A 72089-nucleotide genomic window follows, 5' to 3' on the forward strand; every position below is an offset into this window, starting at 1 on the left:
GTAACTGGTGGATTGGTCGGCTGTACATGAACTGATATGACCCGACTCTATTCAGAGATAGTGAAGAAAACAAATTAAGTGAGATAGTAGTGACTAGTAACGATGTTAGTAAGCAAATAGACAAACTAAAGCCTAATAATTCACCTGGTCCCGATGAGATATTTGCCAGAGTATTAAAGGAATGTAAGGAAGAGCTTAGTATGCCCTTAGCAAAGTTGTTTAACATGTCATTCAGGTGTAGTACCAGAATGCTGGAGGATAGCGAATGTAATACCGATTTTCAAGAAGGGGATAGATCACTATCCCCTACCGCCCAATCAGTCTAACATCAATAGTAGGCAAATTGAAGCAATCATTTCAAACTCTATTTGAAATCACCTGAGAAGCACCGATTGATCAATGATTCCCAGCATGGCTTCACAAGCGGACGTTCTTGCCTAACTAATCTATTAACATTCTTTTCACAGTTGAATCGGTGGACGAGGGGCACAATTATGATGTGGTATATCTCGACTTTAGCAAAGCCTGACAGAGTTCCCCACGAAAGACTAATTAGAAAGGTAGAAGCTCATGGCATCAAAGGTGACATCCTTAAATGGATTAGGCGTGGTTACAGGACAGAAACAGTGAGTGAGCATTAACGGCACTAAGTCCCATTGAGCAACGTCACAAGTGGAGTTCCCCGGCTCAGTACTTGGACCATTATTATTTATTATATACATAAACGACATAGATATCGGCATTGACAACAACATAAGTAAATTTGCTGATGACACTAAAATAGGACATGTTATCAAATCTGACGAGGACTCGCAAAACTACAGGAAGATCTAAACAAATTTTTCGAATGGTCTGGAAAATGGCAGATGAAATTCAACGTCGACAAATGTAAAGTACTCAGTATAGGAGATGTAAACAGGGAAACCAGATACCAGATGAACAACGATGCCATAGAGAACCGATCGAGAGAGAGATTTAGGAGTAATGATAAGTAGGAACCTTAAGCCAAGTAAACAATGTGTTTTTGCTCATAACAAGGCTAATAAAGTACTTGGGTTCATACAAAGGAGTGTTAGTTACAAGACTAGCGAGGTCATCCTAAAACTGTATCTTGTCTCGTGAGACCACACCTGATTACGCAGTTCAGTTCTGGTCACCGTATTACAGAATGGATATAGAATCCTTGGAAAGAATTCAGAGGAGAATGACAAGACTAATCCCTGGCATTAGGAACCTTGAGTATAGAGACAGGTTAGCATCTTAATTTGCACTCTTGAGAGACGTAGAGCGAGGGCGACCTGATAGAGGTGTATAAGTGGAAGGCAGGGCTAAACAAAGGACGTTACAAAGGTACTCAAACTATCCAACCAGGAGCGAACTCGTAACAATGGTTTTAAATTAGACAAATTTAGATTTAGGCGTGAAATAGGTAAACACTGGTTTGGAAACAGAGTAGTGGATGAATGGAACAAGTTACCAATATCATCATTAACTCGAATACCTGAATTGCTTCAAACATAGGTTGGATGCTCATATGAGCAATAGGGGTTGGGTGTAAACGGACTGCCCAGTATGGGCCAATAGGCCCGCTGCAGTTTCTCCATTCTTATGTTCTTATGTTGACCCGAGACTGCATGGTTTTGCAGCTACTGAGACGTTAATCCTTCCCTTTGTATCGGCGGCAAGTTAATCCTCGTCGTGTCTGACCTAACACCTGACCCACACCACATGAGCTCACTGGCGTACTTGTTTGAAGTTGTTTCATTAATCCTCAACAGGTTACAGGTTGTGTGTGTAGCGGGGCATAGCAAGGGTGTAGCTCATGCCCACAATAATCCAGTCTCATCCACATTGTATATTTGCTCAGGCAAATAATTCCCTTCCACAATCACATCATCTAACTCCTCCTTAAAAGTTTCGGCAGCACCAACATCGGCGCTAGCTGCCTCTCCACTCACCTTAACATTGTGTAGACTGTAGCATTTTTTAAATCAATCAAACCACCCATGACTTCCTGTAAAGGTTTGATCACATTCATCTCCTGCCTGCTCCTTCAGGCTTTGGAACAGGCTTCTTGCTTTAGCCTGTATGGTTAGAAGGCTTAAGGGTACACGCCTCTGTATCTGGTCTTCTATCCATATCACCAATAATTTTTCCATATCGTGAATAGGACCTTGTCTTCTCTTCGATATTATAGTTCCCTTTATAGGTGTTGTTCCTTTCATTACATCACGAATACGTTCCTTGTCCTTCAGAATAGTGGATATAGTCGAGTGTGAGAAACCTAGGTCGCGTGAGATTGTTGCTACTGTTTTTCCATTCTCATGCTGTTATTATCATCTTCATTTTCATCTCAAAAGTAATTGCCTGTCTCCTTTTCTTTGGAGCATCACCAGCACTCTCACTTTTACGCTTTCCAGTCATTATAAAGTCAATTAAATACGATAATAATGAAAGTTCACAGGGCGATCAGTATAAAATACGATAGCCAAACGGCAACTAAGTGCTCCACTGAGTGAGTGTACCCACGAGGCGACCCGAGACGCGCCACCCTCTCGCCCGGGACGGAAACGTTTCGGTATAGAAAATGCGCGCGTCATTTGAAAATATTTTTGGTGACGACAGTCGCAGTCGTATGTCCCGACTGACGTATGGTTAGAGCAGGTGGTAAGTACCAATGGACGTAAGTCCATGTTGTCATAAGTCGGGGACTACCTGTATATGGAACTGTAGCTTTATGAGGCTGGTGCAGTATAATTTAGCTCAACCATATAACATGTACTGTACAAGGCAAGATACTAACCTTAATTTCAAATTTTGGATAAAATTCTGTTAATTGATATTTCCAATATACATTAATTACTTGGTTATTACTTTGCCACAGAGAGTGCAATGGCTGTGTGGATAAAGCACTAGCCTCCTGTTTAAGGGTCACTGGTTTGCACCTGGGCACCCTCAGTTCCCCCAACTGTGAATTTCTACCCAACTTTACAATTTGAAAAATGAAGTTGATTCACTTCAATGCCAGCCACACAGCCTCTACTGAGTTGTTAGAACTATGGAACCCACTTTCACTTTGGTACATATTTGATAAAAGTTTACCTGTACATTATAAACTTAGTTCATTAAAAAGATATTAAAACTACTAATTTTAAGATATCATATATAATATAGAGAGAATTGCTTTCACTTCATGTTAGATTATTTGGAAAACATGATGACAGACAGAGTTTTTATTGCTAAAAAATATGGAACTCTAAGACTGTTTTTTAGAATTACATTTAAAGAACCACACCAGAGGTATTTTGTTTAGTATCTAATAACTATGAACCACTGCAATGCTTACATTAGCTCATATTTGCCCCATTTCAGTTCTTATCTAGAGCAAATGTGGTTAACAATTTAAAACATAAATAATTGACTTGTTTACCACATAACAACTTCGCTCATTAATTAACACATGGTTGGCTACAATATTATTCTTTATTAAGAAGTCAAAAACCATGTTGCTGTAACAAAAACATACTTGAAAATAAAGAGAGGCATTGTTTATCTGCCAAGTTTGGATGAACTGTTTGCCTGCCTGTACAGTCTTACAGCACTTACAAAAACTAGATTTTCAAGTTTGTACAACTAGCAAAGTGTGGTATAAAGGAATGTTCCTCTATGATATCCAGAATATGTTTATGGTTATATGGAAATATACAAGAAAGTACTTTATACAGTAACTTCCTTCTTCTAAAACACAGTTGCAACAAAGAAGCATTAACAATCCAACTTCCAAAAATAGAGCTAAATATATACATCTCTAACATATTTTAATACATAAAGCATCTTAAAGCCCATCATCATAAATTAGCCAACATAAAATTTTCACTGGCATGTTTTATACAGGATATAAATTATTGTACTGTATATTTTTAAAATTAATCCCCAATGAAATTGTTTGTTGATGTATTTATACTCTGTTGTTGCCATTGTCGAACTGAGCGTGAATCTGATGCAGTTGCCATGTTGTGCACAGAAATAGTACGCAACTCATCCCTGTCAGTCAAGACTTTCCGCAAAGTGCCTTGTCCAAGTCCCCCAGATTCGTACTGCATTTGACGTCCACCCACCAGGACTGTTGTTCCTGCATTTCCTTGCACTTGACTAACTGTCGGCAAGGTGACATCACGTGTTGTAATAGCAGTAGCAGTGGCAACACCAACAGAAGCTGAGACTTCACGAGCATTGGTTGTTTGGGTCTGCAGTGTAATTTCTCGCGTGCCAGGTTCAAGCTGAATATTAAATGGGCGAAGGTCACTAGAAACGGCCACTTGCTGGATGCTATTATTCGCAGGTTGACCAGTCACAACTTGAGCTGCCACCTGAGCAACCTGCGTTATTTGGTCTGTTGCGAGGTCAGTGTATCGTTCAATGTCTTCAGCTCGAACCTCAACTACCTGACCTTGAAGGGAAGCAAAGAAGTGCCCTACACCTTCTTCATTTCGTTCCCCCCCACCTGTGGTGTGAATAATGTAACGTGGTAAATCATCTGCTTCAATGATGTGGACAGGTCTTGACACCACCTCAACTGTTTCTCCGTCCCTCACGCCACCACGCACCAACTGCACTGGCCCATCTAAACTAGGATCTAGGCTCTGCTCATCATCAAGCTTCATGGTTCGAATGGTTCCTGTTGGACTTGGTGCCCCCTCCCCTAAGGTGTCAGCAGCCACAACAGTTGGAGGATTCACTTTCATAAAAGCTTCAACATTATCTGTGTGGCCATGTTGCTGGAGATGGGAAGCCAACATAGGCTTACGCATAAAGCCAGCACCACACAGCATACATTCATATGGTTTTTTATCAGAATGAATAAATTTATGAGCATTGCGGTTGTCCCTGGAATTGAAAGTCTTACCACATATATCACATTTAAATGGTTTCTCACCAGTATGAATTCGTAAGTGTTTTTTATAATGCTCTGGGTAGACAAAGCCTGCACTACATTGCCCACACTTATAAGGCCGCTCACCAGTGTGTATACTCATAACATGATAAACCAGTAGTCTTTTCCTCTTAAATGCTTTGTTACATTGTGTGCACTGATATCTCTTTTCTTGGAAATGTGTGGTCCTCTTATGAGACTGTAGGTTGCTCCTCTGGCTGAATGTAGACCCACAGATTTCACACTGGAAAGGCTTTTCACCAGTGTGAGTTCTCTCATGGTCTTCAACCTCACCCTTTCTTGCAAAGTGTTTATTGCATATTGAACAAGAAAAGTTTTTGACTCCTGAATGAGTAATGGCATGTAAATCTAGGCTTCTTTGAGTAGCAAAAGCCTTGCCACATGTTTCACAAATGAAATTTTTCTTCCCTTCATGCACATTTAGATGATCAGTTAAGTGATGTGATGTAAGGAAATTTTTGCCACAAGTTGTACACTGGTGTGGTCTGTGACGTACCCCATGTGTTTTCATATGGGTCTTGAGAATGTGTTTTGATGTAAACTTTTTGCAACACTGGCCACATCCATATGGACGATTTCCAGTGTGAACATTAAAGTGTTCTTGAAGTGCTGCTTCTGACCGGAATCTCTTTGGACACTGGGAACAGGCAAAAGTTTTGTTCATGTGATGTCTGAAGTGTTCTTTTAACTGTCGAGGAAGAGCATATCTACGTGGACACATTGTACAAGCAAACTGTTTCTCTCCCGTGGCAATATGATGTTCCAGATGACACACTAGTTCAGCTTTAGTTGTAAGTCTCTCTTGACAAACTTCACATTCATATAAGCGTTCAGGATGTGACTGAAAAGGATTGAAAATATTCTTTAGTTTCTTTTCTCATTAGCAAGGTCTATATTTTGAACCGGAAGCCAGCCACACTGAACAAAATTATTAAGTTGACCTTGGTTTAATTCTGAGCAAATGCTGTAGTTTGTCTCATTTACTGAATGAGATAAAGTACCATACTGTACTATACATAATTTTTCACAAATACAAGTATTTGTATCTACTGTACGGTAGTCTCATTTCCTACTTGATAAATGAAAGTTTCATACAGCCAGTGAAGAAGTGAAAAGAAAATATGTTAATAAAAGAAAGTCAACACCTACCTCTCTCATGTGTGTCTGCATGTCGGCAAACACGCTCAACTTAAGGGAACAGAAACGACATTTATATTTCTCAATTCCATCTTCCAGCAGGTGGTGGTCTGGGTTTAGGTCTTGAGAGTCATGTTCCACACCTAACTCATGACTGTTTAGAGTTGGTAAAGTCAGCCCACTAATCTGAAGAATATACATAAGATAAAGTTTTATTTTAACAGGAGGTGTTAATGTCATAAACAGAGGCTCAAGAATCTCTTCCTGCCAGTCTTATGGGTGACTGTTCCATGAAGATTACTGATGACTCTGTCAGATCTAGTTAATTCAAATGGCTAAACTGATCGCTGACAGCAAAAAAATATGTCTCATGTGCCAGTGTAACTACAATTTATATTTGTTCCATGACTAAGCTTGATAAAATTACATTAACACAATCTAGGCTACTATTCATGCAACTCTGAGCACTGGAAAAGATTTTAAATTTTTACAGCTTACAGTGAAGTACATTTGGATTTACTAAATATCTGAAGCATGGATGGGTCCGATGGAATTTCAAAATGAACACTGTGACTCCAGTTGTCTTGGTAGGGTTGCCAAAATCATTCGTCTGTTGTGTCAGTGTTGTCTAACAAAACCATAAAGGTACTTTTTGGAGCATGTGTATATGTCATTATTTCTTCACAAAACCCTTATCTTACCTGGACACATCCTTCACTATCCTCCAAGTCTAATCCATCCACCTCCATAACATCCTCAACAGCATCCACTACTGAAGAGTCCTCTAGAATTTCCTCTTCAACCATCAACATGTCAGTCCCTCCATCATCTTCTAAGCTTTCATCCAATCTTCCTCCAAGACCATCGTTGCTGTCCGATGAGCTGAGGAGCCCCTGCATGCAATGTTCATGGACCTAATGAGATTACCGACAGTTCGTATAAGCACATTATTTTACACAATAAAAATTTAACTCTTAATCTCTACCTAACAAGTCAGGTGTACATTCTAAAATTCTAAAATTCACACAATCTTCTCAATTACCTCACAGATTGTCTTACATTCCCTGTTCTAGGCACAGTATAGATTATGAACATTACTGGTATGAAGTTTTTACAGTGCGCAGTAATATACTGTACCATAGATTACCATTTTATATAAAAATAGCTATACAGTACAGGTACTCATTTTTACATCTGGCTTGTGGGTTCAGATCAGAGAACTGTATCTGTTATGCTTCTATTCTTTAGAGAATGTGAAGAAGTTATTAAAAGTTATTTGCAAATAGTAAAATATCACTCTGTTATAATCTGAAATAACATACTCATAAACTTGTCATTCTAGGGTGGTTCACTAACTGTTATGTCCCCCATCCTCTCATAAAACTTAAAAATACAAAAATTATATGAGACAAAGACTTGGACATATACAGTAAGTATCATGCCTTCATCCAAACCACATCTGCAGTATGTATGTTACAGCTCAAATAAATCAGCAGTGTTAAGCATTCCAAACCCATGAGACAATTGCTAAGTTGTGTTTAGAAACAATTTTTGAAATAAAATTATTCAGTAATCTCTAATTACCTCTCAAACTAAACATATCTTACATGACATTCTATTAAGTAAAAGATTACTTCTATACCTGATGCTTCAATGTCTCGACAGTATCACTGGCTGCCAAACCAGTAATGACTTCCACCGGTTCCTCTTGCTTCACCTCAAGTTTAACACTCGGAGGTCGACCTCGACCTCTGCCCCGACGACCTCTACGAGCGCGTCCCCCACCTCCTGCATTAAGAGAGAGAAAAAGAAAAAAATAACAGTTGTCAACTTGACAATAAACCATAGAGTAAAATACACACAACTTTACAAATTTCATTATAATAAAAAATGGAAACAAAAGCAGAGATGAAGTAAAAAGGACCTGTTTTACCTTTACAATAACCACACTTTTTACCTACCAACATACCTTATAGCTCAATAATTCTGTAGTAATAAGATTCAAAAACTTTCACACAAACTTGTAGTGTATATACTGCATGGACTTGAAGTAAATTTCTTATGTATTCAAATTTAAATTTTGTTTTATGCTTACAAATTATAAAGTAACAGATCTCTTTTAATGCAGAATAGTCCTTATAAAATTAACTGCTAAAGAAAATTAAAAAAACATCCTGTCAATTGCCTCATTCACATAGGCATACAAGCATGAACATACAGGAAAAGTAGTCCAGGTGGTTGGATTCAACAAGAAAGATGTTGCTCAGAGCCTCAGACTAACATTTCCATGACCTAAAATTATTGAGCTAACACAGGTGTACTGTATACAACCACACCAGTGGTCAAATAAAATTAATTTGTAAAAGAATTTATCTTCACAGGTTCACCTTCTAATCCTGTTTTCCTCCCTTTTTAATTTTTCTCTCACCGACACGATGCAATGGACCCAACAAAGTGAGGGAATGTGCCTGTTACCGCAAGCAGTAATGAGTAGGATGACCCATAAACAAATATTATGTTAGGTTATAAGTCATGTCATGTTTATTGGGTGTGCCTAACCATATATACTGTAGAGTATTGCGTTGGTGGAGATGGAGTGTGTTGGGTGATAGTAAGGGGAGCGTGTTTGCGTATAAACGCCTGACGCCGGGCACTGCCACTGTAGCTATCCCCATCATAGGGTGAGCACCTAACCCATTTCTCTCGAGACCTTCAACACGTAAGTTCAACCTGTTCTTATTTTTACACAGGTAGACTGTGTCCATTGCAACGGTTATCATTGTGACAACATGGAAATATGGCAAATTAAGTACTCATTATAAATGTTAAGTTTGGACGAATTACATAGCTATGATTGTTATGTGAATATATATTGAATTAAACATTTATGTATGATTGCCTATGTATGATTTATTATTTTAAATACTAAGAATGAACTGTATTCAACAGGTTTGACCGAATTATAACTTTGAGTGGAACGTGAATTGGTCTTATAATCCCATAATTGCTCTGAAGGCGATATCAGTGCCTCTCATTACCTGTTAGTGGTCTGCCACAATATATCACACCTATACAGTGCGTATATCTGTAAACTCAAATTGTAAGAAGAACGAGCAAGACTTACCTGACCCCATGTACACCTTAAAGTCCTTATCATCTTTGGCAAGAGTGGAAGCTTCAAGGTTGAGGGAATCCTCCTCTAGCACATTGTCAACATTCTCTCCCATGGAATCCTGTTTCACCAAGGCTAAAGTTCTCATGTATTTATTGGTCACCATCTGAAGAACAAAATTACAGTATACAGAATTCACATACTACTTGTGTATTTAGAGAAAACAATTACTGTACTAAAATAGAATAAGAATGGATTGATACTTTTGAAATTAATTATCTTAGCTTTAAAGGGATAAAAATATGACCCATATGATTGCTGCCTTCACTAGATGGCACCTTCACTGTGCCTGTATGACTGTACAGTACAATCAAACCAGCATGGCAGCAATTTTGTGATGCTCTGAGTCAAATGGATAGATGTAAACTAAATGACCAACTGGTTCAAACAAATTGTTAAAACCTTGAGAGTCTGTAGAGGATGTGTTGGTGGATGGATGATTGGGCCACGCGACACTTGGGCCGTGGGTCATGACTCCTGGACATTTGGGCCATGGGTCAAAGTAATCATAAGAAATACAAAATCGATTAAATTCAATACATTTTATTTTAACATAATAATCATATATGTGAAATATCACATTCAATATATTTTATTATAACATCTGGTTGTCATCCACGGGGATTGAGGCTTATCCCATGGAGTAGCTCTGGGATAGTTTTTCTACCTTCCTTCCTGTCCAGGCACAAGTTGTGAAGGCGCCCCTGGAGTTCATCACAAGCTTTCTTGACCTGCTCTGTTGGATGGATACCATGCTTTTCCTGCTGTAGTTTGGCGCCAATACGGGCGCTCTCTACTTAAAAACACTAAGTTTCCAGATTGTGGGATTAGCATGACCCACAAGACTGGTAATCTTATTATTCCACCCTCTGTAGATGTTGTTTGTTCTAGGTTGGTTGTCAAGGGTAATCGTGGAGTATTTTCCACTTCTCAGGTGGGAACATTGGTGGCATGAGTCAAAGGCATGATGACTCCAGCCTGATAACTGTTGTCCCATCTGTGACGTAACTGTCCAGAGACGTTTGTGGCATTGCGGTACTCGATGAGTGCTGCTGCCTCAGCTGGCATGTTGGAACGAAGATACTGCCTACCCTCTTTAACTTTCTGTGGAGGCAGGAAGGTAAAACAGGCAGAAGTCCTTATCAGCCTCATACTGAAGCTTAAGTACAAGTGCTTGAATCTGATACCATACAGACTCTGTCTGGCAGTATTTTGTACAGTATGGTAGTATTTTATAAATCTCTCTTTTTTCTTGGTGTAAATCTCCATCCTTATGCATAATAAAATCCCATGGCCCAAATCTCCACCTTACATACAGTTTGTGGCCCAAACATCCCGTGGCCTAATCATCCTACATTATTGTGCACTTTTCTTTAGTGGGAATGTAGGTACTGTATGTATATTATGTATGCTGGATTATATATTATGTATGTATATTATGTATGTGCTCCATTTGTATTATTTATTCAGCCTAGCTAGCAGCGTGTGGCAATGTTATTACCATATCCCACATGCTTAATTAATGTGCCTGGCGACGTATGGAAGCTGCTAATGTATCACTTGCCATACGTCGTCTATAGCAGTTGACCAGGAGCCTAGCTGAGGAGTGCTACCCCCCCTCTGTGTACATACTCTTATCCAGTAAACCGAACCTACAAAACTATACAGGTGTTTGTGTTCTCTCCTGTATATGGAACTTATTACCCAGAACACCTAACATGGCGCAGTGCGTAATCTTACTGGATAATTACGAGTGATTAGTGCAAGTTTGTGAAAGCCGGCTTATGGACTCCCGCCTTTGTGTCAACCCCGCGTCATCCCTCCTCGAAGAATTTCGCAACTTTGAGCAGTGTCAGTGATAGTGATTTTCTGTGAAGTGTTTAGTGCATTGTGTGTTTCGTGCCATTCATGTGTGACCTTGTTCGAACGGATTTCCAAGGTATACGGCATGTTCTGGGCATTTGTGGGGAGTAGAGTTCAGCGCACCCTTCTCTAACCGTTTACAGAGGGTGACTAAGCTCCTCGCTGTCTCCAACCCCCCCTCCCTCACAGCGCCGCCTCCACCCCCCCTCACAGCTGGGGCGAGACGCTTTGCCCGCCCGACACACACACACACACACATACATGTACTAACACTTGCTGACCGCGCGGCTTCATTATATATATTTTATATATATAACCTACTTATCTGTGTATTTAATTAATTTTTTTGTCTGAAATCTTGTTGATACGACGGGCTGACCGGTCAACACCGATTTAAGACACAGTACACAGATAAAGTAGTTATGTCTCATGCCTTACGTAGCCGTGGACCCAGCGCCTGGATGAGTCAAGCGGATGATAGTCCCCCAGAGATGGATGACCAGGCCGGCCACGACGCTCCAGCTCCCACAACATCGCGCAGCCCTTCACCTCAACATTCAGCGTTATCTCCAGAGATAATTGCTTTACTGAAGTTTATGAGAGATGAGAGACGCGAGGATGAAGCTCACAGACGTTTGGCGGATGAGCACAGAAGGCAAGCAGAGGCAGAACGAGACCACCAACGGAGAGTGGAAGACAGTGCACGGTTTGAAGCCTTGATATCTCGCCTCACTGTTAACCAAGCCCCTGGCTCTAACACTGCCTCGGTACTGACTGGTTCAGATACCTCATCCATGCTTCCTTCACGCCCCCCAGCCCCACCTAAAGCAGCAGCTCAAACACCGCCCATCTTGAAGCCTGATGTGAATTTCCAGACTTTTCGTGAATGGCGGCGACGGTGGGCTGATTATTCTACAATGGTGGATCTCCAGAGTTTGTCACAGCCAAAACAACTCATCCAGCTGCGTATGTGCCTGTCCTTGGAAGTTCAGCGTGTCTTAGAACATACGTTGCAGGTACCCCCAACCTCTTCGCTGTCTGTAGAGGAGGTACTGGACGTTCTACAATGGCACATCAAAGGACAGCAGAATGAAGCTCTGCGCAGGAGGGAATTGTTTAGCTGCAGACAGATGGAGGGTGAGTCTTTTGATGCCTTTTATGTACGTCTTAAGAGAGCCTCGGAAGAGGTAGATATATGTCTAGGCCACCACCAGCAGTGCGAGGAGACCCAGTTGAAGCAGGTGATCTTGATGGGTGTTAAGGACGAGGAACTTGTCCAACGCCTCACCTCCCTCGACTCTTCCTCTTCTCTCAAGGATGTGTTGACGATATGTCGCTCCTATGAGGCTGCCAGGTGTGCCACCTCTGCCATCCGAGCTCCCCCTACAGCTGTACGCGCTGTTTCCCGGTACAAGAAGGACAAGAAGTCTGCTCCTACGCCTTCGCCCACCACGTCCACGCCCGGTTCATTTTGTAACAACTGTGGTAAGCAGCACGGAACACAGGTGTGTCCAGCTGCTCAGTCTACCTGCAACAGTTGTGACCGTAAGGGCCACTGGTCACTCACAGTACGGTGCCCAGCCAAACGCGTCCAGTGCAATGTGTGCGGTCGTCTGGGCCACTATGACAAGTGTTGCCCTTCCAACAAACCCAAGGGACAGCGTCGGCGGAAGCTTCAGCGCCCTTCCACCAGAGAGGGCCGCCCACAGTCTTCCAATCAGAGGCACGACGACCCTGGACAACGCTCGAGCCATATTAGGAATGTGTGCTCCCCCCCGCGTCCCAGGACCAAAGTCCCCCAGTACATCAGTGTCATTGTGACCTACCGCAGTGTGTCATCCCGTCTCCAGATGTTGCCCGACACCGGCGCTGATGCTACAGTCATCGGTCCCCAGCATTTGCAATGCTTGGGGCTCTCTCCAAGTGATCTAGGACCGCCCCCCAAGGATCTCCGCTTTATGGCAGATGGTTCACAGATGACCCCGGCCCTGGGTTCACTCCAAGCACAAGTCACCTTTGGCAACAGGTCGTGTCAAGCCTGGATTGATGTGCATAACGGTGTCCCGACTCCTTTGCTGTCCTACAGACATTGTCAAGAGTTGGCCATCATCTCCCAGGACTTCCCCAAACCTATTCTTGAGGTAAAACACGCCAACAGGGTGCAAAAAGGGAGCAGCAACGACCCTGCTGCCGCCCTACCCCTGCCTCTTGCCAGTGACACCTCTCCTTCGGATGCTCGGAAGTACTTCCTGAAGGAATTCAGCGACGTTCTGGTGACCAAGTCCGCTCTAGAATCCAAGCCTCTCAAGAAGATGGCAGGTCCCCCCATGAGGATCCACCTGAGGGACGACGCGAAGCCCTTCGCTATTTACACCCCTCGACTGGTTCCCCTGGCCTTCCGCGAGGCGGTCAAAAACGAGCTGGACTCCATGGTCGCCCAAGAAATTATTGCACCAACCGGCGATGACCCGTCTCCATGGTGTCACCCTATGGTTGTCGTCGCAAAACCTAAAGGTGGTGTTCGGATCACCACTGACCTCTCCAAGCTCAACAGCCAGGTGTCTCGTCCTGCGCACCCTTCTCCCACGCCCTTTGCAGCTATACGCAGTGTGAACCCGAAGGCGCGCTTCTTCACGACGATGGACGCCCTGTGTGGATACTGGCAGATAGAGCTTGCCGAAGAAGACCGACCACTCACAACTTTCATCACCCCGCATGGACGTTACAGTTATTGCCGTGGCCCCATGGGATTCGCCGCTACAGGAGACGCTTTCTGTCTTCGAGGTGACATGGCTCTACAAGGTCTGGCGAACTGTGTGAAAGTGGTCGACGACATACTCGTGTACGACGAGGATTATATGGATCACCTCTGCCGTATCTACGAGGTACTCAACAGGTGCCGGAAGCACGGCATTACCCTAAATGCCGACAAGTTTGTTCTGGCCAGCTCTTCAGTTGACTTTTGTGGGTACACCCTCTCAGGGAATGGTATCGCAGCTGACCCGGAAAAGGTCCGCGCCATCACGGATTTTCCCACCCCTGCTAACCTGACCGACTTGAGGTCCTTCATCGGTCTCGTCAACCAGTTAGCAGAGTTTTCGTCGGACATCTCCGCAGCTGCTCAACCACTTCGCCCCCTGATGAGCCCCAAGAGGACATTCCTGTGGACCCCCGACCACGACAAGGCCTTCCAGCAAGTGAAACAGGCCCTGTCTCGTCCACCTGTCCTCGCCACGTTTGACCCAGCCTTGCCGACAGTTCTGCAGACAGATGCCTCACGCTTGTATGGCGTGGGATACGCCCTACTGCAGGATCATGGTGGAGGGCAGTTCCGGCTCGTCCAGTGTGGCTCGCGTTTCCTCTCTGACACTGAGACGCGCTACGCCACTATTGAGTTGGAGCTGTTGGCTGTGGTTTGGGCGATGTCCAAGTGCAGGTTTTACCTCATAGGCCTGCAACACTTTCACCTAGTGACCGACCATCGCCCGCTTGTCCCGATCCTCAACCACTACACGCTAGACGCCGTTGAGAACCCTCGCCTCCAGCGTCTGAAAGAGAAGCTCTCGGCGTACATCTTCACAGCAGTGTGGCGTGCTGGTAAGGAGCTCTGCATCCCTGATGCCTTATCCCGCTCTCCTGTCAGCCGCCCTACTCCAGAAGACCATGTGCTCGACGCCGACCTCGCTCTTTCCGTCAGGACTGTGGTCACTCTCCATGCCGTCCAATCCCTTCGTTCGGACCTGTCACCAGATGACGACAAGGCAATGGAGGACCTTCGAACAGCGGCCCGAGATGACCCTTCCTACGTCCGACTTGTCGAGTGTGTGAGGAATGGATTTCCTAGCAACCGCTACGATCTTCACAACACCCTGCTCCCGTATTGGAAACTCCGCGATGAACTCTACTGCGACGGAGACCTTGTTCTGTACGGAGCACGTGTAGTTGTCCCTGCTGCATCACGTCCCCACGCCTTGGCTCGCCTTCACGACAGTCACCGTGGAGCTGAGGCCACCAAACGACGTGCACGACAGACTGTGTTCTGGCCCGGCATCAACTCCGACATCTCCAATGTTGTCCGTGCGTGTGAGCCCTGCCAAGTATTACAACCCAGCCAGCAGCAGGAACCCTTCATGAGTGACGACAACCCCACCCGCCCCTTTGAGTCTGTGTCGGCCGACTTTTTCTGTGTGTCAGGAAAGTCCTTCCTTGTTATCGTCGACCGTCTCTCTGGTTGGCCGGTTGTCATCAAGTGCGGTAATGACACGACGTCTGCCGCCACCATCAGCAAGTTCCGCCACTACTTCCGTGACGTGGGCGTTCCTGTACGCCTGCGAACCGGGAGGGCCTCAGTTCACCGGGACTTTGCTGTCCGGCATGTGTTGTCATCGCCCCATTACCCGCAGTCCAACGGCCACGCTGAGGCTGCTGTCAAATTTTGAAGCACCTCATCCTTAAGGTGGCCCCTTCTGGGAACATTGACTGCGAGGCCTTCGACCGGGGTCTTCTTGAACTCCGCAACACACCTAACTACACCGGACGCTCCCCTGCCCAGGTTTTGTATGGACGCCCCCTTCGTTCTTGTGTCCCTGCTCACCCTCAATCCTTCTCCAAGGAGTGGCAGGCCAAGACAGAGGATTGTGATCGCCGAGCCGCCGAACGTGTTCAGGACGTCGTCGCCCGCTACAACGACCACGCCCGTTCTCTCCCCAGGTTGAGTGTCGGCACCCATGTCCGTGTTCAGGACCCGACCTCCCTACGTTGGGACAAAGTAGGCGTAGTCATGGGTCTCGGCAGGTCACGGGACTACCAGGTGCGGTTACCCAGTGGTCGTGTGTGGTGGAGGAACCGCCGTTTTCTCCGCCCCGTAACAATGCCTTCTGCTGGCCCCGCCACCAGTGTTGAGTCCCATACCCTTCCCAGTGATGAAGTCCCTCGACGCTCAGAACGGATCCAGAAGAAAAGGTCCGCTCAAGACTTTGCTATGAGCGTATAGGGGGGAGGGAGGTGTATGTATATTATGTATGCTGGATTATATATTATGTATGTATATTATGTATGTGCTCCATTTGTATTATTTATTCAGCCTAGCTAGCAGCGTGTGGCAATGTTATTACCATATCCCACATGCTTAATTAATGTGCCTGGCGACGTATGGAAGCTGCTAATGTATCACTTGCCATACGTCGTCTATGGTAGTTGACCAGGAGCCTAGCTGAGGAGTGCTACCCCCCCCTCTGTGTACATACTCTTATCCAGTAAACCGAACCTACAAAACTATACAGGTGTTTGTGTTCTCTCCTGTATATGGAACTTATTACCCAGAACACCTAACAGGTACAGTATAAGGGTAGTAATTACTAATTGAGGTGGATTAACATCAGAACCCCCTAATGGGTAGGGTGCCCTCTATCATCAAACTATGTCAAACTGCACAAAATAAGCAGCCATGAATACCCAAATAGATACATACAACTTAAAATGAGCATAACAAGCAATCTGCCTCACATCTCTCAGAACAGAATGACAGCTTTTGGTAATTTATGAAAAAGCATAATTTATTGTTAAAACTTGTCATATCACCAATAATATAGGTTGTAAATATATACTGTACAAATAGATGGAAACCAAGGAAGAGACACGTTAGCACCAAATAAAATATATCAACACTTGTATGGTGCCTTTAGAACCTGAATAAATGAGGTTCCTGGTTTGGTATAAATTAAACTACTGTACAGTGATATCCCCGTTAGCCACAACGATCAGTGCAGAGCACTTCCGGGTAAAGAGACGACTCTCTCAAAGCCGGAAAAAATCTCTCATCCCCGGAATTTTCCGGGTAACGGAAAAATGTTCTCGGAAGTGCCAGAAATTGCCCATTACATCATCTCTCGAACCCGGAAAAAACTTCCCCATCCCCAAAATTTTCTGGGTATCGCGAAATTTTTTCTCGGAATTTTATGGAAAATGTGCCCCTCGGAAAATCGTTCTCAAAGCCGGAATTTTCCGAAAAATTCCAACTTTGAGAATGATTTTCCAAGAAAATTTCAATTCCGGTTATCGGAGAGTTCTGGGTTTGAGGGATTCCAGCTAAGGGAGATATTACCGTATCAGTAATGTCTTACACTCAGATGGCAATAACAAATAACAACCAGTTTCCATTTTAAACTCTTACCCCACCAGATACAGGGTCATTGCTAGATCATGTAAATTACATAAGCTTCACTTAATTACACATACAAAATGTTGAAACATTCCAACATTATGGTTTAAAATATATCACTGTACCATGGAACTGTTTTTTCATTACAGTATCCGACCTAAAACTCAACAAAAACATTTTCAAAATATTCTTTAAGAGTTTATTAATAATAAAATATTTCAAAAAGTTTTTGAATACTGTAGTTTATACAAAAGTTAATTCAGTCAATAAAACTAATTCCCATAACAATTTCCACTACAGGCACAAAGGGCAGTGCACTTTAAGCTCACTCTGAAACAATTGCAGTAACCTGTGCAAGTCTTTTTACATTTGCATTTAATTAAGTCATAACACATCTTTTGTGCCTGAGGAAAAGTGGTCCACATGGGTGTCCACCTTTCTGATGTGTAACCATTTGCCAGCCCCAATTAGTGGAGTCTGGCAGTAGAGGAATACTTTGCAGGAAATTCCCCCAAACATGTCCACCTTGGAAACAAGCCCATTTAAGAGCATCTTCTGTTAGGGGTATACAGTAAGGCCTTGAATAATGATGGTAATGTGTCCTCCAATATTGCAGTGTTAGGCGAATCATTAATTACCATTAAAATAAAGCAATAATAATGAGATGAGTTCCCTAGTGTGACCTTTTCATATCTTTTGTGTAGCTGTTTACCCTCTTTTCCCCCCAAACAATAAAATCAATGAAAAACAAAAACTTATTCTTTAAATAATGTTTATGAATGTACCTTATACTGTCGCCCATACCATCCTCCTTTCAAAGCTTGAACATTACGGTGTTAGGGGCCTATCCCACAATTGGTTTACCTCATATCTGTCCAACAGGATGCAGTATGTCTGTTATAATAATCACCAATCTGACTCCTCGCCAATCTTGTAAGGCGTCCCCCAAGGTTCCATTCTCAGTCCAGTACTGTTTTTGTCGTACATAAATGACATAATCCACACCAGCACACTCATAAAATACAACTTATTTGCAGACGATAATAACCTCTATGCCAGCAACTCAGACCTCCATTCCTTGATGAGAACTATGAACACTGAATTGACTAAAGTCAGGACCTGGGTAATACATAATAAACTGATCTTAAACCTTGAGAAAACCCACTACACGATCTTTCACAGAAGGAAAAATTTACCCCCAGACTTGGACCCCCTGTACCTTGGTAATACAGTCCTCAAACATGAACAAAATACTAAATGCCTCGGTCTTATTGTTGACAAGAAACTTAACTGGGGATCCCACATACAGTGGTCCCTCGGTTAACGAACACAGTTCGTTCCAGAAGGTCGTTCGTTAACCGAAACAATTGTTTCAATGGGATTTTGGGTAATTGGTTCCAGCTCACCGAAAATTACATACAAACTTAAAATAAATGCAGTAAAGTACACTTACTTTGAGGTGTGCATGTAGAAGGTTCCTGGTTGATGATGATGGGAATTAGAATGGGGGTGGAGGAGAAGGGAGAAGAGAAGGCATTGGGGTGGAAGAGAAGTCACCCCATGCCGCCATTTCACCCATAAATTTTAGTTCACTTGGTGTAATTCAAGATTATTTTCTTTAAATCAACACTGCACTGCATTATATATTGTCAATATGCAAAATAAACTTCAGAATGACCAATAATTGTACTGTAAAAATGTAAATCTAGTTTATGTTCAAGAGAGTCTCAAGCAAGAAGCTTCCTCCACTGAGCAGAGACACACACTGATGCCATTTTGGGTGAGTCCAGTGGCTGTTTGGCACACTAAAAACTAGTTCCCTGTACTTCAATTATGTTAAATAATTGTTAAAATGACTAAAAACTTTAATATAAGACTTGGAAAATTATTGAATAGTACAACCTTCTTGATGTTTACTCAAATGGTAACTAATTTAAGCCCTAAAACCGATTACTGTAATGGCGGACTAATACTACAGCTGGTGAGCAGGTAAAAGCAGGCGAAAACATGTTGGGAAAAATTCGTAAGGAATTCGTTAACCAAAATTTTTTCGTTAACCGAAGTGAAGAATCTTATGGAAGGTAATTCGTAAACCGAAATTTCGTTAACCGAGGCGTTCGTTAACCGAGGGATCACTGTACAAGCCATTCACAGTAAAGTCAATAAACAGTGCGGTATCATGTATCACACTCGACAGTCACTCACTCTCACAGCAATGAAAGAAATCCATCATGATCTTGTTTACCAACACGTGATACACTGTCACACACTATGGGGGCCTCTGGCTCTTCAAAAACGCAATCCCTGATTACTGCAGAAAAGAGAGTTGTACGGACAATGACCTACTTGAAAAAAACAGATCATACAAACGAAAAATTTGCTAAATTGAAAATGTTAAAATTCGAAGATATTAACACCTATTGCTGTGCCCTCTTTGTTTACAGATCTATCAATCACTTGCTTGACAATAATTATTTCCAGTTCCGGAATTAGAGATACAACTTAAGGCATCCAGAGCTACTAAGACCACCCCCAAGTGCTCCTCTCAGTCCCAGACCTCCATAAAATATCACAGTGTGAAGATGTGGAACAACTTGCCCCCACCCATCCGAGCAAAGACTACGCTCCCTTCCTTTAAATCATCTCCAAAAAATATCTATTGTCTAAGTATTAATATTTATTGCAATACCTACTATATTTACAGTACAGTGATCCCTCGGTTAACGAACGCCTCGGTTAACGAATTACCTTCCATAAGAATATTCAATTCGGTTAACGAACAAAAATTTGGTTAACGAAATTCTTACGAAAACATGTCAACATGTTTTCGCTTGCTCACCAGCTGGAATATTAGTCCGCCAATACAGTAATCGGTTCTAGGGCTTAAATTCGTTCTCATTTGAGTAAATATCAAGAAGGTTGTGCTATTAAATATTTTTCCAAGTTTTATATTAAAATTATTAGTAATTTTAACACTTATTTAACATAATTTCAGTACAGGAAACTAGTTTTTGGTGCGCCCATCAGCCACTTCACTCACCCACCAAGGCGCCAGTTTGTGTCTCTGGTTAGTGGAGGTAACATCTTGCTTATGGCTCTCTTGAACATAAACTATTTTTACGTTTTTACAGTAAAATTATTGGTCATTCTGAAATTTATTTAACATATTGATAATATATAGCGCAGTGCAGTGTTGATTTAAAGAAAATAATCTTTATTTACACAAAGAAAATAATCTTTATTTACAGCAATTAAACTTAAAATTTTAGTGGTAAAATTCTTATTGAATCCAGCATGGGTCCAAAGAAATCTAGAAAGGCGATTTCAATCCACGTGAAACAGGAAATCATAAAGAAACATGAAGAAGACATTAGAACAAATGTGCTTAAAGAATATGGCATGTCGGCATCAACTATGTCGACAATTCTTGCATAGAAAGACAAGTTTAAAGAAGTGAAAGTGAAAGACAAATCTACCAGAGTGTTTAAAGGTAGATCCTTAATTGCAGAAACAAAGAGGTTACTTCTCATTTGGATTAAGGAAAAACAAATGAAAGGAGATTCAATTTCGACTGAATTTATTTGTAAAAGAGCCAGGGAAATCTACAAACATTTGAAGGAAGAGCAACCTATTTCTTCTGGCACAGAGTTTGAAGAGTTTAGGGCCAGCAAGGGCTGGTTCGAAAAATTTAAGAAAAGAAGTGACATTTTTAGTGTTATTAGGCATGGTGAGGCTGCCATTGCAGATAAAGAAGAAGCAGCAAAATTTGTAGTGGAGTTTAAGGAACTGGTGGAGGAAGAAAATTATCTTCCACAGCAAGTATTCAATGTGGACGAAACTGGGCTGTTCTGGAAGAAAATGCCCAAAAGGACATTCATCACCAGAGATGAAGCCTCTTTACCTGGCATAAACCTATGAAGGACCGTCTCACTCTACTGCTTGGTGCCAATGTTTCAGGGGATTTCCGACTGAAGCCTATGCTTGTCTACCACTCTGAAAATCCCAGGGTGTTCAAGCAACAAAAGGTGGTAAGAGGACAACTTGGAGTTTATTGGAAGTCCAATCGTAAGGCATGGGTGACAAGACAGGTCTTTAATGAATGGGCTGTTGAGGTGTTTTGCCCTTCTGTGAAGAGCTACCTAACCACCAATAAACTCCCTTTAAAGGCTCTTCTCCTTATGGATAATGCCCCTGGTCATGACCCTGAACTTGCCAGCACTTTGGAGGCTCGATTTGACTTTGTCAAAGTGTTGTTTTTGCCTCCCAACACAACATCAATTATACAGCCAATGGACCAGAATGTGATCAGCAACTTCAAGAAGCTGTACATGAAGAAAATGTTCAGGAGGTGTTATTAGGCAACTTCCACTGTTCCTGAACTAACACTGGCACAGTTCTGGAAGACACAATTCAACATCCTGGAGGCTGTAAAATTGATTGTGCCATCATGGCAACAAGTCTCCATGGAGTCTCAATTGTTCATGGAAAGCACTGTGGCCATCAGCAGTCCATGATTTTGAGGGATGTGAGGAAGAAGAGGAGTTGGACACGGAGATTGTGTCCAGAGATCAGTCAATGGGCCTCGAAGTGGAGGATGGTGATGTGGAAGAGCTTGTGATGTCTCATGAGCAGGAACTTACTCCTGAAGACTTGCAGCAACTGTACTCACCCCTGAAGATGTGAATTACACGAAAGTGCTTGGGACCTTCGTGTTTTCTTTTTCCTTGTGGTTATCAGCATATATATATATATATATATATATACAGTATATATATATATCTATACACAGGTGCTCCCTGACTTACGGCGGGGTTAGGGACCCAAATCCAGGTCGTAAGTCCGACATAGATAAAAAAAAAAAAAAAATCTGCAATGAAATACAGTACAGTAAAAGTAATAAATAATGAGGAATGGATACAGTGTGACTGAGCACTTACCTTTAATGTAGTCAGCTGAATGCACACGGGGCCCCCATAATTTTCTAATTATACATGGAGACTACATTAACTGGAAGAAGGAGAGGAGGAGACAGGGCTGGGTGGGTCATCAATGTCGCTTTCTTCAGACAGGTTTATGTACTGTGGAAACTTGCTGGTTGAAGGTATTGGATCATCTTGAGGGAGTGAAGAGGCAGCACTGGTGGGGTGTGAGGTGACAGCACTGGGGGACTTCTTGAAATAGATGTCCAATTTAGATTGCACAGTTTGTTTTTTCTTTTCATTAATAAATTTCTCTGTAGCAAGCAAGTGCATCTTGGATCATTCTGTCAACTTTGGCATAACGCTCATAATTTTGATCCATGCCATCAAACATTTGCATTCCTTTATTAATTGTAGCAAATGCCTCTGCCATTTGTTTCACTGAAAACTTTTTGGGGGGGGTGCAGGTTCTTCTTCTACATTTTGTCTCTCTTCTTCTTCTGCAATTTTCTGTGCATCTAGTTCAATAAGATCCTCGTTACTGAGCTCTTCTGCTACACTTTCAACCAACTGTTCAACATCTTCATTATCAATTTCTAACTGAAGCTGTTTACCTAACTCCACTATCTTGTTACTAATATCCGAAATAACTTCATTTTCATTAAATCCTCTAAAACTGCGGGAGTCATTTAAAAAAAAAAAAAAAAAAATTGGTCACGACTGCGGCGGTCGTATGTCCCGACGGTTGTAAGGTCAGAGCAGGTCGTAAGTACCGATGGATGTAAGTTGAGGCAGTCGTAAGTCGGGGACTATCTGCATATATATGGGAGGAAGGAAGACCACTTTTACATTGGGGTGACAATTCAACAGTAGGGGCGAGTGTCCTGGTGCGTTGTCAAGCAGCAACAAAATCTTGAATGGAACATTCTGTTGCTCACAGAATTTCTTCACGTCGGGAATGAAACAGTCATCAAACCAGGAGAGGGACAGAGTAGAGAACATCCACGCCTTACGTGCGGTCAGCCAGTGGACATTTAGCTTGGTCATGTCCATGCTATTGTAGGCGTGCGGCTTGCGTGCTGTGTGGATCACCGATAACTTGAGCTTACAGGTACCTGAGGCATTGGTGGTAAACAGGACAGTGATGCGCTCCTTCTGTAACTTCCGGCCCCGACACTTGCTGGCAGACTTGACAACGAAGGTCTTGGAAGGTAGCTTTTTCAAAAACAAACCGGATTCGTCCAAGTTGAACACCTGGTCGCTGGTGTACTGTCCTTCCTCCATAATCTCACGTAAGAACGGAGGAAAATCCCTAGCCGCAACACGGTCAGCACTAGCTTCTTGACCACCAATGTTAATGTTGGTGATCTTGTTCCTCTTCTTAAACCTGTGCAACCACCCAGAGGAAGCATTGAAGGGTTTGGGCTCTGCAATTCCCATCTTACATTGGCAAGGCATGGGAAGAGGTTTCAGAAAGATGCCTGAATGGTGTGTGGCATAAATTGTGGCCCGAGTGCGTCAGCAGTTTTACGGGATTCGTGGACTTAGTCCCAGCAGTGAATAGGGATATCCTCAGCTTGGCTAGACAAGCAGGCTTTGATGAGCTGGAATCAGAGGATATTGAGGAAGTCCTGGCATCACATACAGAAGAGCTAACTAATGAAGATCTGCAACAACTAACAGAACACAGTCCCGTTGAAGACGACGATGAAGAAATTGCACAACGAACGCTAACTGCCAAGAGGATGGGAGAAGAGTTCAATATGATCCAGCAAGGTATGCAAGTCCCTATTGATGACAACCCTAACAGAGAACGAAGCTCAAAGATTCAACGCAGCATTGATGACAGTCTAGGCTGTTACACTGAGATCTACAAGGACAAAAAGAAGAGTAGCACCAAGCAGTCAACGCTGGATTAATTTTTTCGTCGCAGGAACCCCAGTCAGAGGAGGAGGAGGCAGCCGCAGTCTCTCAGTAACTCACAACCCTCCTCCGCTCCCACCCTCCTCCGCTCCCACCCTCCTCCTCTCCCACCCTCCTCCTCTCCCGCCCTCCTCCGCTCCCACCCTCCTCCTCCTCCTCACCCTCCTCCTCTCCACCCTCCTCCTCTCCCCCTCCTCCTCCCGCCCTCCTCCGCTCCCACCCTCCTCCTCTCCTCACCCTCCTCCGCCCTCCTCCGCCTCCTCCTCCCTCCGCTCCTCCTCTACCTCCTCCTCTCCCCCCTCCTCCTCCCGCCCTCCTCTCCCCTCCTCCTCCCCTCTCCTCTCCCCACCCTCCTCCTCTCCCCCCCTCCTCGCTCCCACCCTCCTCCTCTCCCCTCCCTCCCCTCCTCCCCTCCTCCTCTCCCGCCCTCCTCCGCCTCCCTCCTCTCCCGCCCTCCTCCGCTCCCCACCTCCTCCTCTCCCTCCTCTCCCACCTCCTCCTCCCGCTCCCACCCCTCCTCCTCTCCCCCTCCCTCCGCTCCCACCCCTCTCCTCCCTCCTCCCTCTCCCACCCTCCTCCTCTCCCCCCTCCTCCTCTCCCACCCTCCTCTCCTCCTCTCCCCCCTCCTCCCTCTCCCGCCCTCCTCCCTCTCCCTCTCCCGCCCTCCTCCGCTCCCACCCTCCTCCTCTCCCACCCTCTCCTCCCCTCTCCTCTCCCCTCCTCCCTCTTCTCCCCCCCTCCTCCTCCCCGCCCTCCTCCGCCCTCCTCCTCTCCCGCCCCTCCTCCTCTCTCCTCCCTCCCCCTCCTCCTCTCCCGCCTCCCCTCCTCCCCCTCCCGCCTCCTCCTCTCCCACCTCCCTCCTCTCCCCCCTCCTCTCTCCCGCCCTCCTCCCGCACCCCTCCTCCTCTCCCCCCTCCTCCTCTCCCCCCCTCCTCCCCCCTCCTCCTCTCCCGCCTCTCCTCTCCCACCCTCCTCCTCCCCCCCCTCCTCCTCTCCCACCCTCCTCTCTCCCGCCTCCTCCGCCACTCCTCCTCCTCCTCTGGCCTCCCCTGTCCTCCTCTGCTTCCTCCTCCGTTCCCGCACCATTCCGCTTCGCTACCCACCACACACTCGCTCTACCACCTCCGCCCATCGGTGAGTACCAATACAAACTTACCGGGTAGTAGTTGTATATGTACGCACTACTTTCTATAGAAATGGCAATGAATTTCTGTATATGTAATGTATTTCATGGAGCAAAGGGAGGCTCAGGAACGTAACTCCCGTATTTTATCTATTTCTTATCGGGAAAATTGATCCGCTTAACATTGTTTTGTATAAAGTCGCGTTTTCAAGAAAGTAACCCCGACATTAAGCGAGGACTTATACAGTATATACTGTAGGTCTATACTCACAAATTTTCAAGTTTCTTAAGAAAAGTGCACAATACTTTCCCTTAGGGACCCCACTAGGGGGGATACTAAGAAAGAACAACCCTCAAAATACAAAAGATACATACAGTCTGCATTTGTTAACATAAAAAAAATAAGTCCTGTCAGAACAGGCTTCAAGCCCCAGTCAGGGGATGTTAAAACTAAATCACAAAATGTTGCTGCAATGCCTGACTCAAACCAACTAATTGACAACCTACATTAAGTTATGTATCTGAGTTTTATGAGTACAGTGGGGTATGCTATAACGAACGTAATTGGTTCCAGAACCTCGTTCGTTATAGCATTCGTTCGTTATAGGATTAATCCGTTCCAGGCCCCCAAATACAACCACCTAACACTGAAAAAATTCTGTGGAAAATGTAAAAAATACGGTACTTTATCTTACCTTAGTGTTATTCAGCATGCAGGTACCCCTAAACACTGGCACATCACTATCACTTCCACTGGGAGTCTTGGCTTTAAGGTCCTCAAACAATTGTCTGGCCTTCTCACAAATTATAGCTTCACTAATGTTACCACCTGCCATTTCTTTCTCCTTTATCCACACTAAGAGTAAATTTTCCATCTCTTCAATCACATTACACTTTGCTTTGCTAAGTCTAAAGATTCCCTTTGCCACTTGCACAGTTTTTAATTCCTCTTTATTCTTCAAAATCGTACATATAGTCGATTTAGCCATCCCATATTCATCACTAAGTTTCGCAATGCTTCTTCCATTCTCACGTTTCTTCATAATTTCTTTCTTAGTTTCAAGGGTTATTAGCTTTCTCACTCGCTTTGGACGACTCATTGTTACAATTGTATACTTGTATAACAAAATAGTTATACAAATAACGCGAATTTCAACAATAACAGTGGTGCACTGGCTACACAATGAGACAAAGATAGCGCCTGACGCTCTTGTTGTGGGTCGCGGTACAACAATATTCATGCGCCAGGCGAAATAGTCCCTTATTCATCCACGTTCGTTGTAGGAGTTGCGTTCGTTATAGCATTCTCAATTTTATAAGTAAAACCGTTCGTTATAGGAATATTCGTAGTAGGATCCGTTCGTTATAGCATACCCCACTGTACATTAGTACTGAGCAGTATATTGTAAGTGGTAAATCACATCTGTATGATGGTGCCTGTGTAAACAATTGAGGCGCTCAGCATTAGAAGGGGATAAAGCGACACCCCGGCCAAAATGCGGTTTTTGATGGATGTCATTATTTTCACCCTTCCTCTACATGTTGGTGTTGGATGTAACCTTCTAGCTAGAATAGAAATATGGTAGAAAGTCCTTCAAAAATAAGGTGTGATTTTGCCTCAGGCCTGGAGCTACATACCTGGCTGTGCGCTCAGTCAAAGAAGGAGGCAACATCCCGTTCAGAGCGAGAGTTAATAACAGTGCGCCTCCCTCGGACGATACCCCTTGAGGCAGCCAATCACAATGGATTTCCCCTTGCTACGTCACAGCTCCTCGGCCAATCCGCGCGCCCAGATGCTGCCTCCTTGTTAGTTTTGGTGCGTTGTATAGCATAAGGAGGTTCAGTGTGCTCTCTGCTTTTATTTTTGATAGCTTTTCGGTGTAACATTGACGTTATTCCTGTTCCACGGGTGTGACAAGTGCTGTGCAATATCTGCCCGATATTAGAGCAAGAATCGAGTGAGGCGAGGCCTTCTGGTGTGGGTTCAGCAGCCTATTATTCCTGAGAGTGTGTTTAGTGACAACAGTGCTCACGTGGACACCCCAGGAATGCTTGGTGATAGTGATTTTGGTAAACCCATAATACAAAAAGTGACTGCTATGCATCATAAAACCTTTTTGCAGACCGTGTTCCGGTACAGAGTTACGTGACATGCACTGACGGCAATAATGATGATGAAAGTGAAGATGAAAATGATTTAAGTGAGTCTAATGGTAACACAAACAGTGACACTAATGTATCACAACAAGAACATACAGACTGTGAGGAGGTAGAAGTGGACAGTGACGAGACATGCATTGACCTTGATAGTGATGAAAGTGAGCCTGACCAAATGAATGCTAGTGAAAGTGAACCCATAACTCAGTCTTATAATGGATCTGAACTGTTGCCAGCATCAATAATCAATGATTTAGTTGATGATGAATCTGTGTGGCGATTTTTAGAGAGTGCAGAGATAGACTTTGATCAGTATGTGATTGATTATGACGAGGCCATTAAAGTTATACGCACTCCTCAGGGTTTACGTAACTTCAAGTTACTACGATCTTCAGGGATAATAAAACAAAGGAACTAAACAAAGTAAGATTGTAATACTATTGTCATAATACAGTAATACCCCGCTTTACGCAGTTCTGGTTTACGTGTTTCTACATTTACGCGGTACCCTGCCAGAACCGGAATTCCCACTTTACGTGGTGCTTCTACTCATATACGCGGGTGGAGTATAATTTTTTTATTTAGCTCATAAAATTCATACAAATTACCCGGCCATAATATAATTTACATTGCTGGAATTCTTACAATATGATGATCATTTTGAATGTAAACATCATGGATTTTGCATTAGACATACAAATTTTAGATCTAATGCAAGAATTTTGTTTACACAGAGCAAATATGTTATCTTTTGTGCAAAATATATGACGTGTATATTCAAAATAATCCTGGTCTTGCAAGGAATCCAGCAATGTCAATTATGTTATCCTAACTTTAGTCTGAGGTATTATTTATTACTATACCTTAAAATCTAGTGTTTTCACCAAAACATTTCTCAGAGAGGGAGGAGCCAGCGAGTGTGAGAAGGGGGGGGGGGAGTTGAGTCCATTATTTGAATGGACATTAACCTGGCGACTGTATTTCTCTTAAATATTAATTGTGTGTGCATACCATCATAAAATTAAGATTATATTTTTACTACAGTACAACATAGGTGTTGTGTCGGTATTGTGTCCGAAAAAGTGTAGTTTGGGAGTCGGCCCAGTCTCTATTTCAATTAATCCCATATGTTCTGTTATTACATTTACAAGTTTCTCGTTTTACGCGGACCTCCGCGGGTTCAATTGAGCGCGTAAATCGGGGTATTACTGTGCTGTTTTTACCATAGATTATGCAAACTTTCTCTGCCTTTGTATTCATATGTTAATTACATTGAGGGAGAGAGGTTAATGATGGGGGGGGGGAGATGAGTGTAGTGGTGGTTCCTTATTATTACACACTATTATACCTAATAATATTATAAATCTTTGGCTAATAATAGGCAAATGAGTTTTTTATTATTATTTCATTTTGAGGGGGGTTTATGGGGGGTGGGTGATCATTAACTTATTTTACAGTATTAGTCTACAATAATAAGAAAATTTTGTAGAAAAATGCAATTATTTTTGGTTTGAAGATCAAACAACCATAAATGACGGGTAGTTAGTCTCATTCAACTCGTCATAAAATAATAACTATTCACAGTACTAACTTCCAGTTTTCACATTTTGCTAGGAGAGGGATTGAGCTGCTCTAGCTTAAAAAACAAAGTTATGGTTGCTTGAACTTCAAAAACTTTAAACGAGTTTTTCTCAGCTTTTTGAATTTGGCGCTTCACCCCCTTCTAATGCGGAGCACCCCAATTACAGTACTGTATGTAGCAATGGGTAGAGCCCAAAGTAGGAAAATTTCGGGAATTGTCAAGTACTGTAGCTATACACATACAGTAGGTTGGGGTGTACTGGATACTGTAAATATAAAAGTAAAATAAAAAAGTTGTTCACTCACTTGTTTCATGTTCATAAGCTGGCCCTCTAAAGAATCTATGTCATCAATAAGCTTGAAGCACTTTTTACACACAATGCTTGAGTGTGCAACAAGAACACTCAAATCTTGGTTGACAATGGTACTCAGAACAGCATGAACTTGCAGCTGACGATGTGAAGTCTTTGCCTGGTACAAAAGATTTACTCAGTTTATGGTTGACAATATAAAGTATTTAGCTATTCCTATAAAACTACTGTTTCAGGGTGCTAACACAATATTACAAACAGGATATTAAACAAAGAAAAATTTAAGAACTGAAATTTACAAATGAACAAATCTGAAATAACTACCACATACATCATCATTTTATAACCTTAAGTTGTACAAATCATTTTATGTAGTACAACATCTACCACAAATATAAACTTCTACGTAATTACACTTGCCATCTCTGTCAGTCCCTTCTAAGGTTGTGGTATGAGGAGAACATCCAAATAAAAACTAATAATAAAATAACAGGAAAATCTACATGGATGAGATTCTTATTAATGACAAAATGCCAACTAACCTTATCAGAGAAGACTTCCATAGCACCCCTTGCAGACACCCCCAGTTTGGCATTGCAGACCAGGCAGTGTGGACCGGACTGGGATGAATTTCTCTGAAGTTTTGACACAGACTGGTCCAATGATTGTACATGGTGGTGGTGATGGTGGTGATGATGATGATGGTGCAGGTGAGTGTGTCGCCGTCGTTCTTCATGTAACTGCTCTGCTGCACTTCTCTCCAACTATCAATGAAAAACGTAACATAAAACTTTTATTTTAGGCTAATCTTATAATTTCCTCAGCGTAAAATAAAAAAATTAATACTGTAAAATATCGTACAGGGCATATATGTACGGTATCTATGAATCTAAATACAGTACTGAAGTTAAAAAATGAAGAAAAGGTGTGTAATGCTAGTGCCTCTATCTAAAATAAATCCTTGACTTTCTTCATTACTTTTATCCTCTTCGACACTGATTGGCTTGTTAGCCGCTTGGGTGGTCTGTCACGTCTCTGTTATGCACTGTTGGCAAGTACTGGGCATGCACTTCTGAATGTACCTGAACCTGCTCCAGTATTGGTCTAGTCTGGTCTTGAAAGAGCTCACACTTGGTGCCGTCACAACACACTCTGGCAGGCTGGTCCAAGAGTTCACAACTCTCACTCTGATAAAGTTTGCCCTCACAGTTTTCTGGACTTGTGGCTTCTTCAATCTTGAGCTGTGAACCCTTGTGGGAAAGGTGTCCACCAGCTCCAGGTATGGACACTTGACTGATTAGTGCCATCTGAGATGTTTATACACCTCAATTAGGTCACCCCTTACCCATCTGTAGTATAAGCTAGGCAGCTGCAGGCACTCTAATCTCTCTAGATAATTGAGGTGCCGAATTGCAGGCACCAGTCTAGTGGTTCTTATTTGGACAATTTCAATCAATTGACAGTCTCTAGCATATCTTGGGGACCAAATAGGATGACAGGACTCCAGGTGGGGAAGCACTTCATTCTTGAAGATTGCTATGAGGGATGAACCGTCTATATATCTGAACAACCTTCTTATAAGACCTAGTACAGTCTCTGATCAACTTACAAAATATTCGACTTACGACAACCCGGACATAAGACGGCCATTGTCGTATAAAATATTTTTCACATTACGTATTTTCGAGTCCCAATGTTAGTGATTGTGCTGTGTACTGACAAAATTTTCGTTTATAATTCCCTTTAAAATGGCTGGCAAGTGTAAAAGTGAAAGTTCTCGTGGTGCTGAGAAGAAAAAGACACCCATTTTAGAATTTCTATGCATTATTTTCGCCTTTTCGACTTACGAACAATTCGATTTACGACCTGGTCGTCGGGATGGAACCCCATCGTAAGTCGAGGAGAGACTGTAGTTTAATTGCTTGATTGACCTTCTTCTCACAATGACATGAGAACTTTAGTTCATTGTCAACATACACACGCAGGTACTTTTTGTATTCAGTCTCTATTAATGCAATTTCTTGTCCCACTGGGACATGCGACGCACCTCCTTACTATTGGTACGACCCAGGTGCATCCTCTTACACTTCATGAAATTAAATCTTAGCAGCCATTTCTTTGACCACTCTTGAAGCTCACAGAGATCTTTCTGTGGCTCTTCACAGTCTGTTTGATTCTTAATTTCCCCGAGTTACTTGGTATCTAGCATCCGCAAACATTTGTATGCAGGAGTGTATAGCTCACTGGTCTATAATTATTCATGGAATGACGATCACCCTTCTTGAACATAGGACTCTCATAAGCCATATTCCAATCACTTGAGGACCTTTTGCTCATCCAGGCATTTACAGAACAGGATCTTCAGGGCTCAGCAAACTCGTTGCACAACTCTCTTAGCACTCTGGGATGCACAATGTCAGGTTTGGGACTCTTATGAACCTTTAGCTTTGACACTTCATTTCTTGTACCCTTTTCTGAGAACACAATGTGGGTCAGCGTTGTGTCAAACCGTCTGTCCTCAAATGCAGAATGATTGTTCGCATCCTCTCTTGTGAACACCGAGGAAAAGAATTTGTTTAACACCTCCACCTTGTCCTGGTCAGAATCTACGTAACCGCCAACTTCAAGCCTCAAGTCTGATACGCTTACTCGCATTTTTCATTTTGAGTTTGGGTAGTGGGAAAACGCCTTTGGGTTTAACTTGACCTCACTCGCAATCTGCCTCTGGAACTCTTTTTCAGCCCTTGTACACTCTTGACTTTGCTTGGTTCCTGGATCTGACATATACAATATTCCTCCTGTCTGCTTATCGTTTTTCCTAACCCACGTCTTGAATTTCTGAGTCGTCTTCTTAACTTTGCCGACCGCCGCAAGGTTCATATGTAGCAGTTTCCTTTTATTTCTGAGGCACTTGGTTTGGTTTTGGGTATATATTTATCGGTCAAATGGTTCACTTTACTGGCTAAGATATTCAGCATAGTGTCTGCATTCTTATACCTTAGTGAGTCAGGCCAGTGGATACCCCTCATCTTCTCCCTCACCCCGTCGTAATTACCCTTGTCATATTTGAACCTAGGCTTGCTTTTGCCATGAACCAAGTAACAGTTAAATCTGAAGGACAACATTAAATAATAATAATGAACGGTTTATTAATAGAGTTGCAGCCAGTGGCTGAAAATATACAAACTTACATGTGATTTAGACATAATAATATACGTTTAATACATTTACAGGGCTGTACAGTACATAAATCAGGAGCTGTTTATTATTTTAACAATAGATGGGATGGTGCTATTCTTATATTTATTAGTGCGGGCTCTTATGGGCTGAATTTTGTCGTAATGGCGGACTGTGCAAGGTGGGCGGGGGACTGCCAGTGGCAGTAGGTGGCGATGACGAGGATGGCGCAGTAGTCCACTGTCAAACCCTGCTAGTGGTGGAGGTCACTGAGGGATGGCATTTCCAGGGTGGAGACAGCGTCGTTGTAGCTGGGGAGGTCTGCGCTGAGCATGATTCTGGAGACCCTCTTCTGTACCTTCTCTAGCTGACGTTGTTGGGTAGAGTTGAGAGAAGACGACCAGGCTGGTGACATATACGTTAATTTTGGGAGAATAAATGCGTTGTAGATAGTCCTCAGCTCTGGCATGGGTGCTCCAAGTGACCTGAGTCGTCGTAGCATGTAGAGTCGGTACGAGGCTGCCTTGATTGTGTTGTTTACATGGGCCTTCCAGTCCAGTTTGTGGTCTATAGTTACACCCAGGAGTTTGGCAGACTGCACTAACTGGAGAGGATGGGCACCTACTGTAACTGCTGGAGCTTGCAATGGAGTGGTGACGGTATTGATGTGCATGACTACGGCGGTTTTGGTGTGGTTGATGGTGACCTTGTTCTCTGTAGTCCATGCCTGTAGCCTGTCCAGGGTGCCTTATAGCGATGAGTAGTCCGGTGAGGTGTTGTCCACTGTAAACCCCACAGTGCAGTCATGCAGGTACTTCCACCTGTGAGGAGTGTCCAATAGAGCGTCGTTGATCAGGATTAGGAAGCACAGTGGTCCCATCTTGGTCCCCTGGAGAACACCGCAGGTGAGGTGTTGGAATGTGGAGACAGAACCCTTGTACCTCACTGCCTGACGAAGCTCAATCAGGAAATCAGTGAGCCATGAGACCAGGTTGGTAGGCAGCCCTAGTGCAATGGCCTTGTTGATAACAGTGCAGTGATCAATAAGGTCAAAAGCCTTCCTGAAGTCAATAAGGGCAACGGCCAGTGATGTCTTACGTTTTTCCAGATTTTTGTGAAGAAAATCCAGGAAACTAACTAAACAGTGTGATGTAGAGGAGGTCCTCATATTGCCAAATTGCTGTGGATCAATTCACTGATAAATACTAGCAAATGCCCACTCAAAAAGAAAGTCTTCACAGAGTAGACTGGGAATAGGGGTAATGGCAACTGGCCTGAGGTAACTAGGGGACTGTGGGGTTGGAACCTTGGGGATAGGGGTGACAATAGAATTATGTGGTGACTGGTGCAAATGGGGGCTAGGTGTTCCAGCTTGGCCACCATACCCTCCTCATTAGTTATGATGGGGTCCAGCGCTGTGGGTAATTGTTCCCCCTTGTAGTGAGTCGGATCTTTAACATGTTGGAACAGAAAATTATCTCTATGAGTTTCTATAAAAAGAGCAGCGGGATTACTGTATTAAGGTCATTTGGCGTGGTTTCATTTCTTCACTCGATGTCGCCATAGTTAAAGTCCCCCATGACAAGGAGGTGACTATGGTTGAGCACAGTTGCATTGTCAATTAAGGCTCTTAAGTTCCTTTGGTTTAATAAGCTACAGTTTGGGGAGCTGTAGATACAACCTGGCTGGCTCTAAGATCTTGCCAAGCATAGATGCTTGAGAAAGGTTCATAATGACTCATATCCATCTTTATTAAACTCGCATTTCTCTGGGCCAATTCTCCTGTTCTTGTACAACAGTTCTACAACAATTACTATATCAGGTTGATGTACTTTGAGTATTAGTGTACATGACTTTCAAGCCGGAATTTGTTCTTGGTAATGTCTCTGATCTTGGTAGTGACTCCAGCCTCCCCCCATTCTCAGCAGCTGCCTTGTTTACTAAATTCATTGTATTTTATGGAGTGTGGTCAAAGATGACATTGTTAACATGGCGCTCGCCTCCTCCTGGGTGGGAGGTAGAGTGGGTGGGGGGTGTCCCACTGTCCCCTGGTTCTGTACTGTTGCAGTTACCTCCACTACCTTCCCTTTGTATATAACCTCACCTCACCCGCTTCAAGCACCACAGGAGTTTTTTGTGCTGTTCCCTCTGCAGTTAATATTCGTGCCTTCATTATATACAGTTCACTCTAACATATAAATCATTATAAGTGTGCACAATAAAGTGATCTTAAACCACTCTCTAGCTGCTATTTTCTGAATCAGACCCAGATCTCAACAACTCCTGCAGCTATGTCAGTATCTTTTGCAGGGTCTAACTGTCCTGTCATTCCTTCAATCTAAGGGAGTGAGAGCGGCTTTATTGGATAGAGTTGAGTACAGAGGTAGATAAAAATAATTAATACTGTATACATTCTACTACATAAAGAGTACTGTATCAAAGCACACACCTGGTGAGCAGTAAGGATATGAACATTAGGTTGTGTGGCCTCATCATCCAGGCTGGTGGTCTCAACCAAGGTAATCATCTGTGCCCCTTCATCTCCCAGGGGTGACACATCCAAGGTCAACCCCTCCATCTCCTGTAAAAAAAAAAAAAACAGAAAGAAGTTATTCCCTACTGTGTGCCCCCTGCCAAACATTATAATAAAGATCAATTGTGTGAGCTGTGGTCTAGTTTTTACAAATTTGAATGAATAAAAATAATCCATGACATACTTATCCTTCCTTAAAGGTGAAAAATATACTATAAGTGCAAATATTCAAGGCAATCCACCGGGGTTTGCTAGAGGGAGTTAGGGCTGTGTTAGATGGTGTTAGGACTGTGTTAAAGAGTATCAGGGCTGTGTTAGAGGGTGTCAGGGCTGTGTTAGAGGGTGTCAGGGCTGTGTTAGAGGGTGTCAGGGCTGTGTTAGAGGGTGTCAGGGTTGTGTTAGAGGGTGTCTGTGTTAGAGGTGTGTGTTAGAGGGTGTCAGGGCTGTGTTAGAGGGTGTCAGGGCTGTGTTAGAGGGTGTCAGGGCTGTGTTAGAGGGTGGCAGGGCTGTGTTAGAGGGTGTCAGGGCTGTGTTAGAGGTCAGTGTTGTGTTACAGGGTGTCAGGGCTGTGTGTCAGGGCTGTGTTAGAGGTGTCAGTGTTGTGTTAGAGGGTGTCAGTGTGTGTGTTAGAGGGTGTCAGGGCTGTGTTAGAGGGTGTCAGGGGCTGTGTTAGAGGGTGTCAGGGCTGTGTTAGAGGGTGTCAGGGCTGTGTTAGAGGGTGTCAGGGCTGTGTTAGGGGTGTCAGTGTTGTGTTGGAGGTGTCAGGGGCCGTGTTAGAGGTGTGTGTTGGAGGTGTCAGGGGCCGTGTTAGAGGTGTCAGGGCCGTGTTAGAGGGTGTCAGGGCTGTGTTAGAGGGTGACAGGGGAGAGGTGTCAGGGTGTTAGAGGGTGTCAGGGCTGTGTTAGAGGGTGTCAGGGCTGTGTTAGAGGGTGTCAGGGCTGTGTTAAAGGGTGTCAGGGCTGTGTTAGAGGTGTCAGTCAGGTTGTGTTAGAGGTGTCAGGGCTGTGTTGTGTCAGGGCTGTGTGTCAGGGCTGTGTTAGAGGGTGTCAGTTGTGTTAGAGGGTGTCAGGGCTGTGTTAGAGGGTGTCAGGGCGTGTTAGGAGGGTGTCAGTGTTGTGTTAGAGGGTGTCAGGGCTGTGTTAGAGGGTGACAGGGCTGTGTTAGAGGTGTCAGGGTTGTGTTAGAGGGTGTCAGGGCTGTGTTAGAGGTGTGTGTTAGAGGGTGTCAGGGCTGTGTTGTTCAGGTGTCAGTGTTGTGTTAGAGGTGTCAGGGCTGTGTTAGAGGGTGTCAGGGGCTGTGTTAGGGGTGTCAGGCTGTGTTAGAGGATGGCAGGGTTGTGTTAGAGGTGTCAGGGCTGTTAGAGGGTGTCAGGGCTGTGTTAGAGGGTGTCAGTGTTGTGTTAGAGGGTGTCAGTGTTGTGTTAGAGGGTGTCAGGGCTGTGTTAGAGGGTGTGTGCAGGGTGTAGGGTGTCAGGGGCTGTGTTAGAGGTGTCAGGGCTGTGTTAGAGGGTGTCAGGGCTGTGTTAGAGGGTCAGGGCTGTGTTAGAGGGTGTCAGGGCTGTGTGTTAGGTGTCAGTGTTGTGTTTGTCAGGTGTTGTCAGGGTTGTGTTAGAGGTGTCAGGGCTGTGTTAGAGGGTGTCAGGGCTGTGTTAGAGGTGTCAGGGGCTGTGTTAGAGGGTGTCAGGGCTGTGTTAGAGGGTGTAGCTGTGAGGGTGTCAGGGCTGTGTTAGAGGTGTCAGGGGGTTGTGTTAGAGGGTGGCAGGGCTGTGTTAGAGTGTGAGGGCTGTGTTTGTGTCAGTGTTGTGTTAGAGGTGTCAGGGCTGTGTTAGAGGGTGTCAGTGTTGTGTTAGAGGGTGTCAGTGTTGTGTTAGAGGGTGGCAGGGCTGTGAGAGGGTGTCAGGGCTGTGTTAGAGGGTGTCAGGGCTGTGTTAGAGGGTGTCAGTGTTGTGTTAGGGGTCAGTGTTGTGTTAGAGGGTGGCAGGGCTGTTAGAGGTGGCAGCTGTGTTAGGAGGTGTCAGTGTTGTGTTAGAGGGTGTCAGGGCTGTGTTAGAGGGTGTCAGTGTTGTGTTAGAGAGGGCTGTGTTAGAGGTGTCAGGCTGTGTTAGAGGGTGTCAGGGCTGTGTTAGAGGGTGTCAGTGTTGTGTTAGAGGGTGTCAGGGCTGTGGTAGAGGGTGTCAGGGCTGTGTTAGAGGGTGTCAGGGCTGTGTTAGAGGGTGTCAGGGCTGTGTTAGAGAAACTCGGTGATGTGGTAGCTGAAAAAATTCGTGGAGTGAGAAAATTTGATAAGCGAAGATTTTCTTAAAGGTGTACGACAAACTAATGAGACGAGGGATCAAGTTAGATGGACAAATATTCACAAAAATGCAAAATAATTACGCACTGAATAGGCACGTTGATAAATACCGTAGACATACAAATAATGGCAAATAGGAACTCGATTCAACTAAGGATACCCCAAGATAACCATTAAAGGTATATTTCATGATGAAAGGATTACTAGTGTCAAGAAAAATATCCAAGATTGAGGGGACACAAAGGCAATGCCACAGGTTATAATGTACTTTTAATCTGTCCAAGACACATCTATAAATCAAAACTAGGTAAAATCCGCGGCTGTGCAGACTTCTGGTTCAGCTTACTTTAACAGGTGGTCAGGCTTCCAATGCGTAATGACTTTCTTGAGACGACTGGACAAACAACGGGAAGATAAAGATGTTATGTATAATTACCATAGTTTTTTAATTCCACGTTCTAGTATAGTGCCATTAAATCGTGTTTTACAAACAGACGATGACCTTGACAGGCCTCGGGGTTTCATTATGTACACACACAAGCCACATAATGCACATACTGTATACATACAGTAGATGGTAAGATAGCTGGACTGGGAATCACCGTGAGGACTGTCATTTTCATCAGCCTGACTTGGGTTGACTTCAGACTTGTGGTGTTAGATGAACCACTACCTACCAAAAACCATAATCATACCCAAAAATAAAACACCATTTAATTGGCGGCACAAGTAAGAACTGTGTACGTGTAGTATATTTGCATGTGTTGCGTGCACTTGTTTGGGGTTGTGTGCACATACTTGAAAGCGAGTTGTAGGCACACTCGGGTGTATGCTGCGTTCATGTGTTTAGGTGTGTGCACGAGGTTGGATGTATACAAGGGTGTACTGTACATACCGATACACGCGTTTGACTGCCATACATGGAGAGCAAGAGTGTCAAGTTGTCAGACTCGAAGCTCTAATTTATGTCATCACTTTATTGAATAATTTTTACATTATTCATGATGCTCATGGTTGAATGTATGCGTGTGCACAAATGTATGTTGTGAATGTGTGTGTGTGTGTGGTGAACGTTTCTGCATATCATTATATCCTAAACAATTTACCAAAAACCTTGTACACGTAATCAAAGGTTCTGAACCAGTACCTTACACTAACATATATTTCATATACTGTACAATGCACATTTCTATGTCCTAATGCTTAGGGTACGTCCCATAAAAATTAATATACCTAAATAAATGTTCCGTGTTTTCCTTAAGGGATATGAATAAACTTTTAGTTTCGGAAATTAAAGGTGTGCGTTACCAAATACATTATTTTAATTAAAACACTAACTAGGGTAAACCGTGGCACTTGAGTGACACTTGACACATCATTATATCATTATAATCTGGTTGTCAAGGAAAATTATAATCGCGTCCACCTGATAGAAGCCACGTCGACCCGCCACCGACTTATTACATACTATATTATCGTCTTCGGTATTATTTCCGGTCATTAATTTATGATGGCAGATTAATTTACGGCCTACATACTGTATACTACTTCTGGTGAATGAAATATTTTCATATATTGGGTTTTAACATTTACTCTTCCTGTAGTGTGTGTACTGTACAGTACTATGTCCATCTATTTCATCATCAGTAGCGCTGTGTAACCTGCACCTCCACCCTGCCTCTCCATCTTCCTCCATTCCTAGCCTTCCCTTGATCCTCTTTCAGTATCCAATGCGATCACTGCCTTGGCATATCTTAGAGAGGTGGTTCAAGCGAGGAATATATCATATTTATGTAGGTAGGGGGCGAGGACTGGCCAGGCGGTGGCTGCCCTGGTCACTCGTCGGTTCAGTTGCCAGCCACCAGAACCACACAGGAATGCCAACCTAAATACACTGGGCCCCAAATCGGGTATGGCATTATCCGTACCCATTTTCATATGCTATCGTTCTAATGGTGTACGGAAAACGTTCATTTATCTAATATCCACTATAAGGCAGATGTTCTTACCTTGGCAAGGCAAGGAAACCCACAAAATCCTACATCAAATCTCGAGAGGTCGTGATGTTCCAGCAGTAAAATGGCGGTAAAGCTGGCGGGCTTGGTCCCGTTGATGGGCTGCGGTGCCACATGTACACTGTGGTAATGCTAAAAAAAAAATAAAGGAATTTGGTAACATTCTATCAGTATTTATATATATTGTTTGTGGTTAATAAAGAATATTTAGTTTTGTAATGTTAAGTTTTCTATGAACATGATTGTAAGTGAAGGAGTTGCCGTACATGAGTTACTATAGCACCAGTGTGATTGTTGTTGTTGTTCAACAAATGCCAGTGAGAGGTGCGCACTGTGCCGCGGCCATGGTCAGTGTTCTAGTGTCGTTAAGTTATCCTGTGTTCTAGTGTCGTTAAGTTATCCTGTGTTCTAGTGTCGTTAAGTTATCCTGTGTTCTAGTGTCGTTAAGTTATCCTTGTGTTCTAGTGTCGTTAAGTTATCCTGTGTTCTAGTGTCGTTAAGTTATCCTGTGTTCTAGTGTCGTTAAGTTATCCTGTGTTCTAGTGTCGTTAAGTTATCCTGTGTTCTAGTGTCGTTAAGTTATCCTGTGTTCTAGTTTCGTTAAGTTATCCTGTGTTCTAGTGTCGTTAAGTTATCCTGTGTTCTAGTGTCGTTAAGTTATCCTTGTGTTCTAGTGTCATCAAGTTATCCTTGTGTTCTAGTGTCATCAAGTTATCCTTGTGTTCTAGTGTCATCAAGTTATCCTGTGTTCTAGTGTCATCAAGTTATCCTTGTGTTCTAGTGTCATCAAGTTATCCTTGTGTTCTAGTGTCATCAAGTTAGTGTCATCAAGTTATCCTGTGTTCTAGTGTCATCAAGTTATCCTTGTGTTCTAGTGTCATCAAGTTATCCTTGTGTTCTAGTGTCATCAAGTTATCCTTGTGTTCTAGTGTCATCAAGTTATCCTTGTGTTCTAGTGTCATCAAGTTATCCTTGTGTTCTAGTGTCATCAAGTTATCCTTGTGTTCTAGTGTCATCAAGTTATCCTTGTGTTCTAGTGTCATCAAGTTATCCTTGTGTTCTAGTGTCATCAAGTTATCCTTGTGTTCTAGTGTCATCAAGTTATCCTTGTGTTCTAGTGTCATCAAGTTATCCTTGTGTTCTAGTGTCATCAAGTTATCCTTGTGTTCTAGTGTCATCAAGTTATCCTGTGTTCTAGTGTCATCAAGTTATCCTTGTGTTCTAGTGTCATCAAGTTATCCTGTGTTCTAGTGTCATCAAGTTATCCTTGTGTTCTAGTGTCGGCATCAAGTTATCCTGTGTGTTCTAGTGTCATCAAGTTATCCTGTGCCTAGTGTCATCAAGTTATCCTGTGTTCTAGTGTCATCAAGCTATCCTGTGTTCTAGTGTCATCAAGAGGTTATGCTTGTGTTCTAGTGTCATCAAGTTATCCTTGTGTTCTAGTGTCATCAAGTTATCCTTGTGTTCTAGTGTCATCAAATTATCCTGTGTTCTAGTGTCATCAAGTTATCCTTGTGTTCTAGTGTCATCAAAGTTATCCTGTGTTCAGAGTGTCATCAGAAGTTATCCTTGTGTTCAGAGTAATCATCAAGTTATCCTTGTGTTCTAGTGTCATCAAGTTATCCTGTGTTCTAGTGTCATCAAGTTATCCTTGTGTTCTAGTGTCATCAAGTTATCCTTGTGTTCTAGTGTCATCAAGTTATCCTTGTGTTCTAGTGTCATCAAGTTATCCTTGTGTTCTAGTGTCATCAAGTTATCCTTGTGTTCTAGTGTCATCAAGTTATCCTTGTGTTCTAGTGTCATCAAGTTATCCTTGTGTTCTAGTGTCATCAAGTTATCCTTGTGTTCTAGTGTCATCAAGTTATCCTTGTGTTCTAGTGTCATCAAGTTATCCTTGTGTTCTAGTGTCATCAAGTTATCCTTGTGTTCTAGTGTCATCAAGTTATCCTGTGTTCTAGTGTCATCAAGTTATCCTTGTGTTCTAGTGTCATCAAGTTATCCTTGTGTTCTAGTGTCATCAAGTTATCCTTGTGTTCTAGTGTCATCAAGTTATCCTTGTGTTCTAGTGTCATCAAGTTATCCTTGTGTTCTAATTAATAGTTAAGTTATCATGTGTTCTAGTGTCATCAAGTTACATCATGTGTTCTGGTGTCATCAAGTTATCCTTGTGTTCTAGTGTCCTCAAGTTATCCTTGTGTTCCTGAGTAGTAAATAAAGTTATCCTTGTGTTCTCAAAGCCTTATCAGAAGTTATCCTTGTGTTCTAGTGTCATCAAGTTATCCTTGTGTTCTAGTGTCATCAAGTTATCCTGTGTTCTAGTGTCATCAAGTTATCCTTGTGTTCTAGTGTCATCAAGTTATCCTTGTGTTCTAGTGTCATCAAGTTATCCTTGTGTTCTAGTGTCATCAAGTTATCCTTGTGTTCTAGTGTCATCAAGTTATCCTTGTGTTCTAGTGTCATCAAGTTATCCTTGTGTTCTAGTGTCATCAAGTTATCCTTGTGTTCTAGTGTCATCAAGTTATCCTTGTGTTCTCCAACTGCAGTTTTCTTGATCATTAGATCCAGTTCCGTGACTGCCATACCATACATGGAGAGCAAGAGTTGTCAGACTCGAAGCTCTAATTTATGTCATCACTTTATTGAATATTTTTCTCATTATTTATGATTCTCATGGTTTAACATGAGCCTTCCAGACTTCCAGTGGTTTTGTTGCATTTTTAACCAATATTCAGTCGAAGTTTTTTACTTAAAAGATGAATAGATGTCGTCTGGAGCTGTCTTCTAAACCCTACATTTACTTGTCTCAATTGAATAATAAGCAATATATGGGGTGCCCTTAATTTCTTTACCTTAACATTTTTGTAAGTCCATTGTTTATGTTATTAGCGTTCTCGGGGTCTCTTCTCGTCCTCCCAACATTAAGGTATTCATTGTAGGTTTGGTTGATTTTTGATTTGAGTAGTGGGTATTGTTGCACTTTTAACTAATATGCAGCCAAATTTTTTTTTTACTTAAAAGATGAATAGATCTCGTTGAGAGTTATCTTCTGAACCCTACTTTTACTTGTCACAGTTGAATATTAAGCAAGACATGAAAAACACATTGCTCTACTTGAAAGCCATATTGGTTAAAAATGCGTTTAACATATAGATTAATGCTGCCAACGATTCTAGCAAGAACATACTGCTTTTCCACCATAATTATAATTTTTATTGTTAATTGTTAGTGACTGTTCTTTTTTATCATTTATACAATAATACCATTGGCGAGCCATGGGAGGGGGGGTGCATAGTGCATGGGTCGTCTGAATCGCATTACACTAGTCATTTTGCCAAAAAAAAATGTAACCTATATTCACCTGAGCTCTGACCCATTGAGGATTAACAAAATGAAACTTTGATAAAGGTTTAGAAGTGGATCACCTCTTAATTTTTTATTATTGTTGGAACCTTTATGACTTCTTTTATTGTTCTTTTAATATAGCCAGAAAAAAATCTGTGAAAAATGTCAAAAAGGTTTGGATGCCTATTTTGAGTTTTTCTGGTAAATATTGCTTTGTTCTGTACTTTGGAGAAAAATATTTTAATAGGAAAATTTGAAATATTGGGTTTCTAGAAAATTTAATTTCAGTGCATATCAAGTAGGCTATGGCTTCAGTGAGCCTTGACAAATACCAGCAAAAGATACGTGAACTATACACTGTAACAGTAAGATGAGGTCGGTAGTTTATTACTTTATTTTATTTCCGTGACAGCCACACCAAGATGATTCTGCTTTGTGTTGTTGTGAGTATATGAATGAGGATGGGGAGCGCTCCCATGTGCTTCTTGCTTTCTGCAATTGCGATGCCATTGATGAGGCATTTGAAAGGTTAGTTTCCATTTATCATATCTTGAAGCACAGTTAGTCATAATGATAAAAAAGGCTGTGACAATTGTACTGAATCTTTTGCTAAATGTTTCAAGTATTCTTCTGTGGTTCGGGACAATAAAATGTGTAAAAGTGTACAGTGGCCAAAGTGTTTAAGGAATTTGTGGAAGTTTCTCTTCTTTAAGTGAAATATTCTTATCGTTGGAATTAGATGCCAGGTAAGTTTACATGAAGACCCATTTCTTGACTTACAAATGTGTTTGTATAATTTTCTCTCTATTCACAGGTTGTTTACTCTACAGTCCCTAGAAAGAGGAAATGTTAAAAAGGTCATAGACACTCTGTCAGATCGTCTCAGAATACCTTGGTGTGGAGGGGCCAAGAAGGTTCCATTGGATCTGTCTGGTGCTGTACTGTGTGTGATCATCACTGTTTTCTTGGGCTGTTTTTCATGGACTCTTACTGTTGTTACATATGTAGTTATCCTTCCAGCCATGTTGTATTCAGTTCATAGGTGCATCAGAAAGAAGGTTACTCATGAGAATCCCACAACTTATGGAGCAAAAGGAATAAGAGGCGTTAAGTATCCAAGATCAAGGTTTTATTTTGCTTGGGTGACAGTATCTCTTGCATCTCTGCTCATAATATATTATACACAAGTAATTCCTCATGTCAAGATTAGTCTTTATGAGAACTTTATCTTCATGGTCTTCACCTGCCTTTCCTGCACCTGTCTCTATCTCGTTCGTGCTACCTCTTGTGCTGGTTTTGAACCCCAAAACAAAGGTGTGGATGAAGAATGTGAGGAGGTAATTGAATCTGGAGCGTGGAGGTTCTGTGGAAAGTGTGAGACACAGGTGCCCAGGCAAGCTACACATTGTCGCACCTGTGACACCTGCTATCTGCTGCGTGACCACCACTGCATATGGTAAAGCTACTGTCAAGTTTTATGTATGGGTTATGACTTTTTCAGAAATTTTCACCTTCATTAACTCATAATTACCTCTAGTAAATAATTTTACACTCATAGATCCAGCTGGTATATGATAGAATTTCTTGCAACCATTTCTGGCTCCACTTACCGTACTGTACTGTATTATTAATTTACTTTCAGGTTGGACACATGTATTAACTGTGTGAATGACCGGTGGTTTGTGATTGGTCTGATTTGTGGCTTATGTGCCTTATGCTATGGTGTTCATCTGAGTCTCACCACAGTCTGCCACCCACAACATCTTGATGTCTACTTCACCACACTTCTCGTCCCTCACCGTTGTCCAGATGCATTTGCGAGCCTTCAGTGAGTCCCTGCAGGGGGTTAATGCATGTTCAAATGGAGAGAGTTTCCTCACCTTGAGAGTTATGTCACCACAGACTGCACAGCATTTTAAACCTTCCTTGGGGGAGTGTCCCTAAGACCATACTGTAAAGGTGTTTCTGGTCTTGTTAGTGAACTTTGTGAGGCACTAACTATACTGGGAGATAGTGCAAAATTATTGTGTAGTTCTGTTTTAGGGAGTTTGTAGGGTTAGTTTTACATTCCTTATTGTTGCATTAAGTTACCACCGTTAATGGGATGCAGTTAACAGTAGCACCAGTTTCTCTTTACCACCTCCACCCATATATCTTGATGGCTTTAGGCATACAAAACCCCTTGAACTAATATAAAATAATAGATTAAAGGATTGCTCTTTTAAATGTTTTTATAGTGAAGTTGGGACCGACACTTGGAACCCTCCCTCGTCCCATTTAAATGTCAAAGAGAAAAAAAATAGCATCTAGGAACAAAACTCCAACTAATAACATTAAACTTTGGGTAATTATGGCGCAGAAACAGCATGACTCGGATGCATTCTAGAGTATTCTCACCTTCATTTTATATCTGATTTCTTACCAACAATAAATGCTAACTTTGTCTCCTTAATGATTCCTGCCAGCTTTACAGTAAGAATAATGTGGTAATGTCTCACTTTCTTACCTTAAATTATTGTATCCACTTACATACTGTATGGACTTGAGAAGTACCATAGGTACAGATGAGAAGAGAAATTATTGTTTGGAAGGAATGTTTTAATTTTCTCATCAAGCGTATGTAGTGAGATAATTTAGATAATTAAAATCATCTGAAGCATTCAAGTACAGTACAGTAGAACCTCGATAAATTGGACTAATTGGGGCAGACCCCAGTCCAAAAACGTGAATTTGCTACTGGAGTTTAACAGTTAATTCATGTATAAGATTTCTGATAAACTTCCTATGCGCTCATGTCTGAAATATTGAATGTGTGTATCTTTATATAATTTAGCTAAATATCTTTCTCATCAGAAATGGTCATCCCAACGATTATGAATAAACTCATTTAGAAATACATCATTACGTCAAGATGAAATTGGACAGATTTGCAACAGCCAATTAGCTGTAACTCTTGAGGAGGGGGCAGAGCATCTCTTCTCAGCTGGGAAAAAATGCGCTATACATTAATATTAAGTTCTGATAGATGTGCTACAATATTATTTACTCAGTGCACAAGACAGATCCTGTGGTAAGCACCAGTCTTCTTGAGCAGTGACAACAACTGTGCTTGAGAGATGGTGAGTGCTGGCAACATTATTAGGGAGAGCGGTGTCAGCTGTACCAATCAGCTGTTAACGCTCTGTAAACAAGAGACTGAGAATATACTACAACGCAATAGCTCAATTGAGATTGAATGTGGGATTTTTTGAGGAAAATTAATTATTTTTCTATAATGTTTTATTAGTGTGGCACCAAATGAACCTAAATAATATGGGAATTATGGTGAATTGTATACTGTCATTATAAAGGGATGGCAGGCTGCTGAGCACGGGAGGTGGTGAGTTGTCCTTCTCTCCCCGGATACACACCAAATGTATCTTTGTACAGTATCTTAATACAATTCTTATTTTAATCCTATAATTCATTCATCTTAATCTATTTCATAATAGATTCTTATTATAATAATCGACTTCGGAGCTGCTTGGTTATTTCAGAATCACCCGAATTCAAATCATTTAATAAAAAAAAAAAATGAATTAAGCCCAAATCCAATTTATAAAGATCTGAATTAATGAGTGTACAGTGTACCGAGTTTGTCACCATAGAAAAGTTTTCTAATGTGTCTACATTTTATTTATGGTTGCTACACAAATAGGGTACAGTAGAACGTCGATTTAAAGCGATTCAATTTAAGATTATTGATTTAAAGTGACACCCACAATTAAGGACACTGATTTAATTTAAAGTGAATCTTTCCTATTTTGCGCGAGTCAATATGGCGCATCACATTTTATAATTCGCGCCTAATGTTTCTCTGGGCACGCTACACTGTCCTAAGGGCAAAGCTGTACTGTACATGTAATCAAAATAATGTACTAAATGATTACTAGAATTTTTGTCAAGTGCAAACTATAGCATGATTATATTCAAATTGATCACTATCTCATAAGAATTCCAGCAATGTAAATTATATTCTCCCTGGTCACTTCTATGGCATTTTATAAACAAAGCTAAAGGACATAAATAAACAAATAAATACTTCACAAGACCTTCAGTTCCAACTGTTAAATGTGTCATTGTCACCTCCCTCCCTCCCCATCTTCCCAGCCAGGGAATATAACTTGCATTGCTAGAATTCTTGCAAAACCGAATAATTTGAATATAAGCGTCATATGTTTTGCACAAGAGATAAAAATTTAAGCCCTTTGTAATAAAATAAATTAAAACTAAAATTTGTATGTCTAATGTGAACTATTGCATGTATAGTATATTCAAACTAATCACTATCTTATAAGAATTCCAGTAATGTTAATTATATTCTCCCAGGTCAGTTCAGTGACATTTTATAAGAGAAACTTAAAGTCACTCTTAAGGACAGATAAATAAATAAGCACTAGACTTTGGCATCAACAGTCAAACATAATGCCTCACCTCCTTTCCATCCAGTAAACAGACCATTTCATGTCCCTTAATTTTAGCTGTGTTGATTTATTATTGTTTTAACATAATACTACAAAAAACAATGTGTTTCTTTATTCTAGGAGATGGGCTAAGGTGCATCTGGGTAGACTCTCAGTCTTTTAAGTATTTTGCATTTTTCTCAACTACCAAACTAAATTATCCCATTGAAACAACACTTGGATTTAGTGTGAATTCGGTTTAAAGCGACCTCTCTTGGAACATATCTCGTGTTATATCGACTTTCTACTGTATACAGTACGCCATTATCCATTTTCTTCTACCTGTGTAAAGTATATAGGTGTAGGTAATGTTGGTAACAAAATGTTTAATTGTTTCAGATCAAGTTTATCAGTGTCGGGGGCCTGTTACGGTATACTCCTGGCAACGTTTGTAGCTGTAGCCCTGGTTCAACAACTAGTCTGTGTACTCAGTGGGGTTAGACTGAGAGAGTATAGGAGGAGAAGAGAGCTTCCTAACCAGTTCAGTTGCTGTTCTTTTAGAAATGGTTTTAGAAATTGCTTCGTTTTCTGGTGGAGACGGTGAAGGTATTATATATTTTACTTTACAATTGTGGGATGGGACCATAATTCTCCTCAGGAATGTGCTTTGTCACCAGTTGAAATACAAATTAATATAAAGATTGCTTTGTGATTCTAGACACAGAAAAACTCCTGTCTATACCAGTAGCTGGGGGGTACGGTACTTTTGTGCGTGAGGTGCATAGAGAATTACTCTTTAAATTACAGTATGTTAGTGGGACATTTAAGGTGTAAAAAAAAAAATGAATAACCATCTGTCATCCTGGTAATAACTGAGATAATGAAATTTAAGTTTAACATTTAAAATGTGGGAAAAAAACCCGACCAAGTGCCTTTTTATACATTTACATTTTTATGTTGAGCATAGTGCAGAAATTCTATTTTATCAGATTCTAGGTCAGTGGCTCCCAACCTTTTTTGCCTGCGACCCTAAATTTCCCAACAATATGGTGTCGTGACCCTCAGGCATATAATATAGTATATAGCTTGAATGTTAAGCAAAAATTTTTTTATGACTTTATGATAAGTACTATATTTTAAAAATTGTTTGAGGGCCCCCGCGACCCAACTGAGGACACCCTGCAACCCTGATTTGGGTCGCGACCTGAGGTTGGGAACCGCTGCTCTAGGTGGTTGGAATTTTTTTTCAAATTTTTAATATGCTAATTTAGAATGTTATCTCAGTTGATGAGAGGTTACACCCCCCCCCCTCTCTCCTCCATTTTTTTTATACATCTTGGATGTCCCACTAACATAATATACAGAGTAATTCTCTATGCACCTCATACATAGAGAAACCCCTTGTATCGAAGGAGTCGTTATTATTATTAAAGCTTAGGTGATAATTCCCAAAGAACTTGAGTGTTACCTGATTTTTTTGTAAAAATATGTTTTTCAATGTAATATGCACAATAGTCATGTAATTTATATGATTTTACAAATTGAGTGTTTATGTAGCACTACTGTATTTACAAGTTGAATTTCTACTGAAAGTATTACAAGATACTGTACTGTCATGTTGACGAGACCCACAATGATGGAAACACTGTACACCTTGATGCAAGGTATGAGGGAAAAACCTCAAGTTATCATATATCTTTATTGAGCTATTAGTGTTGTAATAAACAATTTAACTCATGGATGGTAACAATATATGCATAGAAGTTGTGTTAATAGGCCAATAATTTCCCCAAACTAATCACCGCTAATATGGAAAAAGTCCAACTACTCCTACAAGAGCTCCAAATTAAGGTATTGTTTCACTATTTTAGATTATTCAGTAAATCATCTGTACTTTGACTAAACATTAACAATGAGACTGGTTTTATACAGCATTAATTGAATAACTAATATAAAGTGATGGTAACTGAAGGTGGTAGTGTGTGTAAATCTAATACAGTAATGTCCTGCCTAAAGTCTATGTAATGACAACGTGAAGTATGATGCTAAATGGTATAAAATATATAACTACCCGGTAAATTATCAAATCTTAATTAAACAACTCTTGTAGGCTTTTGAGTTACTTCAGCAAGTATAAAGAATTTACAGTTCTCATGCATACCTTATCAGATATATAAATGATGAAATGAAAATGATAATGCTAAATTAGAAGGGTAACAAAAGCACAGAAATTATCACTTGATAAATTTGCCTGCAAGAAGTTGATGATTGTAGATTCAGCTGTCACTTGGGGTCTGAATCAATATGGAGCTCCTGTACTTAACTGATTCCTAGGATACTGGATAGCAGTACAGTGGTCCCTCGGTTAACGAACTCAATTCGTTCCAGAGGGTCATTCATTAACCGAAACCATTGTTTCAATGGGATATTGGGTAATTGGTTCCAGCTCACAGAAAAGTATATACAAAGTAAAGCCAAAAATGCATTGTCAGAAACACTCCTAAAATTCCCCTTAAATCAATCAATCAATATATATATATATATATATATATATATATATATATATATATATATATATATATATATATACACACTAGAACTCTTAAATCACTACTGTAATGTGATACAGGTGATTAATTTTATCTTGTGCAAAATATATGACGTTTATATTCAAATTATTCGCAGTCTTGCAAGGATTCCAGAAATGCAAATTATATTCTCCTAACTTTAGTCTGAGATATTATATAAGATAAACACTTTAAAGCCTAATGAAAACACCAAACTTCTGTCTGGGAAGGCAGGGGTAGGGAGGGAGGGAGCCAGCGAGCGTGGGGGGAGGTGAGGTGTATTTTGATTGACAGATAGAGTCTGGTGAAGTATTTAATTTGTTTATTTACTGAGTTTTTGTTTTTAGCTCATCAAATTCATGGAAATTACCAGGGCAGAATATAATTTACATTGCTGGAATTCTTATAAGATAGTGATTAATTTGAATATAAACAAGCTAAAATTTGCATTAGACATACAAATTTTAGAACTAATTTAAGAATTTTATTAGAGAGCAAAAATTAAATTTTTTGTGCAAAATATATGACATTTATATTCAAATTATTCACTGTCTTGCAAGGATTCCAGCAATGCAACTTATATTCTAACTTTAGTCTGAGGTATTATATATGATTAAAACTTAAAACCTGAAAACCCCCAAATCTTTCTTTGGAAGGTGGGGGGTAGGGAGGGAGGGGTGACAATGACATGTTTGACAGTTGGCGTCTGTGGTGTGAAGTACAGTAGTACCCCGATTTACGCGGTCAATTGAACCCACAGGGTACCGCGTAAAGTGAACAACAGAACATATGGGATTAATTCCAATAGAGACTGGCCCGACCCCCAAACTCCACTTTTTGACGACACACAACTATGTTGTAGTAAAAATATTATCTTAATTTTATGATGGTATGCACACACAATTAATAATTAAGAGAAATATCAATAATATTAGATTTTTTAACACTTACATTAGTCGAAAAGATGGCTGGGCACACAGGGATGGAGGATTGGTTCCGAGGCAGAGGGCAGATTATTGGCCCTCACCTGTATCGCTTGTATCAATTGTATCACTATCCACCACATAGGCTTGCAGGGCCTCTTTGTCAAACCCCTCAAAGTCCATATAAGTCCATATCCTCACTATCACTGACTTAGGCTGGCTGTGGCGGGTGAAGAAATCCTTAATGTTTTGATGACTGGGCGACCTTGTGCGCATCCTGCCTGCGCCGCTTCCCGCGTATATGAGTAGATGCACCGCGGAAAGTGAAAGTTCGGTTCTGGCGAGGCACCGCGTAAATGAGAAATCGCGGTAAGTGAAACCGCGTAAAGAGGGGTAATACTGTATTTAATTGTTAATTTATGTCCTTTAGCTTGAGTTTTTGTTTTTTGCTTATAAAATTTAATAGAAGTGACCGGGGTGAATTTAATTTGCATTGCTGGAATTTTTATAAGATAGTGATAATTTGAATGTAAACATGCCATAGTTTGCACTCGACAAAAATTTTAGTAATCATTTTGTACATTATTCTGATTACATGTACAGTTCAGCTTTGCCCTTTGGACAGTGTGTGCATGTAAATGAGTTTCAATAAATGAATAAAGTTACATACATGAGCCAAAAATAGTTGAAAAACTTTTTGTAGACAGAGCTTGGATGGCTAAATTTTAGAATGACCAATAATTTTAATACAGTACTGCATAAAAAAATGCACAAATATTAAAGAGCACAATTTTCTTGATATTTACGCCAAAGGAAACGAATGTAAACACACAAAAGATTACTGAATTGGCTGAGTGCCTCCTCAGCTTATCAGCTGATGTACAAAACAAAACGTGATTTTCGTAAGGATTTCGTAAATCAAATTTTTTTTTCGTTGACTGAATTAAAGATTCTTATGGAAGGTAATTCGTTAACTGAGGGACCACTGTATAATAAAATTATATATGGTCCTTTGCAAAAGACAACAAGCAGTTCAATGATGACAATTCAAGATTTTACCAAATGAATTTGGCTCAAAATTAAAAAAAAAAAATATATATATGCTTGACTGGATAGACTAATTCTTGGATATTAATATTCCACAAAGGCAATAAGAGTGCACAATAATCCCGAAAAAAAAAATTGCTTACAAATATATATTTAACTTCATACTTTGCCTAAAGCTCAAATGGAAAAGGAGTGGGGAGGGGTCAGGTAAAAACCATGACCTTGCTTTTGGAGTCTGGGATTAGGACAACCTGTGAAAGTTTACACGGCATTCTTGGTAGTACTGTATGACAAAAAATAACCAAGGAGTTAATACACGGGCTGTTTCATCTTTCTATTCACAGCTCATATTGATAAGAAGTTATAAAACAATGCACCTTCCCTTTCATGTCAATAACAATCAGTAGATGACATGCCTCTAGTCTTTCCTTAGCCTACCAAGACAAGTCTTGTCCCTTTCAAGTTAAATCTGAACTAATTAACAAGGCACTTTTCACATGTATGGAAGAATAATTCGAATATACAGTACATTCTTAAAAAAATTATTACCTACTCTACATTGGCAAATATGTCTGTAACTGAATGCCTGTTATCTTATTCGATTGGGATGCAAGACTAATATTCAAGAGACAATTCAAGAATGGGGATTTGTCAATATACCTTTATACTACAGTACAGTATTAATACTAAGATAGAGCATGATGAAACAAACATTTGGCATGATTTCTTAAAAAGAAAACATGAAAAATATAAAGAGTAAATTACAGCTGTCAAATATAATTACCCTCCAAAATAGAGAAAGTTTTGGCAAAATCAAATTTTTGACAACCCACTGCTGCCTACTGCTGAGAACTTGTGTCATAATTTCTGTATTTCTTCCATTAGCACACTTCAAAGAGTGGTGTAAGCCTTAAGTGAAATACAGTACAGTAAAGCCTCCAATAACAACGGTTTTACTAATGACGATTAATATTTAAGACCCTGGTATATATTTAGGACCCAATTCAATTTACACCATTTTTTTCTTCGCATTTACGACGAAACTAGAAGAAAAAATCATATAAATAATAACTAAATCCTGATATGTATTATACACACACAAAAAAATGCCTTGCTCACGGCGGAGGCTGCTGGGCTTTTTAGTGGCGAGTGGTGACGCCAGCATGACTAGTATAAACAATTGCAGCTGGCAGGCCATTTGTTTTCCCGCACCTGAACAGGAAAAGGAGAAAAACTTTCTCAGGTTTCTTACGGCATTTTTGCGTCCCTATTCAACATGAGCAAAAGAGCAAGTGATGGTAGTGCTGGTTCAAAAGCTAATAGAAAGTGTATATGCTCAGCCGAGAAACTAGATGTGTTAAAACGATATGAAAAAGGTGAGAGGTCTGTGGATATTATATGGAACAAACAATGAACATATTTTCTGAAGTGGATCCATTAACAGAACGAAACATTAAAATTAACAGGGACAAGAAAAATGCAAATGACCTCTACATAAAGATGCATAATGAGAAAAGAAAGCAGCTGTGCAAGGTTCTTTCGACAGCTTTATTATTTGAAGGCCTAAACCATCAACTTCAGCTACACCATCAAATTCTGCATCATAAGCAGCTTCAACAACAACTTCAGGTTCAATAACAGTTTCAGCAACAGCTTTATGGAAAGCTACAGCTTCAGCCAGAGTTGAATCTGATGACTTCATCATGAGTAAAAACTCACACAACATCATTGGCTGTCCTTATGTTTCCGACTTTACCACCATTGGCGAGTAGAATTTTTGTTTTACATTCATAAGTATTATTTAAAACATATATGAACAGTAAATAAGTGTTGCTTTCATATTCATATGTAGAGAAATGACGAAATGTTTTCACATGTACGCACTTACTGTTCATACGTTGGCATTCCCAATCGTCTCGCCTTATTTCTTTACCATTAGTGGTTAACTACTTTTATTGTCCCATTTATTAACATTACTTAAAATATACATAAAGGTATTCATTTTTTTTTACATTAAGTTCATTACAGCCACAACCAGGGTCTTATTTTCTTCAGTTTCTTATGCAGAACCATCGTCACTCATGAAAACAATGCCGTCTTGTCTCTTCGTGTGTTTTAATATTCTACGTATTATTAATGAATTGCATTGTTCATTTCACATATATAAACATTAATTCAATCAAATACATATTCAGTAATAAACAATAATGAATCTTTTGTACATAATCTTAAGATAAATGACTATTTCCTTGAGTGCACACATATACATTGGCATTCCACATGTCTCACTTTTTTCTTTAATATCAGTGGTTACTTCTACTGTACATTAAATAACATTAATTTAAACATACATATGTTTTACATTAATTTTGCTACAACAACAACCAGGGTCTTAATTTCTTTTACATTAATTTTACTACAACAACAACCAGGGTCTTATTTTCTTCAGTTTCAGGTGGATAATTGACATTTTGGGTGTAAACACTGACAACAATGCCGCCTCTTATCCTCTTGTGTGTTTTAATATTCTACGTATTATTAATGAATTGTATTGTTCATTTCGCATATATAAAGATTAATTCAATCAAATACATATTCAGTAATAAATAATAATGAATTTTTTGTACATATTCTTAAGATAAATGACACAGTTTTCTTAAATGTGCACGTACATTTTGGCGTTCCCAATCCATCTCGCATTTTTTTTTTGCCATTAGTGGTTAGCTACTTCTATTGTTCCATTATTAACATTAAATAACATATATATATATATATATTATATATATATATATATATATATATATATATATATATATATATATATATATATATATATATATATATATATATATATATATATATATATATATATATATATATATATTCATTTTTTACATGAATTATACTACAGCTACAACCAGGGTCTTATTTTCTTCAGTAGAATCATCGTCCTGGACTCCCGGCTGTAAATACTAACGAAATTAATGGCGTCCCATCTCCTCTGTATTCATTTATATTTATAAGGTGCATTCGTAAACATTATTTAAAGAATATATGTTTGCATTTTTCATTAATTTTATTGTTTGGAGGGAAAAGAGGGTAAAAAGCCACACGAAAGATTTGAAAAGGTCACACTAGGGAATGAATCTCATAATTATTGCTTTATTTTAATGGTAATTAATGATTTACGATACAGTACGATGATTCACCTTACACTGCAATATTGGAGGACACATTACCGTCATTATTCAAGGCTTTACTGTACAGATAATTTTTTTGTACAATAATACATAAAACAAGCCACAATGTTCCATAAACATCAGGGTAATTTTTTAGTACAATTAATTATCAACATGGGAAAACGAGCTCATTATGAGTTGGGCGGGCCATAGACATTTCCAAACATTAAAGAGAATATGAACAGGAATCTTAATGTATGGAAAAATATTTTTAAATTCACGTCAGATTCATGTATTAATGTAGAAATGAGCATCAATAACCAGGGGGTCTCACTGGAGACAGTTACAAGGTCTATCTCTATACTTATAAAAGGTCATCCAACCATAGCTGCACCAAGTAAGACAAATATAAGTAAAAATGTCAGACCAAAAATGTACTAGTCATTCCTTTCCTATGATAATTATTGTCTTAATAGCAAGAAGTCTGATTATCTGATTTAAATGAAAAAAAATGGAAAAATTACCCTAAGCTCTGAGAGCCTGGATGGACAAACTTATTTCATATCCACCCAATTTGAAATGAAATTAGAAAGTATCAAAATTAATATTACCATTTTGTTTTCAGACATTCCACATACGTGGTGTTCAATTGATTCATTGGATTATTGTGGACTATAAAATTAATAAGTGTTGATGGAAATATACTGTTACAGGTTCTTCCTTTCACTGTAATATAAGATATTTTTTTTCTATTTTTGAGTGAAATAAAAAGTGTGATGGTCAGTACACAAACTCTTTATGTAAGGAGTTACGGTTTTCTCATATTCATATTTTATAAAAATATTAATTGTAGCTAATAGCTATCAGTGGCTGGCTGCCAGAAGTTTCAGTAAGTCCAAAAGACTGTGCTACTTCTCATAATTTGGTCAGGAACTAGTACCACTAGTTGTCAATTATAAAAATATATTTAATATTATCTTCAATTTTGCCAACTTCTTGTCTTCCAACTAATCTGAACTGTAGCACTAAAGAATTACTGGTATAATTTATACATAAGTCCATATACTGAAATAACAAAAGTCTGCAAACGCTGTGAAGCCTACGGCTACTTCCTTCTGTAATCCAATTTGTTTCTTTACTGACATCTCATTGAAATATATTTTATCCTTCAGTTTTCCCAAGATAAAATCCAACACAAATTATTCTAATGATTTCACAAATTAAATCAATGTTTCAGTGACTGTTGTCAGCAAGTGAAAGCTGTTAACATTTCAAAACAAGTTAAACTTTGTCCTCACACAAAGCTACACAAAAAATGGATCAAGTTTCACTGAATGGCATCGAGAGGTACCTCTTATGTTTCTGAAGTAGTGTTTGTGTGTGTGTGTGTGTGTGGTTTTCCCATATATGCCATCCACTCTTAAAGTAATAGCTACTATTTGTTAAGAGAAGACAAGTGAATAGGAGAGTGCAAGTGAGCTGTCTCCTCTTTATCCTCTATTGTATTTCCCCAGAAAGGCATGACAGTTGGGACAACTGTGTTCAACATTCATGCAGTCATTAATACAGCAGGGAACCAGGCAGCAGCCCATCACACCCCTGTCAACAGAAAATGCATTGGTTTTAAATTACCGGTACAGTCGTGGTGAAAAGTAATCATCAACCCCTCCTACCATACCTGCAAGCTCAAGGCCTTTATACATGATAGGTCACAAAAGGGTGGGGGAGGTATGGATGGCGGGAGAGCTAGGGGTGGCAGAACCAGGTAAGATAGGAGGGCACACGTCAAGGGTGTATGTGGTTTCAGAATTATCCTTAACACCTGAAGGTGTTGAGGTTGGTGGATGTAACTTAACATTGTCAGCCTTAATGATACTGGCAGCTGATAGGCCTAAGGCCCAAACAACCAACCAACCAGGAGGGCAGGTGACCAAGGAGGTGAAGGGGAGCTATCATATGGACTTATGCTTTCCCTTAGTTATCAATGCCTTTACTTGAGATTCTGGAGAGGGAGAGGAATGCGAGTGAGCTTTTGGCAGGTAATGTGCCATTAGGGTTGATAAGGCATCTGGCTTCTGTGAGGGAAAGCCCTGCTGAACAACATAAAAGAGCCGGGGTTGTGACTTGCTTACCACTAGTACAGCATGCCATTCAAATTCGCGGGGGTTAGGTTCTCAAAATGGCCACGAATAACATTTGCTGTAAAAATAAATGTATATTTCCTTTATGTGTTTGCCCTTAGAACAATTATATACAGCTAGACCCCGACTTACGACGGGGTTAGGGACCCAAATCCAGGTCGTAAGTCCGACATAGATAAAAAAAAAAAAAAAATTAAATTTTTATTTAAATGAAAAATCTACAACGAAATACAGTATAGTAAAAGTAATAAATAATGAGGAATGGATACAGTGTGACTGAGCACTTACCTTTAATGTAGTCAGCTGAATGCACATGAGGCCTCCATAATTTTGTAATTATACATGGAGACTACATTAACTGGAAACGTTTCGATATAGAAAATGTAAATCATTTGGAGAAAAAAAATGGTCACAACTGCGGCGATCGTAAGTAAGGTCTATGTATATATATATATATATATATATATATATATATATATATATATATATATATATATATATATATACATATATATATATATATATATATACATATATATATATATATATATATACATATATATATATATATATATATATATATATATATATATATATATATATACATATATATATATATATATATATATATATACATATATATATATATATATATATATATATATATATATATATATATATATATATATATATATATATATATATATATATATAGAATTGTTCATAGGGCAAACACACAAAGGAAATATTGAGTCTACCCTCAAGTCCACTTCGTGCTTTGTTATTAATAAAGTATGGAGTGGACTTGAGGGTAGACTCAACATTTTTAATAAATTTTTTTTCTGATTATTTCATGAAAGGATTTCCCATTATTTATTTGTATGTGTTCTGTATATACAATACAAGTAAAGGGAATTACTGTCTCTAGAACGAATGGCTCCCTGTCCTGGCCGCAAAAATGCCAGCACCTTTAAACTACCCTAAGACATTCTTGGGTACATCCAGGATGTCATCCGCGAATAATAGAGGACCGTGAAATAAAAATCCACAAATTATCCGGGCGTACTGTACCACTAAACTAGTTTGTCACTTGATCACTTCCACCTCTTACCACTACCATTCTTGGAAAAAAAATTGGGGGATAAAAGGTGACTTGTCCACCCTATATTAAAATTATTAGAGTTGTGAAAATCAATGCAAGGTGATAAGGTGGTAGTGGCAGTAGTGTCACGCAACTGCTCCACACTCAGCCCAGGATGGATGCTAAAAAACATTGATTATCGAGTCGCTGGGAAATTATCGGTTTGCGTGTGGCTGGCTACAACATGCCAGAAATTGCAAGGGAGGTTGGGGTCACTGTGAAACATTGGTTAACCTGCTCGGAGGAGTCTGGAAGTATTTTTGATGGTTTGCTTTCATTTGATAATTAAAATGATTAATTTTATGTGTGTAATATAAACAAAACATTTGAACTCTTAATTCATATAAATTATTAATTTTAGGCCGGGGAGACCAAGATTGAGAGGCAAGGAGGACATTGGTTGGGCTATTGTGATTCTGTACGGCTTATGTTGTAAGTATTAAAAGTAAATTTAATTTCCACCCTCATATTCAATATTTTTCCTCCTATCAATGTTATTATAAATACTGTATCTAATTACCGTTGCTTAAAACCTGAACCACAACCTGAAAAAAAAGGATAAATAAGGAAGTGGATGACACATTATAATAATCATAAAATAAGGGTCCTCATCTATTACTCTTTCAAGCATGTAAACTTTAAATAATATAGTGAAGAAAACTTACATCCTTCCTTCCTTTATGAATTTCCATGCATTCTTCAATCTCCCCCCTTCTCTGATGAGCAATTTGCATTGCCTCCCCCCCCCGCACCACAAGTCCACTAGTCTCCCTCTTCACCTCAAGTGACTTACTTACCGTGCAGAAATGACCCGGCCAAGCACAGGGGTTAGGTGGTGGAGTGGATGATTACTTTTGACCGTGACTGTATCATTCCTTAGCTCATTGCTGCACCACATTTTGCAAGTAATCATTGTCACTTAAGCTTATATAATTATACTATACACACATTCACATATGATTTCACATTTAAAATATGAGGGGATAAATACCTACCCAAGAATACAGATGATGAATCCAGACAACCAAGCTACCATGGACGGGGACAACTTAGTAGCAGTGTCAACATCTGCGTGGCAGTGAGGACATATCATATGGGTAGATTGAGATCCTAGAGGGACCACTGTTGTCACAACAGCAGTTGGAGCACCAGCTGTTGGTAATAAATAATTATTAGCAATAACTTTACTGAAAAATGCTTAACTATTTAGTGGAAGAAAATGTTAAACTGGGACAGGTACCATCAGCAAATTAATATGAAAAAATAAAACAATAAAAATTATGTTACATACAGTACTTACCATTCCTTTGTTGCATCACTGGTGAAATATATTAATTCATTTTATACCCAGGTTGACAATCCCTTATCCGAAATCCTTGGGGCCAGATGTGTTTCGGATTTCAGAATGGTTAGGTAAGTACAGGATCAGGTCCCACCCGGGTACAGGTCACCGACTCATCGAGGCCTGAGGGGCGAAAATGTAATAATAATAATTATAATTATAATAATAATAATAATAATAATAATAATAATAATAATAATTCATAGGTCTACAGTAGGTCGTGTTTCTCACTTTTGATCTTTTTCATTCTTGTATTTCTTTATTATGGTTATTTTATTATTATTATCATTATTATTTTATTTTTGTGTATTTTTTATTATAAATGTTATTTACTATGAACTTATTATTATTTTTATCATTCTTATTATTACATTTTCGCCCCCCAGGCCCCGATGTGGATCAGTGACCTGTGCCCGGGTGGGTTAATCTCCGTGTAAAAAAAAAAAAAAAAAATCGGTTTTCAGATATTTCCGTTTTCGTAATTTCGGATAAGGGGTTGTCAACTACTATAGTATAATATAAAAATACTAATATTGTACTGAAAAATCTTCTACAAGAAATGCAAGTGTAAAAAATTTCTTTGTTTATTATTTAAGGAGAGACAAGCAGAAACACATAAATCTCTGCAAGTATTGCATATACAATACAGGTATTATTCTAGCTTTGTCACATGACCAAGATGAGAAATTTTAATTCAACAAAGTCAGGGGATGCCAATATACCTTGTGTTAAAGGGTTGAATCACATGTGAAGTCAATTCACATAAGAAGGAAAAACATGCATAGGGAGAGAATTTCAGTTACTCATTGCTATTACAGTGGGGTATGCTATAACGAATCTAATTGGTTCTAGAACCTTGTTCGTTATAGCAATCGTTTGTTATAGGATTAATCCGTTCCAGGCCCCCAAATACAACCACTTAACACTGAAAAATATAATATAAAATTGTAAAAATTGTAAAAAAGTGCATAAATATGCATCTAAACCCCTGAAATAAAGAATATCATTAATATTTGTAATAATAAAACAATGAATTAGAAAAAAAAAAAAAAAATTTAAATTATGTTCGTTGTAGGAGTTTCGTTCGTTATAGTATTCTCAATTTTATAGGTAAAACCGTTCGTTATAGGAATATTTGTAGTAGGATCCGTTCGTTATAGCATACCCCACTGTACTGTAATGGGAATAAATATACAATAGTTTGATGCCAAAATTCTTAACATCTGAAGAGTGAGTTCTGTGAGGAAGGTAAGATGTTTGCAGGGAGAAGGTTCTACTGAAAGGGCTTGTGTGACACCCATTCTGATTTGACACCCATTCTGATTTGATATTGTCTGAGATAGTGGACAAGTGATTAATAATTAATGATTGTTCCCATGATCTTGAGATAACAATGGCAAGGGCTTTAGGTCAACATAAATGGCAATTTTCCACAAGTTTAAGTTAAGATATCAGTAGACAGTGAGACTTACAAAGTAGACTTTTTAAGTATGTGGGAGACATGTCACTTGGGTTATGAGCTTTTGATGAAATTTGAAACTAAGAAAGGTGAAAAAATATTGCAAATAAAAGTGAAGTGTAGGCATAAGAAGGGAACTGGTGGACTGGAATGATGGAGAAGATAACTGTCTGGATCAGATAAGTTCTGATGCACATGGAATCAAAGTGATTTACTTCTTGTTGATGTACAGTTGTACTTAAGAAATTAAGGGGGGTCTTGGAGGGGGAATGGTATTATTGACAAGAAAAAAATGCCAATTCTGTATGAACTGGTTTCATGTGCAGTATTGTAATAATAAATGCCCTGTGTGGTTGGGGATTACAAGAGCCATTTGCATTCTGTGGTTTTCTGTCCTGACAAGTTAAACCACAGAAGAGAAGCAGGATTACTGTACTCCTATGGGTTAGAGTAAGAGATACTGTAGTGAAATTCATTCTGCTATGTACAGTATCTCAAAAAAGTAACTGCCAGGATGGGTCTGATGACTTCCAAAATGCTACATGTAACTTGTGATGTCCTGGGAGGGTTGGTATGTGTGACTCTGTGGCATACTGATCCTATTATATTTGGTAACCAATCATCATATTAATTATGCTGAAATAAATACACATTGCATTACTTAAATTAAACTATACACCAAAGTAAACACATGTTCCACAGAGTGTGGGCCGATACTTCTTTGAGATACTGTACTGGACAACTCTGCTTCAAGTGAAAATTTCTGGACCTGGAATCTGATAACCAAGTAATGTGTGAGCCAATATTTATGGCAATAACAATGTACACCATCTCCAACACTTATAGGTACAGTTACAGGCTTAATACTCTAAGCTCCATATTATACATCTAACTAAAATCAGCGCAGGAAATATTGTACTGTACTGTATTGTGACATAATAGTTGGTCAGTCAAATGTTCTTAAAATAAAGTATGGATATGAATTAAACCAAATAATATTATAATATTGGACTGAAGTTAAAATAATAATTGTAGGCCTATTAACCATATGGAATATGTACTTGAGTACCCTGTATTATACTGCACATTAATTTCACCAATAAAAGCAAAATGTAAGTACAGGTTGTACCTCTCTAGTCCGGCAACCTCGGGACCTGACCGGTGCCGGACCATGGAAATTCACCCTTTTCCCGGACAGATAGTGACTTGCGCTTACGTTTGCACCACTTTCACTGCTTCGTGGTCTCTTTGAAGACATATTGAAGGGTTAAATGTCGTACAGTAGCTTCTCAAATTTCGCGAGTTTTTAATTCAACGTTTTTATTTAGACAAAAAAAAAAAAAAAAAAACCATTACATAATTTAAAATTTTGGCGGAAAACTTCGAATTTCAGCGGGTTTGTTTTGTTTCCGCCAATTTCGAATGCGTGCTGTCGTGTAAACAAGTCATTTCTCTTATGTACTAAGATTCATTATTGTTTATTACTTTCAGATGTCTTTTTTATTGAATTAATGTTTATGTGTGCCAAGATGGAGTAGCCACAATTCATTAATATCGTAAATACTAAAACACCGCGAGGAAATGAGACCTTGACAAAACCGTTGATTACAAACCAATGACTGAGTGGTTCTGCATATAAAACAGAAAAATAAGGCCCTGGTTTGTAGCTGTAGTAAATTAATGTAAAAAGAAAATTAATATGGTTGTTTTAAGTAATGTTATCTAATGTTAATAATGAATAAAAGTAGCAAACCACATATGTTAAAAAGAAAAAATTGAGACTGCATATGTAAAAACATATCGTCATTTCTCTACATAAAGAATATAAGCGCAACATATTTACTTTGTTCATATGCAGTGACCCCTCGTTTAGCGAACACCCTCGGTTAGCGTAATTTTAGATTAACGAACTGCCTTCCATAGGATCTTCAAGTCCGGTTAACGAAAAAATTTAAACTAACGAAGTTCTTCTGAGCCGACCTCAACATGTTTTAAACACTGACCAGACAGCAGCTTTAGTATCAATCACCAATACGTGTCGGTTCTCGGGCCAAATTCCTAACTATTTTAGTAAATGTCAAAGTTTATACTATTCAATAATTTTACAAAAGTTTAATATTCAATTTTTTGAGTCATTTTAACAATTAGAGGCAAGTGAAGGTAAGTATTCAGTTTAATCATGACATCAGCCTCAACACATATAGCAAAGTCGAGATCTCTCTCTGTTTTCGCTGGGTAACATCTTGCTTGAGACTCTCCTTCAACTAAGCAGCTTTTTCTGTGTTTCCAAACAAGAATTATTGGTCATTTTTGAAGAATTATTTACTATATTGACAATATATAGTGCAATTGAGTGTTATTTTTAAAAATATTCTTTGTTACAGCTAGTTTAACTTTGAAAAATACGATGTTGCCATTGTTTGAATCAGCATGGGGCCCTAGAGATCCAAGCGATTTCAATCCAAATGAAGCGGGAAATAATAAAAAAACACGAACAAAGGTATTAAATCAAATGTGCTATGCAAAAGAATATGGCATGTAAATATCAACTGTCAATAAACCAATTCTTTCTAAAAAGACAAATTTAAGAAGTGAGCATTGAGGCGACAAAAATCTACAAGAGTGTTTTAAAACTAGATCTCTAATCGTAGAAACTGAGAGGTTACTTATCATCTGGATAGGAAAAAACAGATGAAAGTGATTCAGTTTCTGGTGATTTCATTTGTGAAAGAAACCCAGGAGATTCTCGAACATTTAAAGGCAAATCAACCTGGTTCTTCAGGAACAAATTTGAAAGATTTTCCAGACTGTAAAGGCTGGTTCGAAAAAATTTAAGAAAAAATGACATTTAAGTGTTGTTGTTAGGCATGGGTGAAGCTATGAATTAGCCACTTTGATAAAGAAAGGGGCAGCAAAGTTTTTAGTTGAATTTAAAAAACTGATGGAAAGAAAAATTATCTTCCTTGTAAATTGTTCCAATGTGGACAGAAACTGGGCTGTTCTGGAAAAAGATGCCCAAAGAACATTCATCTCCAAAAAGATGAAACCTCTTTACCTGGGCATAAGCCGCAGGCAAGTCTCACTCTACTGCTTGGTGCCCAATGCTTCCAGGATTTCCGACTAGAAACCTATGGCAATCTACACTCTGGCTTAGAGGTGTTCAAGCAACAGAAAGTGGTAGAACAATGCTTGGGTTTATTGGAAGTCAACCGTAAGGCATGGGTGACAGACAGTTCTTTAATGAATGGGCTGTTGATGTGTTTTGCCCTCTGTCAAGAGCTACCTAACCACCAATAAGCTTCCTTTAAAGGCTCTTCTCCTCATGGATAATGCTCCTGGTCTTATTTACTGTTACTTGCCAGAAATTTAGATTATCAATTTGACTTTGTGAAAGTGTTGTTTTGCCTCCAAACACTACATCACTCATACAGCCCATGGACAGAATGTAATCAGCAACTTCAAGTTGTACATAGAAAAAATGTTTAGGAGGTGTCATCAGGCAGCTTCAGCTGATCCTGAACTAACACTGAAACAGTTCCTGGAAGACGCAATTCAGCGTCCTGGAGGCTGTAAATTGATTGTGTCATCATGGCAGAAGTCTCCAATAGAACCCTCAATTCTTCATGGAAGCACTGTGGCCATCAGTAGTCCATGATTTTGAGGATTTGAGGATGACACAGAGTTGGACCAGGAGATTGTGTCCATTGGTCAGTCGTGGGAGCCTTGAAGTGGAGGGAGAGAAAGGATGTGGAAAAGGAAGCTTGTGATGTCTCTCGCGAGGAGGAACTTACTTACTCCTGATGACTTGAAGACTGGACCGAGATGTTAGGGTGGGGGCTGACAGTGGTGAGAGGAGGTGAAAGTGATGACCATATGTCAGCTAAACAGTTGAAAGGTGATTTACTACTGGGAAGACGTTCAAGAGACTGGCTAAAGCACAGAAGTGGAAAAAACTGAACTGCTTTGTGTCATGTTGAGGACTCAGTGGTCTCCTTCTATTTTAAACATAAGTTAATGGTGAGAGGAGGACAGATGCCCCACAGACCACAATTGACACTTTCTTCAGTAAAGGCAGAAGGAACAAGATGCTAGCCCTCGTAGCCCACTTAAGGAGAGGATGTTCTGTGGTGGAGAATCTGTCAGTCAGGGTTCCTGACATTTTCATGGGAAGGTGACTCACCTTCAAGAAGCAATAAATGCTTCTCCTTCACCTCCGCTTCCTTTTTCTTCTCCTTCTCCTCCTGCACCTCCAATTGAATGCACATCATCACCATCATCCAGGGCCTTCTACACTTTTTACACCTCAAAGTAAGTAAATTTTTTCCGCCATTTTTTGTTGAAGTTAGGAAATTTTTCGGTGAGCTGTAGGTTGAGCTGGAACAATTACCCAAAAACCCATTGAAACAATGGTTTCGGTTATGACGTTTGGTTAGCGAACGACCTTCTGGAAGCAGTTGAGTTAGTTAATGGAGGAGACCTGTATGTTTAATTAATGTTTCTGATTTTTTGGGGAATTAATGTTTGTGTGTTGAAAGCGAACAATACAGTTCATTAATAATTAGTTGAATATTAAAAACCAGCGAGGCGAGGCGGCTGCGGCATTGTTTTTCGTTAATGTTTACAAAACCAGTGACTGATTGGTTCTACATATAAAACAAGACCCTGGTTGTAGCTAGTAAAATTAATGTAAAAATTAATACTGTATGGTTGTTTGAAGTAATGTTATTTAATGTTAATAAATGGAACAATATAAGTAGCTAACCATTAATGTTAAAAAAAAGTGAGATCGCATATGTAAGTGCACACATGTGAAAACATATCGTCATTACTCTACATAAGAATATAAAAACAACACTTATTTACTGTTTATATATATTGAAGGGTTAAATGTTGTACTCTGTATAGACAAACAGAGAGAGAGAAGGCGAACGGCGGATGCAAACAAACCTTAATTTCAGCGGCTTTTTTTACGGGGATTAGCCCACCGGCACAGGTCACTGACCCACATTGGAGCCTGAGGGGCAAATATACTCCTGTAATAATAATAATAATTCAGATAAGTAAAAAAAAAAAAAAAAAAAAAAAACTGGTTATCTACCTATTGGGCAAACTAAAATTGTTCCGGACCACGGGAGTTTCCGGACCATAGAATGCCGGACTAGAGAGGTACAACCTGCACTGTATAATATTTTTTATCAATCATGGCAAACAAAACGAGACATATTTGACATACATTACCACAAACCAAACTCAATTACTGTACACTTTATCTACAGTAATGTATCCAGTAATATCTCTGTTCGCCGGAATCCCTCAAACCCAGAACTCTCCTATAGCCAGAATTGAAATTTTCTTGGAAAATTCCGAGAAAATTTTCCCGATACCCGGAAAAATCCGGGTATAGAGGAGTTTTTTCCGGGTTCGAGAGATGATGTAATGGGCAACTTCTGGAACTTCCGAGAACATTTTTCTGTTACACGGAAAATTCCGGGGATGGGGATTTTCGGCTTTGAGAGAGTTGTCTCGTTACCCAGAAATCTCTTATTCCCAGAAGTGCTCTGCACCAGTTGTTCTGGCTAATGGATATATCACTTTAGAGTTGAATATTTAGTAAATAAGTACTGAATAACATGATTTGAGAAATTTAATTTAATAAACTGTAAAACAAATGTGGATTACACAGTAGTAAAAGTCAAACAACTGAAGTAAAGCTACTGGGTAGATTTAAAATAAAATTCAACATCATCAACAACAAAATAAACCCAACCAACAGGATTATGTATAAGGAATTTTTCAAGTTATCAAACATAAGTAAAGTATGGCTGGGATATAAAGAAACTACCAATACTGTACAAGAGTCTGAATGATTGGGAGCAAAAGAAATTTGTGAGATGATGCAGACATGTAGAAAGAAGGTAGGTGCAGTAGATGGGATGGTAAAGAGGATGTAGAGGCAATGTAGCTGGTGTGCCGGATAGGAGACCACCTACAATACAGATAAGTGGAACAACACATTATGAAGAGACTGAGAGAAGTATATGAGGAACAGAGAGGACAAAAGAAATATGATTTATAAGGCAGCCTGGAGGCTCTTCTGTTGTGGCCACCCTCTCAAAAAGAGAACAGTGAAAGAAAAAATGAGATGGTCCCACAGGCATGACAGCCAATTTGGGACAGTGTGGATACAGCACACTGTATACAGTACTAAGCTTTTGGTACATTGCACTCGACTCCCTTCACTTGCCCAACTTATAAAGGTAGGTACACATTCACAGCTGGGTGGGTAAGGAATGCCCCGGGATTGAACTACTGATCCTTAGGGGAAGAGGCAAGCACTGAATTCACTCAGCTGCTGCACTCCTTGGAGAGTAAGGTATTGCAAATATGGTTTGATAGAATGCTACCTGTCTATAGCCAAATAATTTGACAATGCCCTGGACCCTCACCTCACCCTTAGTTGGAATCCTGGGCAACACTAAAAATAAAAAAGTATCACAAAAATAGGTAAAACACACAACTATATAAACCTGATGATCTCACTCAACTCAACACAAGTCTTGGCTCTATGTACTGTACTCCTACATCACACCAATGGTTCAGTTCATTGTATTAAATACAAATTTTAAAAATTTAATATACTGTACAGTACAGTAGTTTGTTCATTTTTATGAATTATTACTATTACCTGTATTATTATTATTTCCTTCGTGTGATTTTATCAAGATATATATATATATATATATATATATATATATATATATATATATATATATATATATATATATATATATATATATATATATATATATATATATATATATATATATATATATATATTAACCAGGAAAGAAGAAAACACAGTTCACAAAGCGCTTTAGGTGTAATTCACATCTTCAGAGGTGAGTACAGACTAGTCTACTTACCTCTGAAGATGTGATGCAACAGATCACATACCTACAGTGATTTACTTGCATATATATATATATATATATATATATATATATATATATATATATATATACACACACACTAGAACTCTTAAATCACTACTGTAATGTGATACAGGTGATTAATTTTATCTCTTGTGCAAAATATATGACGTTTATATTCAAATTATTCACTGTCTTGCAAGGATTCCAGCAATGCAAATTATTTTCTCCTAACTTTAGTCTGAGATATTTTATAAGATTAAAGCCTATTGTATAACCAGAAACCTTCGTTGAGAGGAGGGGGTTGGGAGGGAGGGAGGGAGGGGAGGGGTGACAGTGACATTTTTGACAGTTTGCGCCAAGGTCTGGTGAAGTATTAATTTGTTTATTGATGTCCTTTAGATTGAGTATTTGTTTTTTGCTTATACGATTTCATAGAAGTGACCGGGGAGAATATAATTTACATTGCTGGAGTTCTTATAAGATAGTGATAATTTGAATGTAAACATGCCATAGTTTGCACTAGACAAAAATTGTAGTAATCATTTTGTACATTATTCTGATTACATGTACAGTTCAGCTTTGCCCTTTGGACAGTGTGTGCATGTAAATGAGTTTCAATAAATGAATAAAGTTACATACATGAGCCAAAAATAGTTGAAAAACTTTATGTAGACAGAGCTTGGATGGCTAAATTTTAGAATGACCAATAATTTTAATATAAAAAATGCAAAAATATTCAAGAACACAACCTTCTTGATATTTACTCCACTGGAAACGAATGTAAACATAGAACAGATTACTGTATTGGCGGACTAACCGATCAGCTGATGCTCACAACAAAACGTGTTTGTCGCAAGGATTTAGTTTTTTGTTCGTTAACCGAATTGAAGATCCTTATGGGAGCTAATTCGTTAACCGAAACTTTTGTAGACGCTGTGAGTGTCTTCTTGACACAAATACAGGTTCCAGAAACAACATGATGCTAACTCTGAACCCTGAAGTGGCAACGTAAAGTGCTCAAGCAGACTTCCCGTGCAGCTATAACCTTCTACGGTGCTTGAAATTATACTAAGGTGTACAAATCAAATGCTGCTCACCAGATAATTTTGTAAATTAAAGTACTGTATAATCATAACACTGTACAGCATTCAATGAACAAACAAGTTCACAGCCACCTGATAATTTCTCTCCAGTAAAGCTCACAAGTCAGCTGAAACACAAAACAAAAAATAATAACAATGTTTTGCAGCAACTATAAATTGTGCTTTAATATACAAACACAAAACATAAGATAATCATTGGCAAGGCTTTAAAAGTGTGCAGTGTCTTGAGAAAATTACACATAAACAAATTCTGACCTCCAAGTTTCACAGCAAACCCCAGTGTAGTACAAGAGTGACACAAAAGACAATAATACAGTAATTAACATCATGCCATCAAAATTCATGCAGGAATATTGCACTATCCAGTATGATAAAAAAGAGAAGGACATTATATGTATGTGACTCTCTCCAATAATCCCCAACAAAATTATAGTGCTACAGTATCATACAGAACCACTTTATATGAGCCATAATATGCTGGAGTCTTCCACTAACTGAGATCATCTACTAAGTGTTCAATGTCATAAAAAAGTCATAACCAAAATTAGGAGCGTACATAAGGTAGTGTGACACTGTTCTATAACCCTTAAGCCCCGGGTTAGTGTGCTGCTGGCTGTACCCCCCACCACGAGGTTAAATCGAGAAAAATAAACTTTCCAAAAAACAATTAAAAAAATAAATAAAAAATTATTAAAAAAAATTATGGAAAAAAAAAAAAAAAACCTAGTGATCTTAAAACCTCCAACCTCTCCTCAATTAGATCATGATTCTCTCACAACCATAGAACCACAAAATAGGAAGAAGCTTTTACTATGCTGAACACTGTGGATTAAAAATTCACAAAATAAAGTAAACAAGAGAACCCAAGGACTCTTTAACATGATAAATAATTAAAGTCTATACCGTATAATACAGTTTATATTTCAATACAAAAACAAAAGAACCCACAAAAAATAAATAAAAATACATGTACAACCACCCATGGTAACATTTACTCCCCCAACCAACCAAGTTTCTAAGTCACACAAGGATCATAATAGTAGCAGTCTCAACCCACTCACCCACACTACCAATGTAAACTGTACCATGAGTTCTCCCTTAGCTGGGTTGACTGGTTTACACCTGGTCTGATTAATATAAGAAACTATTAAGATTCCCTGTCCTGGACCAAATTTTCACCAATCAGATATTTTCCTGTTATTCTTTCAATCTTCCAGTTTTACACATGTAACCTAAAAATAGACCCAAAATATGTGAATATAAAGGAAAACGTGCACTAGAAGATAAATAATGGAGAAACGAAGAGAAAAAAGTAAAAACAAATAAAAAATCTAATACAATACAACTCACATGTCCCAGGATTATTACTGGTACAATCTAAGTTCATATGGGCCGGACCTAATCTTTACAAAAGTAACCATAAGCAAGAGAACGTCTCCGATTGCTCATCTGCATTCAGTTACTGGTGAATTCCTGTCAACAGAATTCTAGTTAGTGGAGACTGGAGAACTCATTCTAACATAAACCTGCGCACAAAATTTCACTTTAATCCAGGAAGCCTTTTTTGGGCTACTAAATAGATTTAGTTTGCACAAAATTGACTACAGTATATGTCCTCCATTCAAGATGACAGGAATACAGTAAAGAACATGTATGGACCTATCACAGGGATAATGAAAGAATGAATCAAGATCCCATCACTTCTGTCTGAGGGTTGGTAACCATGGCCCTCCACTCCAAACATTTGTTGAATGAGAGGAGATAAAGGGATAATGGAAGTACAGTCATGTCGCATCTTACGCGGGGCTGAGAGCGCATAAAACCAAAAATGCATAGTCAAAAATGCCCTTGAAACTCCCTTAAATCACCCATAAAGTACATGGTTATATATACCCGTCAATAGCGCATCTGGCGACTTGGCTGGTTAGGCCTATTTCAAAGTAAATGCACACCACACACAGTATGTGCCTAAAAATTATAAATACTTATCATAAGGTCAAAAACATAAAGGGAATTAATCTTTATGTATGTAGAAGCAAACGATGAGGATGGGAGAGAGAGAGAGAGAGAGAGAGAGCTATGCTGGTGTTTCCTCACTCACTGCTCCACTCTCCCACTGCCTCCTGCAGTATTTTTTCTTTATTTATTATTATTATTTTTATATTTATTCCTCAAATTTACTGGTACAGTATATATTATTTTGTGTACAAAGAATAAGTTCTTCAACACACATACCTCTCACACATCCAGCTTGTGACATAGTTCAGGCAATTACCCAGCTCAGTCGACTCACAGTATGTGTGGCGGCCACCGTGGTGGGTGTGTATGCCGTGATGCATTTAAAGCCCAGTAACCCACCACCTCATAACACATTTACTTCACACATAAGCTCTTTATTTTTTTTATTTTATAATTTTATATTATATTTTCCCCATTTCTAAGCCACATTAGAGTATTATAATGATTTCTTGACAGTTTCATTACAAGTAACAATATACAAGACGGCTGGGCTGGCGATTCGGCCACTTACCCTAGTTTATAGCCAAGGCCTTCGCTAGAACAGCTTCCATATACGTTCACTTCCACACATACACACCCATGTTCTTCATTATTATTATTTTAAGTTTTATATTATAGATTTTTTTATTTCTAAGCCACATCATTTATATAGAGTAGAATAATTGTTAAAGAAGTCCATTTTTCTGAGAGCCACACCAGGAGTCAGCTGTCTGACATGCCAGTTAGTGGTGGCCTGGAAGAGATGGTGATGCTTGTTGCTATTGTTACATATAGTGAAACTATAAAAGTTGTGGGAAAATCATTTCATTACTCTAATGTGACTTAGAAATATAGAAAATATAATATAAAACTGTAAGACAAGAAATATGAAGAGCATAGGTGTGTATTCTGTAGGAGTATGTCAATAGCGCATCTGACGACTTGGCTGGTTAGACCTATTTCAGTTTAACTGTGCACCACACAACCAACTCTGCTCCTACACTCACTGCATCATTCTTTTTGTTTCCCCTAAGCCAAGTGCATAAAGTTGAATGCGTGTAAGATGCGACACGACTGTACTGTAATGTACAGTATATGGAAGATGTAAATAAAAAAGAGGGGGGAAGAGAGACACTAAAATTGATATGGTACAGTG

General features: G+C 39.8%; 3 protein-coding genes across 9 annotated transcripts in view; 1 reads left to right on the forward strand and 2 right to left on the reverse strand.

The window, feature by feature from the left end:
* Positions 1–3667: 3667 nt before the first annotated feature.
* LOC121873520 (zinc finger and SCAN domain-containing protein 2-like) lies at positions 3668–39431 on the reverse strand. Of its 3 annotated transcripts, none has more exons than XM_042377111.1 (9): positions 39312–39431; positions 34927–35058; positions 29843–30064; positions 29296–29460; positions 9216–9369; positions 7734–7879; positions 6793–6984; positions 6104–6277; positions 3668–5795 (listed from the first exon to the last, which is right to left on the reverse strand). In XM_042377111.1, exons 2-9 carry the CDS (start codon positions 35053–35055, stop codon positions 3927–3929), a joined length of 3051 nt encoding a protein of 1016 aa, XP_042233045.1. In that variant the 5' UTR covers positions 35056–35058; positions 39312–39431; the 3' UTR covers positions 3668–3926. The 3 variants fall into 3 exon arrangements, with proteins under 3 accessions (XP_042233045.1, XP_042233042.1, XP_042233044.1); XM_042377108.1 differs by having other exon boundaries at positions 6793–7005; XM_042377110.1 differs by lacking the exon at positions 39312–39431 and adding an exon at positions 37649–37799 and having other exon boundaries at positions 6793–7005.
* Positions 39432–39568: 137 nt separating this feature from the next.
* LOC121873521 (palmitoyltransferase ZDHHC23-like) lies at positions 39569–48874 on the forward strand. 2 transcript variants are annotated; one of them, XM_042377112.1, is made up of 5 exons: positions 39569–39664; positions 43072–43187; positions 43474–44115; positions 44302–44487; positions 47501–48874. In XM_042377112.1, the coding sequence occupies exons 1-5, from the start codon at positions 39584–39586 to the stop codon at positions 47703–47705; spliced, it is 1230 nt and encodes a 409-aa protein (XP_042233046.1). In that variant the 5' UTR covers positions 39569–39583; the 3' UTR covers positions 47706–48874. The 2 variants fall into 2 exon arrangements, with proteins under 2 accessions (XP_042233046.1, XP_042233047.1); XM_042377113.1 differs by lacking the exon at positions 39569–39664 and adding an exon at positions 41570–42860.
* A 6439-nt stretch (positions 48875–55313) lies between these two features.
* The window catches only part of LOC121873522 (lipopolysaccharide-induced tumor necrosis factor-alpha factor homolog), a 54682-nt gene continuing 37906 nt past the window's right edge, over positions 55314–72089 (reverse strand). For all 4 annotated transcript variants that reach the window (XM_042377117.1, XM_042377116.1, XM_042377114.1 and 1 more), the window contains 2 exons: positions 59095–59251; positions 55314–56416 (listed from right to left, as the gene is read on the reverse strand). In XM_042377117.1, coding sequence (XP_042233051.1) covers positions 56308–56416; positions 59095–59251 — 266 coding nt within the window. In that variant the 3' untranslated portion in view covers positions 55314–56307. The remainder of the gene's footprint in view (positions 56417–59094; positions 59252–72089) is intronic.

The sequence above is a fragment of the Homarus americanus genome, unplaced genomic scaffold (assembly GCF_018991925.1).
Source record: "Homarus americanus isolate GMGI-L3 unplaced genomic scaffold, GMGI_Hamer_2.0 scaffold30858, whole genome shotgun sequence".
NCBI lineage: Eukaryota > Metazoa > Arthropoda > Malacostraca > Decapoda > Nephropidae > Homarus > Homarus americanus.

Excerpts from the sequence above, each read along its gene's own strand:
- LOC121873521 (XM_042377112.1), top strand. The coding sequence starts at position 39,584 with ATGAGTTACTATAGCACCAGTGTGATTGTTGTTGTTGTTCAACAAATG. Across the intron at positions 39,665-43,071 it reads CGCACTGTGCCGCGGCCATG|CCACACCAAGATGATTCTGC; the intron begins GTCAGTGTTCTA and ends TTTCCGTGACAG. Across the intron at positions 44,488-47,500 it reads GATGCATTTGCGAGCCTTCA|ATCAAGTTTATCAGTGTCGG; the intron begins GTGAGTCCCTGC and ends TAATTGTTTCAG.
- LOC121873520 (XM_042377108.1), bottom strand. The coding sequence starts at position 35,055 with ATGGAGGGGTTGACCTTGGATGTGTCACCCCTGGGAGATGAAGGGGCA. Across the intron at positions 7,880-9,215 it reads TAAGGTGTACATGGGGTCAG|GAGGTGGGGGACGCGCTCGT; the intron begins GTAAGTCTTGCT and ends CTCTTAATGCAG. Across the intron at positions 7,006-7,733 it reads TCGAGACATTGAAGCATCAG|GTCCATGAACATTGCATGCA; the intron begins GTATAGAAGTAA and ends TAATCTCATTAG.